The 60,948-nt window shown below is 53.3% G+C and overlaps 1 protein-coding gene across 2 annotated transcripts; it reads right to left on the reverse strand.

Annotated features, from left to right (window-relative positions):
• Positions 1 to 37,952: 37,952 nt before the first annotated feature.
• TAFA3 (TAFA chemokine like family member 3) lies at positions 37,953 to 55,594 on the reverse strand. 2 transcript variants are annotated; one of them, XM_035561539.2, is made up of 7 exons: positions 55,541 to 55,594; positions 48,004 to 48,104; positions 47,783 to 47,867; positions 47,485 to 47,600; positions 41,155 to 41,304; positions 40,025 to 40,149; positions 37,953 to 38,827 (listed from the first exon to the last, which is right to left on the reverse strand). In XM_035561539.2, the coding sequence occupies exons 4-7, from the start codon at positions 47,597 to 47,599 to the stop codon at positions 38,816 to 38,818; spliced, it is 402 nt and encodes a 133-aa protein (XP_035417432.1). In that variant the 5' UTR covers position 47,600; positions 47,783 to 47,867; positions 48,004 to 48,104; positions 55,541 to 55,594; the 3' UTR covers positions 37,953 to 38,815. The 2 variants fall into 2 exon arrangements, with proteins under 2 accessions (XP_035417432.1, XP_050571325.1); XM_050715368.1 differs by lacking the exon at positions 48,004 to 48,104 and having other exon boundaries at positions 55,541 to 55,585.
• Positions 55,595 to 60,948: the final 5,354 nt, after the last annotated feature.

Below are 60,948 nucleotides of genomic sequence, written 5' to 3' on the forward strand. Positions count from 1 at the left end.
GAGGATTATTTTCAAATGAAATTGTGGCACGTAGCACAGACAGGAGAGTTTAATTGGCTGGCTCTAGAATCGATGGGATGGCCTAGCTGTGACATTAGACAGAGAGGTGAACCTCCCCAGCCTGCAGCAATAAAGAGGCTGGAGGTACGAGGCACTCTGTGGTGGCAATGGAAACCTTTCAGGCTCTCTAGAGCTCTCTCTCACAGGCAGCCCTGTGGGATGAATGTGCGGGGGTTCAGCCACTGCCTTTGGCCAGGCCGTGCTCACAGCCTTTCAGCTGCCGTGCCACCTGTGAGGGAGGGCAGAGACCAGGGTGGCCCCTGGCACCCGCTCACCCCTCCACGCGGCACGCGGTCCACCAACACGTTTACCAAGAGGAACTGTTTGAAGGAATCCTCCCTGCAGCCAAAGGGGCATAAGGAATACAGACGTAGCAATAAAGTCAGGAATGTTGTTAACACTAATGTTATGATTGAGATTTGAGAAGTAATTTGCTGCATGACTGCAGAGCAAAATAAACCAACAATGCCAACAAAAGCAACAACCTCTGCAGGTGTGGGTGATACCACAAGAATTTTTTCAAATGAGCCTCCAGCACTGATACTCTTGCAGCCACTGGGGTTTGCTTCTCGCTGAGGCACCTTCTTGTGCTTCTGCTTTCTGCCCGCGGTTGTAACCCCTCAGAAGCCCCTGCTACCCTGAAATTTCAGGCGTGGGTCACTGTGTCACTGTTAACTTCTCCTGTGGCTTTCCTCCTACACTTTCCACCTTCGTTAAGTTTACTCACCCCCTGAGGCTGTTTTCTGAGCTTAGCAGGAGAACTTTCTCTTTGCAAAGCCCTCTTCTTCTCCCTTTTTGACTCTCTCTGTGGTGCCTTTTCCTCCCGGTCCTCGTTAGCATTCAGACACGCATCTGTGGGGTTATGTCTTCAAGGTTAAAAAATTCCGATGGCAAGTAAGATTCCCGGTCTGAAGTTTTCCTTTGAAGTCTTTTTACAAGCCATTGGGGAGGGCAGTAGGCAGAGAGGCGCTGTGCAGAATACTGACACCGGGACTCAGCACATGAACCGAGGCCCAGAGAAATTTTGCAGCAATTTCTGTTAGGGGATTTGGTTAATGCTACGGGACTTTCATTCTAATGGAGAGGAAAAATGAAATCACTGAGCAGTGAACAATAGGAAAATTAATCATTAGGACTTTTGTTTTCAAAACTATAGCTGTTCATCCAGTTAATATTCATGAAAGGTAACTTAATATGTAAAGTACAATAAATTAAAGCCATTATTTCAGCGTCCTTCTGCTCTTCCAGGAGAGTGCATGACATATATTGTAAAACTGGAAGAATAATTAGAATTCATCTCTGGGAAAGAAAGCTAGGTAATTACCATTAGCAAAATCTTTCTGCCATTTTCTATCAAGCAAGCAATTCAGTTACGGTATTATCAACAATCACTAGCAGTGTACTTCAGTAACCGATGGTAAGAACATGTGTCCACTGGTTAAATTGACCTTACGCTGTGATATGCCCAAGTGCAACAAAAGACGCTGCATGACAAACCAACGTGCAAAGGGAGAGCCGATGCAGGATAAATTCAGGTCCACTTTCCTGACAGAGAGAGAAAACTGAAGTGCTTGTGCTAATCCCAGGTGGTAATCAAAGATATAGAAAACGTGCAGGTTCAGCACTTTCCCCTACATTACTTAGGGTTTTAAAGTTGCAAATATCTTTTATATTCTTTCCTAAAAATCCATGTGTTGTCCCGCACAATGACAAACGGCTGCTGTGCTTCACCCAGCAGTGGCTGTGGCTCAGCTGCGAATGGAAGTGAATTTCTACAATCTGCTCCATTTGGTCTCTTTGGGGATACTTCAGGACCAAAACTGTCAGACAAAACCCTGATTCAACAAAACAGTCAAGCAAGGCACAATTTAATGTAAATGGCTGACATTAAATATGTGAAGAATTCACTTAAGACCATGTCCATTTATCTTTGGTGGGCTGGGATAACTGTATGATGTTACTCTTTCTGAAGAGCTATTACTGCAAGTTTAGTTGCCCGAGGGCTGTCAGATGCGTTGTCTCAGACACGCTCAGCAGGAGACGACACCCAGCGTGTGGCACCCAGGCTCTCTGAGTGGCACGGACCCCTGAGCGCGGTGCCTAGCATGGGGGCCCGGGGTCACGGCAGTCATTCCAAGCAAAATAAGAACGAGGAGGATAAACACAGAGCATTTGCGACAGAGCAGCCGGAGGGATGGAGCAGCCCACGCTGCAGCCCCCGTCTGCGACTGCCTGCCGAGCACCTGCCCAGCCCTGCCGGCCCCAACGCCGGGGTGACGGCCGCGCACAGGTCCTCTGGGGCTGCGCAGCTGCGGGGGGCCAGATCCTGAGCCAAAGGGAGCCCCAGCGGGGAGGACCTGGGTTGTGCAGCTCCATCATCTTCTGCCACTTGGTTTGATTTTTGCTGGGGGTGGGAAGGCCGGCTATTTTAAATGCTTTTGATCAATTCTTTTTTCAACCGTTATTTGCTGAAATTAAGTGGGTTTTGATTGGAAAATAAGCTTAACCAACTGCTTTATTAGTCAGCGGAAATTGCTTTGGCTAATTGACAGAGGAAATATTGGAAGAGAATTCAAGACCTGGAAAATGTTACTTAACAGAAACAGTTCAGCTCCTGTAAATCACGTTAGCTTTCCATTTTGTGGTGATATTGAATGCGGGCACATTATAGGCTCTTTTTCAAGGGGAAGCAGTAGAAAATTTTCCTAGTAGTGGGAAGTAATTGCCTTAGATTTATTGAAATAAAGATGATTCATCCAAGTTTGTGACTGGGAATACGAGCTCTTGAGGTGAAGAACCGAACCCGGTGATGTGACTCACTTTCTTACTGGTCCATGGCTCGTGCAGCCCTCACGGCACTGCCCTGCACCTCCCTCCACCCGCTGTGCCCTCCTGCACAGGCGTGCCATAAATACTTCCCAAATGCGGCTGGCAGACAGAGCCAGCAGGAGTCGGAGCAGTGCAGAACGGTGGGAAATTACAGCAAAAAGCTTGGTGCCAGATGGTTGTATGCCCAAGTGATTCCTTCAAAAGGATATTGGAAAGGAGGCTGGAGCTCGTAGTCCGGATTATTTATCTCGTAGGAGAAATGAAGTGCTAAATGTCTATGTTTTCACTAAAGCTTCCAGTGTAATTAAGCGCAGCAAAGGATATAGAGCACCAGTGGGTTTAATCCCCAATTCAGACAGAAGAGAGCATGGAAAAGCGTGCCAAGCTTTGGCAGCAGCCGTGGGCAGTCCCAGAGGAGCCCGGCTAGGAGGGAAGGGCTGGAGGCTAGCTGCTGGCCCCCAGCCCTGCTGCGGTGCAGGAGGCAGCGCCGTGTCCTGCCCAGTGGTGCTGGTCCCTCCAGCCAACACGAGGCAGCGATAGCAGCCGTGCCACTGACTGGCAGCACGTCCAAAAAATTTAATTAAGGCCTGGTCCTCTCATGAAGCACCGGACTTGCAGCCTCCCTGATAAAATCCCAGTGCAGTGTATGCAGCGCTGCACACGTGCGGCGTTTCCTGGCTCGTCAGAGCCGCCTCCCTCGTGCGGCATTTTGAGTGCAGGCACAGCGGGCACCGAGCTTTGCCAGGTCGCTTGGCCAGGAGAGCCTTGTCCAGCGCTTCACTTCTTTTCAACAACCATCTGCATTTCAGAGGGAGGTCTCTGGAGCCTGGGTTTAACATCAACAGAAGACAAAGATGAGAGCTCTGAAAAGCTGGTGACCAATGTCTGTTCCTAATGAGAGAGGCATTGCTGCTGGATAGTTTTGCTTAATTAGCACATCGCCTGTGAATATTATGAAGCTCTGTAAGCTGCACTGAAACAGAAAAAGAATAATTTGTTGTATGGCTTGGCCTTAGGATTCCTCTACAGTGAATTATTAGGTTGGTGATAAATACATTTTGTCATTTCCTACATCATAAACATATATTTCTAGTGCTAATTAGAACAGATTCATTGTTGCAGAAGTTATAAGTACCTATAAAAGCCTGCAGTTGTTGCACTAAGTACTCTGCATGCAGCTGTGCCCCCACAAATCTAGAATACTGTAGCAGATGTCAGGTATTATTGTACAATTAGCCAGAAAGGCCAGGCTACGTGCTTACCTATGTAATTAAAGAGTTTGGAGAAAAAAACATTCATCTAAGGCAGAAATATCAGCATCGTACCCCTTCTGCCTGGGCAGGTTCTGCTTTTGAGCCCTACATTTGCTGCTGGGCAGTCCGTGCTTTGCTGGTCGCAGAGAGGCTCCAGTCCTGCCCCCAGCCCTGGCAGAGCAGGGAGAAGCCCTCCAGCTTCAGGGCTGGTACCAACTGATGCCAGAATAAATAGAAAATTACATCCCCTAACATAAATCAGCATTCTCTTCTCTCTCTTCATTGGCTTTCCTTCTTTTGCTTTCTCTAACACAGTTTTGAAAGTTTCGTCACACTGCTATATGTTCTCCTGGCATAAACGGACAGTCCATTAATGCTTTCTGACCTGCAGACGAGGATTTGCGTTGCGATCAGAAAATTATGCCTTCTGTCGAGCTGAGCTTGCTGGCAGGCATCAGAAGCATTCCTGCCCCTCCGCGGGCTGCTCTGAGTGGTACTGCCCACTTCCAGCCAGGAGCCTGCAGCTGCAGCAGGACCAGCACCCGGGACTCCCAGGAGAGGAAGGGATGGGAAGTGCCCAAGAATCCCTTCCCTGGACGCTTTTCCAGCTGCTCATGTCAGCATGAACCTTGGAACTGAGGGAGCCAGCCCTCCCTAGCATAGCACATTGCAGCAGAATTGTGCAGAAAGCTCCAGGCTTTTGTTGTGCATGGATCTGTAAAACACGGCCCCTTCTGCTTTGACTCCCCTGCTTCACCTGGCACATACACTGGCACAGAGTGTAAATAGTCATAACCCAGAACGAGAGAAAGTGCTGAAATTAATATTAAAATTCTCACCTAATTTTGGACTAAGCTCCTGTTTTGGTCGCAATCAATAAATCTGTTCCAAAGTGCAATGCTAGGACCATCTTCAGAAAGAATGAAGTTCCCAGGCAGACTCCCAGCCTGATGAAGACTCAGTTCAGCTCATGCTTTAACGTGCAATATTCCTTGCAGAGTGATGAACTCGGAGCCAATAACGGGGCAATTTCTTCTTGGGATCTCATTTGGGCCAAAAATGACAAATGCAGCTGCTAATTTAATTGTCTATTGAATTGCCTCTCTCAGAGCTGGCCCAAAAATCAATGCATGGAAATATGTTGGCTGCACGTACCTAGTATTATATATAACCCCAAATAAACCTGTGCCTACTTTTAGTCAATTGCAAAACAGTGTAAGATGGTAATAAAGACTGAACACAAATAGGCTATTTGGCTGAAATATCTGTAATTTAAAATGTGAATGTTCCTGCTTCCACAGGAGCTGAAATGAAAGGTCACGCACTGGCTGCCACGTGCGGTAGGGAAGCCCCGCTTGCAGCGGTGGGTTCGGTACGTGGGAGTTCACGAGGTGCAGCCCAGGCCGGAGTGCACGTGTGCAAATGCCCCGAAGGAAGGGCTGCGTGCCGTGCCATCAGCAGCAGGATGTGTCCGCCCGAGGAGGCCAGGGATTATGCCCCAGCACAGAGCTGAGCAGTGCTGGTGGGAGCTTTGCACGGCTGCTGTGCTGCATGCAGCATTCATGCTGAGAATGAGGCATCCTCAGGATGCTGATCCGGTACCATTTGCCAGCAGTAAATTTATTTTTCTGAAAGACGCGAGGCTGCCTGCCCCGGCTTTCAGGCGCTTGTAGCACAGCCAGTGCTGCGCAGGGCGAGCAGGCGGCATCCAGACACAAGAAGGACAGACGGTGCTGAGGCGATGATCCCACTCCTGCACGGAGCGAAGCTGAGCTCTCAGGCTGCCTCAGGGCCGCGGTGTGCCCCGGGGCCCAGGAGGCAGCAGGGGCTGCAGCAGAGCTTAATCCTGAGTTTGAGCAGCCAGGCCCCTGTGGAGCAGGGTGAAAACACAGCCTTGGCTGCCAAGAACAGTGGGCAGAGCAAGCTGGACCCAGCGGGGCTGGGGGCTTGCCCTCAGAGCTGCTCGGGGCTGGGATGGGTGCAGAACACTGCGGGTTTCCTTAGGGCTGTAGGTGCCAAACACCAGCCTCGTGCTGCAGGTGGCCCTGGCTGGCACCACCGCGCTCTCCTGGCTGCTCCAAAGTGCACGGAGCAGCGGGTGCACGGAGCAGCCGTTCCTTGTGCAGGAAGGAGCTGGAGATACAGGGCTGCTCTGGGTGGCAAACATGTTATTTCCCACCAGCAACATCACCCATGTTTTGTTGCTTGAGATAGTTAGATCACTTAATTTTTTACAGACTAATTACTGCTTCATTATGGTGCTATGCCTACTGTGAGCACAATGTCAAAGAATTTTTAAAATTTTATAAACAATATAGTCCTTGAGCCTTGGGCAGGGTTTTGGCCTAATAATTTAAAATTCATGCACCCTCCCAAAGCATCTCAAGCTCCCTCTGGAAGTCTGTGTTTCTCCCTGAGCATCATTTGCATAGGCCTCATTACTTAGCACAATGTAATGTGAAAAATGGACTTTCTCATCAAGAGCACAATGTCAGAATTATTTCCCTCTTGTTCCTTAAGGTACCTGTGCTCTCCCATCCTCGACTAAATGTCAGGTCATACTGGGTATCCAATCAAAGCCGGAGCTGTTTCAGACCCCATTTTGCGTGAGCACAGGGAGGAACTCTGAATTTTTATCACCTTTCTGTTGGAATGAAGGCTCCAGGACTGAGCAGAGATGCATCCAGTGCACAGAAAAATGATGCTGGGGGCTCCGTGGCGGGGCTGCCTGCGCCCAGTGCCAGGCCTTTGCACCTCAGCCTGCTCTTGACAAACAGTGCTGGGCTCATTGCCTCCTTTATGCACTATGTTCCACTGAATTAGGCTCAAAGATTAAAGCAAGAAGAAAATAAAATTGAATTAACCTGATGAGAAGGCAAATAATGTCATTTGTGATTAGATCTTTTGTCTTTCCATTTCATTCTCTGCTTTTATTGTCTTTCTCTTTTCAGCTTTTATGTCGTCTCCTCATCCCTCTCTTGATATATTTTTTTAAATCCCTTGCTAAGCTCTGAATAACACGTCTGCACTGAGTAATTCTCAGACAAACGGCTAGCTGGGGGCTGCTGCGCAGCGTGGCAGGCGGGGACGGCAGCCTGCCCCCTGTCCCTGGCAGCCCCACGGCTGCTGCCTTGGCCCCCTGCGTCCCCGTAAAGCCCATGCCACAGCAATTACAGCCAGCAGGGGCATGGGAGGAAAAAGGGACTAGCCTCGTAAAGCTCTACAAGACAGTGTATATAGAGTGCATCGTGCTGTTGGAAAGCAGCCCGAGCTGTCCTAACACTGACAGGGATGGAGAAACCCTGGGTGTTTCAGGTCCACGCCACCCCTGGCTCTGCCCAGCCCAGATGCACTGAGCGGCCCCCACCACGTCCGGGCAGTTTTTACAGCCCCTGCTCCATTTTGGCACCTTGCCGTACCCTCTGGAGCCCCCCGTGCGCCCCTGTGCCCTGCTGGGCAGCCCCTCGCCCGCCAGCCAGAGCCACAGGAACGCCCCACTGTGCTCCCAGTGCGGCACAGGCAGCGCGACGCAGGGCTGGATCTGCTGCCACCGCCTTCCCCGTGCTGGATGGGACAACAACATCCCTGCAGAGATGCAGAACACACCGAGTGGCAGCTGGTCAGTGCGCACGGACACGGCAGGAGGCTCTGCCCTCCTGAGCACCCCGGTCCTCGAGGAGCAACACCCACAGCCCAGAACTGGCGGAGGACCAGTGGCTGCCAGCTGCAGTACTCAAGTTTTTGCGAGGCAGAAACTGGAAGGAACCTTTAAATGAATGCGACAACTACCACAACTAAATGAGAAGAGCTTTTAGAGTATTTACTGGGAGAGCATAACCCACATCCAGGGCTGGGGGGCAGCAGCTCTCACCCAAAGGCCGACCAACATGAGGGGACATTTTTGTTTAGAGCTTTGTAATTCTGAAGTCCCAGCACCCCATGTGCTGCGATTTCTCCCAAGCCGATCTTGCTTGTCTATGACTGTCGGTGATTTTTCTCTTGCAGTAAAGAATGGTTAAATCAGAAAAATGCAGCTGATTTCAGGTTCAGAGCAGTGAACTGGAATTTGACCTAGGGATTAGGAGAGAAGAGCAGCACTGTTCTCTGTGTACTCAGATTTCTTTCATGTATTGGCTGTACGCAAGGAAGGCTCTGATCAAATTACCTCCCAAGCATGTTGGCTATATTTGCCTAGGACCTGAGTTTTTACAACTGTATAATTTTTAATTGAGAAAGATGAGATCTTAGTTTTCAGCATCCCGTTTCATCTCCTGCCTGGCTGTTTTTATCATCCAGCTAACACTGCTCACATTCATTTGTACCTGGATGTTTTTGCTGTAGCTGGTGTTCTATGATTCATACTTTTAGTTTCCCTAAATTGGATTACTGCAATCCTAGGCCTTTTGGGCTGCCTGGAAACTATTCTATCACAGCTGTCACAGTGCTGAGTGCTGTAGCACTGTGTAACATGCAGAAATTTCAGCTCTGATGCCTGTTATGGTTAATCTTGATCCACTTTCTTGCTGAGAGTGGATTGAGTTAACACTATACAGGATGCTTTGCACCAGACTCACGCACAGTACTGTGGGGCTGGACTGTGCGCCTTCACTCGCTTTAACTTCTCTCATCACCTCCTCCTCCTGTTTTGACTCTCCAGACCCCGTAGTATTAAGCACTAATTTCCTATTTATTCTCCATAAAAAAAAAAAAACAACACTTTTATTTTAAAAACTCCTAATAGCTTTCCTAAAGCCATAACCTGTTCTGTCTGTTGTTTAAAAGGAAATCAATATCGTTGTAATACAATGAAATTAGCATTGATTTATCTCATAGTAACTGGCAGCTAAACCAATAAGGTATTAGTCCGTGTGCTCAATCCAGGAGGTCCAGTCGGCTTCAAGCCTGATGTATTTCTCTTTGCTAATGATTAATTACAAAATCCAGCACAAGGTTTGCAAAAGGGATTAGGCAGAATAACTGCTTGCAACAGTTTTCTAAATTAATGCAGAAGTGGAGCCCGTCAAACCGAGGTGCATCTCCAGCGCGGTGCCGGCGGGCACAGGCTGGCTGAGGCCTGTGCCACCGCACTGCTGGGCGGCACCTTTGCTTCAGAAGCTGGGAGAAAGCCACAAAAAACAACAGCATCCCACCACAGGAGTCACCCATGGCAAGAGCAGGCAGGGCAGCCAGGGGAGGGCTGCAGAGCAGCGCCAAGAGCCCAGGCAGGAGGGCAGCGCGGTGCCTGTGGCCGCACAGCAGCACTCGCGTAGCGGCTGCTGGAAGAGGTGCCAACAGGAAACCAACGGGTACAGATGGATTTCTGGCCAAGGAAAAAGGACATTTGTCTCTCACTCAGAGGACTGGGAAAATTTCTCATTTTAATAATGCAGTGATTAACTGAGAGGCTGGAGGGAATACTCCTTTGAGAAAGGAAAGCTCTCGACTGCAGTTTACATGGGATCTACAGTAATTCTGTTGTATTAATATAATTACCAGGCAATCAATTTCAATAATGTAATCACAACCCATATTTCATTCCTCAATTACTGTTCTGATTAGAACAGTTTCTAAGCCATAACCCTCACACAAACCCATCACTAAAATGATTTTTAAAGAGAACAATCCAGTAATTACTCTCACCATATTAAGCCAATTAGCCCAGTGGCAACAGAGCAGAAAGGTATTTTTCTTACGAGCTACTCATCAGCTGTGGAACGAAGTTTCAGCAGAAGAACTTGTCCCTCTTCAGAGGCCTTTTCAAAAGCTTTCAGTCTTTCAAACGTCAGATACAGCGGGACAAGTCAGCCCTGAGCAGCAAAAGCAGCACACTGGTGCTCTTGCCCTGGCACAGCAAACCGGGCTGGATTTGTCCCATCCTCCCCCCCCCACGCACCAGCAGCTCCTCCACAATCCGCAACTGAATGGCAGAAAATGAGAGCATCCATAATGGGAAATTTATATTCTTCCAACTGAATGGACTACTATTGTTGTCAAATTTAGCTAACATTAATAATAATTTACTTTCTAAAATCCGTGTGTTGTACTCCTTGGTAAATCAATGCCTAAATTAATTCTGCATGCCAGCTACCAGCCGGCTTGGCGCAGAGTGGCCCCCGTGCCTTGTGCAAAATGGGAACACTGCACAGATGAACAGAGCTAAGTAAATAATATCCTGTTATTAATTTACTGAGAATCTTTTCCTGTTCTTAAGCTTCCTGCACGCGGATATGATTTTCTTCAGATTTCCCTGTTGTTTTATGTGGTTTCCCAAGCAGTTTATGAGAACAACTGGCCCGTGGCTTGTCCCTAAGCAATTCCTTTCCCAAGCAGCACATGGGAAAAGAGAACCCCATGTATGTTCTTAACACCTTTTCTAGGGAGAAAAAGAAGGCAAACCTCTGAGGAGCTGGGCTCGTGCCCCCAGTCCCAGGCTGTGCAGCAGGCACCCTCCTGCAAACCTGCAGCGCTCCCAGACACAGCCTGGGGTGTCCGAAATTTAAACAAACTGCACTCCCAGCTGTCCAGGAGATCACGGCAATGTGCAAGGGATGAAACCGTCTTGTCTCAGCACTGAAATTAAAGAGTAGAAATGTGACTGTTTATTACAAGAAAGCAGTTTAGAAAGCTGTGTTTTATACATGATCATGTTATACATGATGGTTTTGCACTGCAGTCCTCTGAGATTGTAATGAATAAAATCTTGACAACATTCTCTCCCGCATTAATCATTTTAAGCTGATCCTACAGGATACAAGGGCAAATTAAATTCTATTTGCAATTTCATGCATGACGCACAGGCGCAGACGATTCCTGAGCTAGCAGTTTTTCAGTAAGACAAGCGTGTAAGTTGCAATTATGCAGTTACTTTCTCCCATGTGCCAACACTCTTATTACTGACAAATTTATAAATGAAAATGTATGAATGGTATTAAATTCACCTTCAAGGATGTACCAAATTAAAATGAATAACTTGTAAGACTGTATTTGAAGAAAAACACTACTTTTAATGCTTAAAATGACAAATGGAAACTCTGAGCCTTTCCAGGGCTGCCTCCACAGACTGATCTCCCTGCATGACCTGGCACGCCCTGCAGAAGCGGGGCTGCTCAGCACCCTGCTCCTGCCAGGTGCTGGATGAGGATCCTGTCCCTGCACCATGGGGCCGTGGCTGCGGGCAGCACGGGGATGGCTGTCCCGGAGAGCAGCCCTGCCCAGGCAGGCATTTCCAGGCACTTTTGGCTTTTAGCACTTCTAGGAGGTTTTCGTCTTCCTTTCATGATCTGTAAAAAAAAAAAAAGCAGAGCAGCCTTGCTGACGGTGCCCTGGATACACAGAAGAGCACAGTGCCGGGGTTGTGGAGCTCCGTGGCAGCATCCTAATCCAAGGACGGCCAGAGCTCTCTCCCTTAGAATCCTGGCAGCCCTTCCCCTTCCCACCACGGTCAGGAGCGTGCAGGGCCCTGCCTGCACTTCCCTCCCAGTGCCCTCCCAGTGCGGGGGGAGCCCCTGCCCAAAGCTGCCCCCAGGACGCCTGAGCCCAGGAGCCTGCGGCCCCTCTCGGCACAGCCCAGCCTCGCAGTGAGCCCCCACAGCCCGACCCAGCCCTGCCAAGACCTCTCCTGCCGAGATTTACAGTTACCATCTGACCTGTTAAGGCAACAATCTGTCGCTTCTGCAAGACTAACTATATCTACTCGGGCTGACAGAGGCTCCTGCTGCTAATTTTACATGATCTACAGCCCTAATGTCTCTTCACTTTTGGAGATGTGCAAGCAGCGCAGCATACGTAAGCTCTGGTATTACTGCATGGCCTTCCTGAGCCGCGCAGTGCAGGCGTTTATTGAAGGTTTCCACCCAACACGCGTCTCAGGAGGGATGGCAGCCCAGGCTGTCCCTCGCTTTCCCTTCTGCATGACGGAGTCCCAGACAGCCTTCCCCAGCCTGAAGACAGCTGGGAATTTTTCATATCAAGAACAACACTGACACAGAGTTCCAGCCTACTTTCACTACCAAACAACAGTTTTCGAAGCAGCAGCTAATTGCCGGCTCCTGGGGGCTGCGGAGGGGAGATGCTGGAAGGCAGCAGCCACGTGCGGTCGCACGTGGGGAAGCCAGCAGCATGCAGACCCCGGAGGAGCACGGAGTGACTCACGCAGGATGTCTTTGCATAGTGCCAGTGGCCTGATGTTGATTCAGGGCTTGAAATAGGAGCAGCGCTAGGAAAGTAATCATAGAAGTAATAATAATAATCCAAGCATGCTGGCTGGCTTTGTGGGGTCAGGGCCTGGATGTGCCCAAAGTGCTCTGCTTGAGCTGTTTCGTGAGGCACGGGACGTGCCGGAGCCACCCGGCAGTCTGCTGGAAGGGATGATGTCCCTGGGGCTGCCATGCCACGCAGGAGCCGTCCGTGCTAATTGCGGCCAGGGTGGCATCCCCAGTTCGGAGCCCCCTGGCACACTGCGCAGCAGCCAGCTTGTCATTCTCAAACAGCCTCCTGGCTTCCCCCTGCAGCCTCTGCACGGCACCTCCTCAGCAGCAGGGACGGGCAAGGAGAGAACTGGCAGAAGTCCCCAGGCTCTCCTCTCCAGGCTTCATCACAGTGCTCATCATTTTTTAAAATCCTATTCTTGGTTCTGTTGTTGCCTTTCTCTAAGGTCCCAGCCTCTGCCGTGAAGTGATGATGTGAGTTTCTCACTTCAGCTTTCATGGTATAAATGTTCAAAACAAATGGAGCAAACTGCACTGTGCTGGTAGGAGAGAGGGAGGGAGCAGGGCAGAGCCTGCAAGTAGGCTGCCTCTCTGGAAGGCACACGCAGCCCAAATGCAGGCTACCAAGAGTAATGAAAGGGCATCCAGTGGGTACTTGAACCAGCACCTTGCACACCCCCTTCCCGTGCCCGAGCTGTACCGTTCAGCTGCAGAGAGAGTGCAGGAAGAGGGGCCAGACAGCAAACCTTTGTCTCAGAGAAATGCCTTAAACTCTCCTTTGGAGGAATCAAATCCTGCCGAAGTACTCCCCAGCCAGCAAGCTCAGAGATCTCCCGTGCCTCTCCATTGTGCAGTGTATGCTGATCATGCTCCATGTAAAAGTTCAAAGCCATTTCCAGATGCATTTGTAAGGAGGCCTGTGTTAATCAGGTTATAATGTAATATGCTTCTTAGTCCTCTGGAGGGGAAACTTACACTTTTCTTCAAAGCAGTTTTCTCTGATAACTTATAACCTTCTCCCCCCACAGCCGTTCTCCTTCAGTGTTATTTCCCCACTGGGAGGAAGTGATTTTTGTGAAGTTATCATGTACAATATCACGCATCAGACTCCTCTGCTTTGGTCTTTCTCAGCACAGTAGCTGCAGAAGAGCCCTGGAACAAGCAGGGCCCAGAGCAATGGAGCCAGACACGTGCAGGTCCTGCAGCTCCCTCCCTGCTTCTCCTGCCAGGGCACCCCGCTGCCCACGTTCTTGTCCCCACGGGAAGCCCATGTTATGAAAGCGCTGTTTTTTTTTTTTTCCTTCTACATTAGCTTAGATGAAGAAACTCATCGCCTCAGGCTGCAAAAAGCCTGATAAAACCCCAGGAAGGATCAAGCATCAGTACAGGTCACAAGGCAGCAGCAACGTGTGTGCTTACAGAGCTCTCCAGCTCCTCACATTCTCAGCTCTTTTTCTTTGCCTCTGCTTCTCTGGTTCCTCTCCCCGTGCCGTGTTCATTATTTATCCCCACAATTAGACCACCCAGTGCAGAATGCTCAGGAGGGCACCTACAGGAGGCACCTGCACCAGCGATCGCCATGGCAGCTCCAGGCTCAGCACCACTGGCTCTGCCCAGCACCTGCAGCGCTGCTCCCTTGGGGGCCAGAGCCCCCCGCAGCCCCCACACCGGCAGAGACCCTGCTGCAGCTGGGCACAGCAAACCTCTGCCTGCGAGAAGTTTTTTTAATTGAAGAGAAGGCATCAGACAAGCAGACGGGCACACACCAGGTCTGACCACAGGCTTGTCACAGGCAGAAACCTCTACGACGCAGCCATGCAAACATCACGCTGTGCTCCAGCCCATCGCAGCCTGGAGTCCTGAAACTAATCCAAAATTGACATCGACCTGCAAGGCTGCTCTAAACGCTCAGTAACCTTTATTGCATGTGTTTCTGTCTGTGTGTTTGGAGTTTTCTGGTAATTTAGGTGATAACAACAAGGAGCCTCATAAAAACCCTACACTGTGTTTTATTTGCAACATTATGTTAATGGTATATGGCTTTACTTTGTTGGTCTATGAATAACCTATTCATAAGTGAAACACTTCATCCTGTATGAATGCACTGTGCTTAATTGACACTGAAAACCGTGCTGTAGCTGCATGATAGCAAAGACTGAGAGCCTCCACAAAAACTGGAGAGGAAAAGCACGCCTTCCAGACAAGAGCCCAAAGGCCAGCGTCCATGTGCCTCAAGTGCTCAGGCTGGGACTTACCTCACCCTGAAAGCACAGTCCTAATTAAAATATTTATGCTGGGAAGTGGAATCAATCAGCAGCTGGCACATCAGGGCACGCGCTGAATTAAACAGCAGGTGGCAGACCCAGCTGTGCTGCTCGGTGGGTGCTCAATGGCTGTAGGCACAGGCAGGGAGGTGGCCTCTGGCTCTGCCATGTCACAGTTGGCAGAAAGCAAGACCTGGTGCCTGTGTGACTTCAGCCTTGGGTAAAGACTCCCCACCCTATTCCCTTTCAGCATCCTGGCAAAGACACGGGTGCTTGCTTTTCAAGGGTGACGAGGTCCCACCTTCGGGTGCTGGGGTGAGGTGTGTGCAGCGGGCCCTGGGGCTGTGAGATGCTGTGGGGGCAGCCCCCCCAGCACGGGTTCGTCCCTCGGCACGGCTGCGGATGCGTGGCAGCGCTGCCGTGGGGCATTTGGGGCCGGTGCCAGCCCTGCGTGAGCGCCGTGCGGGGGCTGCCCCACCAGGGCCTCATTACAGCAGCACGCCCGCTCCTGCCTTGGAGCCATTCTGGGACATGTAAGAGGAATGCCGCAGGAAGCATCAAAGGACCCTGGGAAGCATTATTAACCCACATCAAAGATGGAGGCCTGAGCTAGCAGCTTGGCAGGGGTAGCAAAAATCACTGCAGTAAGATCAAAAGGAATAAAATACCAAGATGTGCAATATTTCTTTGCCAGCCAAAGCGATAGCTAAGAGAGCTTCAAAGGCAGCTTCTGCATTTGTGACTGATGGCTAAATAAATAAATAAGGCAGTTGGCTCCTTGGGAGCTTAGCAGCCCAAGGATGCGGGGCAGGGAAGGAGAGCTGGGAGCCACCCTGCTGGGAGCCACCATGGGCTTGCTCCCTGCTTCCCCGCGGCCGGGCACCCAGCACAGCACCTGTGTTTGTCCGGGACAGGAGGCAGGAGCTACAGCTGGGAGGGCATTTGCACACCGATGTTATAACACGGAACCTGTTCTCGACACTTGCAGGAAGCCTCATCACATGGATGCACAACCAGAGGGGCTGCGAGGACAGAGAGCCCCTTCCACTGTCCCTGCTCGGGGGAAGCTGCAATAACCTGGAAACGTGCAGGGGGAACTGCAAGCCAGGAAAGCCACCCAAGATTTTTGTCTTCACTGTGCTCAGTGCTCATCTCCTGTGAGTGGCCCATGACGGACCCAGGCCCCAGTCTCACCCCAGCGCCCTGCGGCCGCTGCCTGTGGTGCTCAGCAGGCTCCAAGCGCTGTGGGGGCACAGACCCTCCTCCCCAGTGCCATACTGAAGGGGCTGTTGAAAGGCATGCTGAAGTGTAAGATTTCGCACCCTTGTTACAGCTGACATCTCTCACAAGTGGCACCCAGAGCTAATTAACAGGCCCTGTTATCAAAACATGAAACTCGTTATTTGAAAGCAGCCTCTTTCCTTCTCCCAAAGTATGCTCACAAAATGACACATCAGGCGTTTTCCTCTGTCCCGTAGTTACGCTCCATTTGCTGCATGCTTTGGCAAAGCACCGCAGATTTCGTTCTTTGGGAAATGTGTTTTAGTCCCCGGCTCAGAGGGAGACCCGCGTGGCTGGGAGCACCACGAGATGTTCTTCCCGAAGCCTTGTTAACCCCATCACAGCCCTGTTACCCACATCCCAAAGGACTGGGCCTGCCCCATGGCAGCTGCCTCCCAAACCACGATCCTGGGGAGAAATCTCCCACTGCCTCCCAGCTGTGACAGTGGTGGCGGGGGCATGGGCAGACACCGCAGGTGTTTCAATTCCATGCCAACAGCTTCGTGTGTCTGCCAAAAGACAGGGATGTGGGTGACACTGCAATTCACTTTGGAGGAAGAGCACTGTTTTGGGTGGTTTTCCGTCTCTTTTGGTCTCTCTGTCAAGAATACAGCTGAAGCAGTAAGCACACAAATGCTACTGAACAAAGGAGGCAGTTCTTTTATCTAAATGGCAAATTCAGATAATAAGCAGGGAAACAGCTTGGCTTAAAAACTTTGAACAAACTGCGAATTATTCTGTTTGAAAGCAATGAGCATGTTCTAAATTTTCAGTTGGACGGTTGGGTTGTGACTGCTCAAAGATCAGAGATGCATTTCCTCGAACGTCTGAGGGCTGCGGAAGAGCAGCAGGAAGCCATTCCTCGCCACCCGCCCGGCTGGGACCGCAGGCAGTGCTGCGGGGCACGGGGCACGGGGGTGAGGAAAGGAAATAACACCGCAGGAGAAAGCAGACTGAACTCCCGTCCCTCTGCAAACAAACCTGGTCCTGCTCTCCCTGGTGGTGTACCCAAAGCACATAAACAGTCCATTTAACACTGGAAACTAACCAAACAGGAAGAAAATCATTCATGGCATTTTCACAGCTTTTGTTTGTGGACCTTTGTGGGGGATTTCGGTGTAAACCTGCCTGGCTTGGCTTGTGTTAACCCTTCTTTCTCTCTGAGAGTGGAAGGGAGAAGTAGCCGAGCTCCAGACAGACGGTGTGGCCTCATTGAGTCTGTGAACACCAGCTGTGGGTTATTCTGGGGAAAATTTTCCACTGTAGTGAGGGACCAGCACAGACATTAGGATGAGAAGATTCCTGCATCCGGCCTGGGGCTCGCAGCAACGTGCCTCCCCCAGCCTGGCCCTGTGCTTTCCGTCTGAGCGGGGCCAGGCTCAGATCTGGTCCACAGGGGGGCTGTGACACAGCGGGCACAGCCCAGGGCCCCTGCCGGTGCCTTTTGTACCATTTGTCTTGTTGTGGATTTAGGTTCAGGAGTGTTCACCGTCACCTCAGCTATCTCATGTTCCTCAGGGTTTGCACATTTTATGCATGCAGCTGCCTCTCCTGATAAAAGCAAAACAGAGAAGCCAAGGAGCACCAAAGGTTGACAGGTGGAAAGATTAGGAGCACGACATTCATAGGAGGCCATCCATAACCAGTGCTCCATCCCCTAGCGCAAGGGTCAGCACAACCCTACCCTGAGAGAGGAGCTGGAATCATTCGATGGCTCTATGGAAACCTTAGGACATACGCAGCTGCAACGATGGGTAAAAATTTCCTTTCCAGAATTGGGTTAAGGCATTCAGCCTAGTGTGAGAGCCAGTTGGTATTTGAAGTACTGTACATTTGCATTATAAAGGATCAGATCCAGGTATAAATTATATATCTTGTTTCAATACTGTCTTTAAAGGTGAGTGGAAATTGTCCTTTGAAGAACGGATTTCTGTGATAGAAGAGCTGCACTGCGCCGGGAGCGAGCCCAGCCGCTCGCAGGGTGGCGACTCCGGGGCTGTCAGGGCTGACGGCCCCCAGATGGAGCCGAGCGGCTGCTGGAGGACACCAAAGCAGCTTCAAAGTTGCCTCAGTGCCGTGGGTGTTTGTTGCACACCTGGATAGCAATTATTGCCCTTCTGCAGGGCATGGGGAATGAGAAACAACACGGGGACTGCTGCTGCCAGCTTGTGCCGTGGCGGCCCTGCTCAGGGCCTGTCTCTATGGAGGACAATGCAGTTATTCCGCAGCCGGAACGGTGTACAGGGGAATGGGAATTGCGCCTGATTACTGGATTACCGGTGTCCTTATCTCCCTGAAAAGGTGCCCGAAGGAGGTGCAGCAGGAGGTTTGGGGGACGGTGCCCCTGCACTGTTGCTGACGGGGGCTTGAAGGCCGGTGGTGCCCACCGCTTGGGCTGCCTGTGGGATCTGGGGGCAGCTTCCCCATCCCTCAGGAATCCCGTCAGCACAGCAAAGCCACAGGATCTCCCCCGAGCTCCTTGCTGGGGCTCGCCTTGCCCAGCTCCTGCAGCACCGCAGGAGGCTGCGAGCACACTCGCCTTCCCACACCCGCCTGGCAAACGTGCAGCTCCTGCTGCTGCAGCAGGAAGAGGTCCTCTGCCAGTACTGCATTTGTAAAAACATTTTTTCCTATCTGTGTGCATAGGAAGATGAATAGGTTGTTTGCATACTGGAAGCCATAAGCGGTAGTGTGACTTACATGTTGTTGTTGTCTTCTCCAAACCTATTTAGAGGATTAGGGAAAGCCCACATCATACAAGAGATACAAATGTTATTAAGGGAGAAATGTATTTTTCAGCACAGGGTGCCTGAAAAGCATACAGCCAGTAGCGTTTTAAATACCCCAGTACAGTTATTCGTAGAAAACGCTTTCCTTCGTTTTTTTTGTTTTCTTTTCTTTTCTTTTCTTTTCTTTTCTTTTTTTTTTCCTTTTTCCTTTTTCTAATATAACCATAGTCATCATTCAGCTTTATAACTATAATAGATGGTTGTTAGAAGCCTTCTAAACAAGCCAGCACAATAAGATACAGACAGTTAACCCACATCAATTCTCTAAGGAAATTTCATGTTGGGCCCCTTATAAACTCTTTTTGAAATTATTCAGATAAGTCAGTGCATAGGGCACCGCTGCAGGGAAAAGATTGAACCTGGAACAAAGAGGAATGAGATTTGAAATACTAAAAATAAAGAAAAAACACAGATGCAAGCTTCAGGTACACCTCAAAAATTCAAATGAGCTCATTTGCAGAGCTAAAAATTTCCCAGGGACTCAAGTTGATTCAAAGAGAAATGTATTTAATTTAAAACAACTCACTTCAGGGAGCTCTGAACTGGGATGAAACGTATTGAATAATTGATCAGCCAGGGACTGAGAAAAGAGAGGAAAGAAAAAGGGAAAGAGAAAGAAAGGCAGAGAGGCACCTGTGCAGGCTGGCTCTGGCGGAGAGGCTCATGCCGGCCGCCCCCGTCCCCATCCCCAAGCCATCAGCCCCCAAAGCCTGCGGTGCTCGGGACAAGCCTTGGGAACAGCCTTGTCCTGGTGCCCTGCTGGGGGGCCCAGGGAGATCCATCTCACCCCAGTGTCACGCACAAGTTTTTATGTTTGCTTCCAGCCGCAAAGTCAAACAAAGCCTCTGTGTTCTGCATGGCCTGCGATTTGTATCGGTTTCCTTTCTGCTTCACTGGGTATTTTACAAAGTGCTTAAAATAAAACAAATATACTTAGTCCTCTCTCCTCAGTTGCTCTAAGGGCAGATTAAGACGTCGCTGGAATCTAAACACACATACTGATTATTTTTCTGCTGTGGTTCAGATTTGGATGTAGAATGGAAATACACTTTTAATGCTTGGATATAACACTGCCATCTATGCAAACAGCAATTAAAATGTGCAGCCAAACTACATAAATCCACCAGCGACAGAATAACTGCAGTTAAAGGGGAAAAATGAAAAGAAACTGCAGCTCATTTGCATTTTTTTAGTGTAATTTTGTTCAGACTACAGTTGTTCTGAATGAAATGTAACTTCTAAGTACTGTTGCATCGCACTGAGGCCACATTGTGAATGCGGGAGGCTTTGAGTTGCAGCTGGGCTGCTCTGAAATGGTGATGAGCACAGCTCGGCGGGCATTAAGGGACCCCTCGGAGCCAGCCTTGCTGCGGGAAGCAGCCCCCTCCTCTCCCGCGAGCCTCTGCCTCTACTCAGGGAGCTGGGCGGCTCCACTCACCTAAATATTAGTTTTGGAAATGTATTTAAAAGGCTTCCAGCTTATTAACCAAACTGGGAGGTTCGCGTTGCTTTCCAGACAATATGCTTTCTTCCAGCAACAGTGAGCAGATGAAGTGATGCGTGCTGAATTTAAGGCGTGCCTTTTTACTGGGGAATTCGCCGCCCTCGGTCCCAGTAGCACCCCTCATCCGGGGAGGCCAGGGCATGCCGCCTGGCTTGGCAAGGGGCTTTGTAAGCGTCAGCTGGCATCTTCTCTGTAGCAGTGGCAAACACCGGATGGATGCTCTTATAGCTTCAAATAAATGAATTAAATTACCGGCATAAATGTAATTGTTATCCACTTCATTTACTCTTGCCTGCAGTACCCCTACTGCTGCGGCTGGGTGCAGAAGGCGCGCAGCGCGCCCTGCCAGCAGGGCCAAGATGCTGCGAAGCTTTGCTGGCAGGGGAAACAGAGAGGTTGAAGGCTGAGAGACACAACTGACAGCACGGGGGATTTCAAAACAGTTCTTGCAGCTCTCCTGTTTTTTGTCCTGCAAGCATGTGCATATATCATGGCTGTCATTCAGCAAGTGAGCTAAATCCTCAAGAGGTTAGGCATGCATTAAAAGTACAGGACTGAAATCAAAGTGTCAAATTCAAGGAGATTATTTCTATAAGCGTGATTGTGAATCTTCTGTTTTTTTCCTTGCAAGAATATTTTTGTGCTCTCCACACACACAATTTCCATAGGAAGCTAATTGTTGTAATCACAACCAATTTTTTGTATGTAAATTTAATTAAAAACAGTTTTCCGTTGATCGTTAATGCTTAACCAGCTCATTAAAAGCATTTATCTTTGTGAAAGAGAAAAAAGAACCCAGACACTGGAAATGCTGACGTGATGAGCTGCTCATTGATTAGGGCCCGCGGGGTGGTGACACCGGCGGAGCCGTGGTGGCGCAGCACGGGGAAGAGCACGGCCCCGTGGGCCTGCACCCGGTGCTGCAGAGAGGCAGAAATGGGCGAGGGGGGCAGCAGTGGGGGCCTCTCCCCGCAGAAGGGTCTGCCCAGAGAACGTCAAAGCATCACCCGGCCCAGCACATCCCTGCAGGCTGGCCCCCGGGCAAGGAGAGGGTTAGCGAGGGTTAATGAGGTATGAGGCGGGGAATAAATTTAGGCTGGAAATGGCAAAAAGGTTTCTAAGCTCAGAGCAGTGAGGGTCTGGGCTGTAAAATCCTTCCAACAGCAGTGGAAAAAAACCACCCTGCTTCTAAGCAGTGTTTTGATGAGTTTCCACAAGGAACTGCAGAAAATGGTGCCTCTGATATCCAGGACTGGGCTCAGAAGGCAGCACAGAGTGACTTGTGTGCGGTGCTGCAGCAGGACTTAGCCAGCCTTGCTTCCCCGGGATGGGAGCATGCCGGAGCCCTGCAGCCTGCAGAAGTGGTTCATTGCCTGGAAATCCCCTTGCAGAGCCAGGTTTGGGGTTTTGTCACCAAAATGAGAGATTCCAAGGCAGCGGTGATAATGGTGGCACACACTTCCTTCTGCAGAGTGGGATCTCTCCATTCAACATTGGTAGAGGCCAGAAATTGTTAAAACAACGAAACACACACCAAAACATCCCAAAGAGAGTCATGGAGGGCTGAAGAGGAATTTCCACTCTTGAGGAAATTGCAGCTGGAGTTACCCCGGGCTCAGACAGGCTCATGCACTCTGCTCCTTTTTTGTACTGAATACATCCCGTGGAAAAAGTATTGATTACAGGAACACAGGCAAGTGAGAGGCAGGCAGCACCAATGAAGGCAGTTAATTGCTTATTGCGCTTTCCTTTGGCTGGTCCCTGGTGATTTTTCCATCAATGAATAATGCAACAGCTGCTGACACATAAGTAATATCTCCGTATTTGCATGTGAGCATCACCCAGCAGGAAGAGGACAAACACCTTGCCCGTCCCCGTGGGCTCTGCGTTCTGCCATGGCCCTGTCCTATGCCAGCACCTGGGGACCAGGGCCGTGCCTCCCAAAACCTGCCTCAGTGCCAGCAGCAGCCTCCCGGCGCTTTACGTTGCTGAGCACTATGCGGCACAGATAATCAGATTTACTGACAGAGCTCCCCTGTCTCACGGACCCAGCAAATCCCTTTTAATCCTTTTCTTAAACTCTTTCTTACAAGTGCTTACAACAGAGTTTATCTTTTAGCTTTGGGTCTAATTTTGGTTTCCAAATGCATTTTCTTTTCAAATGAGGCTGCAGCTGTGCTCGTTATTTCCAGGCAGGGGAAGCGGAGCTTGTCGCCTACGTCCGGGCAGCCGCTCCCGCCTGCTGGGACGGTGCCGGTGCTGAGAGCAGGGGCTCGTTTATCCCCCTTTGAATAAAAGTGCTGAGATGGACAGGTTTGTGGCAGGTGACACCCTGCCAGGACCAGGACACGGCATCCCGTGGGAGGTCTCGGTCCTCCCCACGACTGGGAAGCTTCTCCCACGCGGAAGGTGCCTGCGCTGTTGAAGCCCAGCCAGTCCAGGTATGACAAAGGCGAGCAAGGACAAAGGCAGGGAGGTCCCGTTCCCTTCCCAAGGCAGCAGGTGCTCCCCAGCCTTAGCGGTGATCTTTGCAAGTGAAGTTGCTGGTGATTTAGAAACCAACAGAAAAAAATAAATCACCCACTCAGGTTTTTTTAAGTAGAAGCCTGGATCGCTGCAACAAGTGATTAGATTGTTCTCCTGCAAACATCTCCTCATTACATCCCAGCTCAGGCTCTGAGGCACCTTTTGGGATGGCTGCAAATTATATAAAAGCCCAGCCTGAGTCACAGCAATTAATCTCCGCATCAGCAGCACCACTCAGTTCTTTTCCTGCCTCTTCTGCACGTGGTTTTCTCATCAACCAGCTCAGCCTGTTCCCATAGAAACCGAGCAGCACATCACTACTGAGTCGCGGCTTCTGTTGGATTTGTTGTTGGTGGTGTTTGTGGGTTTTTTAGCAGCTATCATCAGACTTTCGTTCTACCCGTAAGAAAACCATGCTGATAGCTGGGATAGGGGATGGCCTCACCACCTGGTCCACAGCCAGAAAATGAGGCTCAGGTGGGAGTGCTCCCATGCACAGCCCGCAGAGAGCTTGGTACACTGCAAAGGGTTTGCTGTGGATACCGGCATCTCGTGAATCCTTTCAGCTACAGCTGTGGTCTCCTTTGACCCACTGCCCACAAACGTTCACTTCTCCTGCGGCTGGTGCGTGCTCCTCCATGGCAGCTCTTGGCCAGCCCCAAGCAGCGCCGGGACAACGAACACCAGGTCCCCGTGTCCCCAGGCACCCCACGGTCCTCGGGGGGCAGCAGCCCAGGGCAGCAGCTCTCCGGCACTTCTCATCCATGGGTTTTAAGGGCTCAGAGATAGCAGACCGCTACCACTCACCAAGCCCTTCATGCAGGGCAAAAACCAAGCTGAAGCTCCAGGTGTGGGTGCAGGTCGCAGGGGATGAGCTCTTGGGAGCGAATGTTTTTTTCCCACCGCCACGCCGGGAAGCCCGGGCAGCCCCTGGGAAAGAGCTGCGGGAGCCGGGGCTGGGCAGAGCTGCCGGGAGGAGCAGAGAGGAGAAGGGCAAGCCCGAGAGGCTGGGGACGGGTGGTGTGCTGCCTGCAGCCCCGTCCTTCCATCAAACACTGCTAATGTAAATATTTACTGGCAACTATTCCCATTGTATTAGTGACATGGCCCTGTGCAGGCTGTGCTTCTCAGGGAAATACTTTAAAAATCTGCTTGATATATTCAAGTCATCTCCAATGTATTCATTTAATTTGCCTTTTTTTTTCTCAGGAGTGAGACTCCAGCACATATGGCTCTGCTTATGCAACTAGTTGATTAGATTTTACATTTCCATGTGTAATTTATGGTAAATTGCCCACAGATTTATTAAAACACCCCATCCTTTAAACATATCCTAAATACTCTCTTCCGTGCCTTTTATATAGAACAAAAATAGGGTGATTCTGTATTCTAAAAGGAAACCCGCTGATAAGAACATGTTGCATTTGTAGCAGTTTAAATGCGGAATATAGAAAATGTCTATCTTGCTGTGATTTTAAAATCCCACTAAAATGTATTTCAAGGAATCAATCAGTACTGGCTCAGTCTACAAGAATTGCTTTAATAAATCTAAATAGATGTGTCAGGCTCTAAGTGAATTGCACATTAAATAAAATCCGATTCTTCATCGAATGTATTGATTGTTATCATTAAGAGCATATTTGTTACACTTTCTGAGCAGGGGGCTGATAGAAATAGCAGCAGCAGACAGCACTGTGCAGCTCTTGGGCTGTAGCAGCTCTGTAAGCTTGACCCACAAGTCCCCGGTGAGCCCTGGCAATCCCTTAAAGCCTTCATCCTACGCTGGGGTGTCACGGTTTGGGCCAGGATAGTTTTCTTCACAGAGGCTTGTTTGATGCTGTGGTTTGGATCGTTGATGAAAGCAGTGGTGCTGACACACCGATGTTTCAGATGTTGCAGGGCAGCACTCACCGGAGCCGAGGGCCCTGCTCCTCCTGCTCCTCCTGCCCGCAGCGAGGGGCTGGGGGCACGCGGGCGGCTGGGAGAGGGTACAGCCAGGACAGGCAGCCCCAGATGGCCACAGGGACCCCACGGGGCGCCATGCTCTGCAATGCGGGCTGGGGCAGAGAAGGAGCAGGGGGTGACGGTTGGGTGCTTGGCATCCCAAGAAACTGTTCTGCGTGATGAGCCCTGCTGAGCACCCGCCTGCCGCGGGAAGCAGCGAATGGGTCCCTTGCAGCATCGCTTTACCCACAAACTGTCTTCGTCTCAGCCCCTGAGTTCTGCCCATTCACCTTTCCCGTTCTCTCCCCCATCCCACCCAAGGCAGGGTGCTGAGGGCTGCTGCCGCTGCACGGCCCGGCCCGGCAGCCAGCGCTGCGGGGGGTGCAGGCACGGCGAGTGCCGATGCTGCAGTACGGCACAGCGATGTGTACTTTTCTTCACACATTTCACTTTCATTTGCCCTTATGTTTTCCTTAACCCTGTTAAGCAGTTTGAGACAGATATTCCATAAATATACATTCTCCCCGAAAAGCTGTATTCCAAGTGTGGGTTTGATGTACGATGAGCTGTTCAAACATCTGATTTATAAGGCATATGAAGTTTCTGACTGGAAAAAAAAATATGATGAATTTCTCAGGTGTCTCACTGATTTATTGACCATATGGCAATTTATAAGTCATGTCAGTAACTTCGTAAGTAACACAATTAATTCTGAAGTTATCCCCGAGTTATCCAAGTTGTGTCACTGACGGATACGTGACGGGTCTGAATTATAGGCCGACTCTGAACTATGACTGACTTTGAAATAAGTCACAAAGCTGAGTCATAAATCACGAGATGGATGGATCTGGTCGCACCAAGGAGTCTCAAGCACATCGTTCTGTCAGACACCCCAAGCCAACCGGCTGATTGCTGGGACATCCACTTCGTATACTCCTTTGGAAAACCATGGGTTGATATACCTGGCTAACACACAAATCACGGCCCCGCTTTGCACCCCGTGCTGATTTACAGCCTGTGTTTATCAGATCCGTGCCATGCCCAGGCTGCAGTCCCCAAGGCCCCTGCCCGCCGCCAGGCTGGGCGCGCTGCTCTCTGCTGCGCTGCTCTCTGCTGCACCGCCGAGGCCCCACTGAGGATTTACGAGCTGCCGAGGTGGCATCCGCATTATCTCATGGTTTGCAAATAAAAGCCAGGGGTCCAGATACAGGTTTCTGCTGCTGGTGTGGGGAAAGGAGCCAGGAGGCACCAGCAGCCCTTTGCACCAGCCCACGCTACCAGGAAAGGGCAAATGGGGAAAGAAGCAGCAGTGAGAGACGGAATGCTTGATGGCGTGAAACACTGCTGCTGGCAAGGAGACATTGGGAATGGTGCTGGCTTGCTCTGCTACTCCTAGCAGCAAGTGGCTCTCCCTCCTTCCATCCCTCCTGCTTGCCCTTTTGGAGTGGAAAGAGTTTTTTTTGGTCTTTTAGTTTGCCTGTTATTTACAGGAACTAATCTCAGGCAGCACCACGTTATAGCAACAAAATCCACCTCTAGAGCGGAGAGGTTGTTCTCAGGAAATCAGTCTGGAAATGCAAAAGCACCAAGCTTAAGACTTTCCTTCTGACTCAGTGCTTGCCCAAAACCAGCACGGGTGGCCAGCTGTGTCCCCAGCGCCACTGGCAGGTGGCACCCACAGCTGCCAGCAGCTGCCCCTCGCAGCCCTTCCCCTGCAAGCACTCAGTGGGAGCAGCAGCGCAGCCCAGGTGGCCCCGTCTCCAGTCTTAATGACAGCAATTAGCAGGCAGGGACAGCACAGCCGCCTTGCCCTGCTTACGCATGAGATGCTCACGGTTCTGCTGCTCCTGTTTGTACACACGTGCATGCGCACGTGCATGCACACAATAAGTGTCTGTAGCCCTTTCCCTGCCGGTCAGCACCCGCAGGTGCCTCAGGCTCAATCGCTCGCTCCCAGAGGTACTGGCCCTGTAGCAAGGCTGGCTGGCACTGGCAGATATCGGGGGCTATTAATTAAGATGTCATTTACAGGCCCACTGGGTGACCTTAATTAAACTGTAAAATGGCAAGCACTAATAAAAAAGATGATATCCCTGTGGGTGGCGAATCAAGTGCATTAACCTCCTGGCGAGGAAGCTTTCCTTCATCCGATGGGGAGGAGAGATCCAGCCTGCCACTGGGGCTGAGCCTGGTGGCCCTGGTGCCCAGGCTGGTTGCAGTGGTGTGCTGGTGGCAGCGGTGGGTGGCTCTGCTCCTCGCAGGGCTCCTTCCTTCAGTACCCACTGCCTGGTGCAGCTGCTGGGGCTTGGTGGCCTTGTGCTCCTCGTGTCTGAGGGGCTGATGCAAAAGACTCTGCTTTTGGTACCACAGCTTCCTTTCTGAGGTTGGGAAGGGAGGGAGGGGACCCGAGCTTTCCCTCCCCAGCCAGGCAGGGCCCAGCGCCCAGAGGTTTCGCCTCCTTGGCGGGATGGGATGGGTAATGCCTGCAGACTTCACAGGGCAGGGGGACACCCTCGCCCTTCCCGCAGAACATCAGACCCTTTCTTGAAGGAAGGGTTTCCTTTTTCCTTTCGAGGCTCTTCTCTTTCTGCTCATATGGGGCGCAGCACAGACCACGAGGAAGGCCGGCATGCTCCATCTATGTCTCCTGCTTGGGCTTTTTGCCTTGGCTCAACCCTGGTCTAAATTTGGCTCGTGGATGGGTTGTACAAACAAGTACACAGTTCAAAGTACAGTTCAAAACCAAATGTTTGTCTCTATGTTAAAGACTGCATTTGCAAGGAGACTAGCTGGAGACCCGCAGAGCCCTGTTCGTCGTTATTTCCTAGGGCTATGGCAGAGCTCCACAAGTGCCCCAAAGCCTCACGTCCCCGTGCTGGGGGGGAGCAGCTCGGGGCCATGGCACGCTCATCCCCGCACGCAAGGGGAGGCGATAACCAGCAGCAGTTTGGGTGTACAAGGAGCTTTTCTATTTGTTTTTCTTGCTGTGCATAATTCACAGATGCTGTTACGCTAAGCACTCATTTCGTATTCCCAGGAGGTGAGGAAGATGTCATGGGAGATGCATTTACATTTGTAAGCTGCAATCAAAACTAATTAAAACCAACACAAATACTGATTAATAGAGGGGGAAACCTGACTTCAAGTCCCATGGCCCCACCCCAAATAACAGTGACTTACGCTGTCAGAGGAAGGTTTTCTTGTTCTCCTTTCACTCCTGACATCTGGTGGCACGGTGCCGAGCCCCAGGCCGTGGGAGGCAGCCCTGGCATCAGCGTGCCTGGAAGCCGGGCAGGGGTGGCAATCCGACGGCACAGCTTGTCCTGCTGAAGAGCAGTTTTCTTTAAAAATGCACTGCTGTGACATTATGGTATCGGGTATGCTCCATGCCTGTTCTCATTTGGTACCAGGCCACTGGTTCCAGTCTGTTTCATGAAAGCTGAATTTAGTCCAGCAAAGCAGTTAAAATATTCATTACGAGCCTTGCCACCTTTAAAACTCTCCTCTCCCTGTGTACCGTCAATAATTGCTCACTCCAGGCAGAGAGCTCTGGGATGGCAATTCTCCAGACAGGGTCTCAAATGAAAAAGGCGCTAACAAAAGTGAGTCAGGCTCACAGAAATAGCTCACATCAGAGCGTGCTTCCACACAGGCGTGCTGCTAGCAGCCGAGTGATTAGCACAAGCAGCAAGGAGCACATAGTTTGCTAAACACATAAAATTGTGGATGGAGCGCCGAGTGAAACACAAGGGAAATGACTCTAAGTGGAACAGAAAGCCAGTTTGTTTAAACAGCAAGTTATTGATTACTGTGCAGCGATCGGCAGAGCCGCCGGGTGGGGTACGAGTGACGGACCTTCCTGGGAGCCCAGGCGGCAGCTCCGGGAGCGGCAGCCACGGCACCCACCTCCTGGCACCCACCTCCTGGCACCCACCTCCTGGCACCCGGTCCTGTCCCAGCGGTGGTGCCCCTCAGCACCCTGCTGCCTGCCCAGCAGCTCGGGGTGGTGGGGCAGGGGCTGGCGGGGCTGGGGGCCAGCAGGGTTGGGGGCTGGTGGGGCTGGGGGCTGGCGCTCAGCACCCTCCGTGCCTGCAGCCTGTTCCTCTGCTGTGGCTCTCCTGGTGCACCCAGATGGCTGTCAGCACCAGCGGACGCTTGACTGTGATGGACTTCAGACAAGTAATTAATTTCCACGAAGTGGCCTTTATTACACTGGCTTGTATAGCTTCTCCCTCTGCAATGAGCCTTTACTGGGACAGTGCTGGCAGTGACTATTTTCAAATCGCATTTTTTTGTGGTAAATGCTGTTTTCCCCAGGCAGCCAGCAGGGGTTTTATTGTTTAAATAGTGTGAAATCCTTCTTTATGAGGCCACTTGCCTTCTGGTCTACAGGAATGGCCTATTACAGCATCTAATGTTCCCTGTTCTCCCAGATGCTATTTGTTGGAGACAGCCTGTCCAATCTGGGCCCTGCTGTCCTGCTCTTCCTTACTAACTGCTTGGGATTTAAAGATAAAATGACCAACACTGAGTGTGAGGGCTGCCGGGCACAGCATCCACAGGTGGTTAATCTTCCAATTTCCTGCAAAGGATTTTTACGGCATTTCTTTTTAGAAATTGCAGGTTTGCACTGCGTGTGCCTCCCGTGCTCTGCTGCGTGAGGTCCTTGGTTCAAAGGGAAGGTGGGGGAGCCAAAGCCCAACATCAGCCGGATGGCACAGCTGCACGACAGCACCGCGCCGTTCGTGGGAGCAGCTTCAGCCTGCAGAGAGCCGGCTGTCCTGAGAGAACTTTGGGGACTGAACCGGTGTCCGCTGACCCAGTCTTTGGTCTGACACCGTGTGGCGATGGCACCAGCTCACTTGTCAATATGACTATAGAAAGCTGATATCCCAGCTTCAGCTCAACTAATTAACCCAAATTTCCTTTCAAACAGAATATCACACCGCTTAATTATTTTTTGGCTAACCACTTGCAAATGTCATCAATTACTGGAACATGACACCATTGCCTTTTGTAAGACACTGGAATCACACTCCATGTCACCCTCTAACAGGAGCCTTGTAAAACTGCGTTATTCAGATCGCACATCAGTCACAAAAATTGAGGAGTAATTTGTCAAAGTCACAGCTGTGCTTAATAACAGTCAGGAGATGACTAAGTAATTAATCAATAATGCATTCTCACCTTTTCATTTCTCTTGGTTTCTGTGACTTGCACAGTGGAAAGGCTGAAACGTAACAGACTGCGCTGCCTGGTGGCTTTGGAGACAGCAGCTGGGGGTGGGAGGCGCTGACGCAGCCCGGCGTGCACTGGGGTCCCCGTGCTCCCAACCCACCGGATTGCGGATGGCAATACTGCTGCCTGCCCGGCCGCACCTTCCCCGAACACCCCTCGCTGTCACGGGCAGGTATCAGGAGGGGGCGAGCAGGATGGGTGCAGCTCCTTGTCCTGCCGCCTGTGCCACATGCGAGGTGTGCGGGGCAGAGCCGGCACAGAAACCCTCGAGCCTTGCAGCTCGCGGCGCCTTCACCTGCTCGGCAGCCATCGGGTGCAGTTTGCAGCCACGCTGCCCTGCGGCTCCCCGCACCCAGAGGGGCCCGGCTCGGCCGCTGGCACCCGCCCGCTCCCCCGGGGCTCCGGCTTGCGCAGCTCCTGCATCCTGGGCCCGCCAGGGCTGTAAATATCTGCAATGACCTCAATTGCTCAGAAGCCTCTTTCAGGCCAGATGGCACCAACTAAAGCCTGGCACATGCTGGGCGTTGTGTGCAAGCACAGGCACTGCCAACAGCATCTGGGACAGTGCTGCAGAGAGCTCGTGCTGCTGGCCCACGTGCCTGGCAGACCCTGCCCAAACCCTCTGGATGCACTACAGAGCTAGATGCAAGCTCAAATTTCATGGGTCAGACCGATGCTTTTAACCTCAGTGCTCACCCTGTAATCTAAGTTATCAGAGATATTGTTAATTTAGTCTAATTTCTTCTTTATGTTCTTGAAATAACAGTCTCTAATGCAATGCAAGAATAACCCATCAGTGTAATGAAACATTTCCCTGCAAGACTGAGCTGCTCCTTCTTGGATGACCTAGAAATGATAATTTGATTAATAAAATGGTCAGATTTGCAGTACCGAGGGGCTTTTCAACTCAAAATCAATCACTTTACATCTATTACTCAATGCTGAATTCACTGAATGCATTGTTGAACTCACTGAAATCTGTGTTAGTGATATTAAGTAATTAGTAAGATTAATGCTCTTGCAGAGCTATAACCTGGGCAGAATCCAGATTGATTAGTGTTAATTATCTTCTGCCTGTTTAAATAATTTATATACTGTTTTCTCTGCTGTGGGAGAGCAGAAAATACCCGAGGAAGACTCCCTTCCCCTGCACGTGCCAGCCCCAGCCAGAGTGTGTCCTCCAGACCCACTTCTCCTGTGCTGCTGTTTGGCCCCGAAGGCTGATGCAGTAATTTATGCATGATTCTGGCTTTCTAATCAAAATTTCATTATTATAAATGATTGCAAAAGTTTTCAGATTCTACATTTTGTCTTTGCAGAGAATTTTAAACACTCTCTAATTTTGTCCCTTGGTGCTGGTATGTGTAATAATCCCGCTGATCCATATTCATATCCCCTCAGCCTTGCAACTCCTGGAAAGATTTCAGATCTCAGGAAATCATTTTTTTTTTTTTAAAGAACTGAGTATCCATAATATTTTTTATTGTCATTAATGCAACATGATTTCAGCCCCTTTAATTATCACAGGACATCGTTCCCATCCTATTTAAATAATTGATTGACTTAGAGCCCACTAATACGAAACCATCAACAAGTATTTAATTGGATCGTCACTCGATCCTGGCTCCGTGCAGCGCACCCTGTTACCGATGAATCAGTTCGGCATCTTCCTGCTCATGAAACACTTCTGGCAGCTCAGCAGGACCGTGGCCATGTGCTTTCCCTTCCAGGTAGGCGTATCGTGCCTGGTGCGATACCCATGTGGGCCCGTGGCCCCTGCCTGGGGATGCGGAGCAGGGAGAAAAGCACCTTGGGGGCAGCGGAGGTGTGCAAATTTGTCTGTGTTTTCTGTCGGCAGCAGTCAGGAGGGATGTCTGACATTTGCATGCAGGCCAGCCTCACCAGTCCTGCATTAACCTCGGCTCTCACTGATGTGCACAGCAGGCTCCAGCCCCACTTTGCAGGCACTGAACGTGCAGACCCAGGGGCCTCCTGCCCGCGCTATGAGAGGAAGAGGAGAGCGAAGCTGCATGGGCTGGGGCATTGAGGCCAGGCAGGATGGGGCTGGCAGCAGCCTCTTGCTGCTGGCCTGGATTAAAACTGGAAAAACCCTTCTGTTGGAGAAAGGAGAGCCTTGGCAAAGACCACTTCTCCCAGGAGCATCTTTCAGTGGCTCTGGCCCCGCAGGCAGGAGCGTGCCAGAGCAGCAGCCAGGCAGCGCAGGGGATGCTTTCAGCAGAGCAGCTCTTGCTTTACAGCTCTGGGGCTCTGGACCTGGAGGTAAAGGATCAGGACCCCATGAGATGGGGGCAGGGGATGCCAAATGGGCCAGGAGAGCAAGTGCTAGATCACGGATTTAATGTGTTCCTGCAAATGTCAACAAAATTATACACATATTTTCATTTTTTACTTATTTGACCCATTAACTAACTACAAAATTTCTCAGTAATCCCCAGCAGATAAGCATCAAAGACCAGACCTATGGTCCTGGTTAATCCCTTTATCATGAAGTAATGCTACAGAAATCAAATACCAGCAGTAAATCGGGAGATTAACAACAAGCTGGGAAATGCTCAAATTAAATTGCAATCTCCCTTGCTGCTTTGCACAAGCCGACGGTGCCATTTCTGCTCCAGACACTGCAGCCTTCCCAGCAGGAAAACAAGGTTAGAAATCACTTTATAGAAATGAGAATATACTTTAATCCCTGATCCTGTCAGTAAATAGTCTGCCCAGAGCGAGCTGGAGCCCATGCAGCCCTCCCCAGCCCTGCATGCCTTTGGCCTGGGGGTGGCAGAGCTGCCAGTGCTTCCAAACGTGCTGGGCAAACCAAAGCTGGAGAGGGTCTGTTCCAGCAGCGTGGGCTGTGCCCTGGCTCCACTTTTATTACACCGTAACATCCAAATTAATATTTTATTCACTCCCTTAAGAACATCCCCACAAATGCACATTTTAATAAAACATGAGGCTGCGTTTTTGGCAGAGCCATCTAATGCTTCAAACAATGCCATCACAGTTTATTAACCAGAGCAAACACTGGGCAGTTGTACTTTTACTAAGTCACAGCATGTGCGCAGCAACAGGAGGGTGCCCGCAGCAGGGCCGCGCCAGGAACAGGGCTGGGGCTGCCTCTGCCTCTCACCCTGGGCAGGGGCATGGGCATGGCCTCGCTCCGACAGGGCTGCGCCTGCTCCTGGGCATGACAGAGGGAAAAACGTCCCCAGTTTCTTAGCAAGAGATGCTAGCAAACTTCAAAATGTTAAGCCTCAGGTACACATGCAAACATGCACCAGTGCTGAAGCCGCTGCGTGTACCTTCCCCTGGAAGCAGGACGAGGCGCACTGCTCTGGCTCTGATACGCTGGCTGGTTTTCTACATTCCTAAATGTGGCACTGGAGCTGCATGGTGAATCTTTTCTGTAGCTGCGGTGATTCTAGCAAAAATCTTGTGGCTTCTGGAAAAGACAAAACTTTTTCTTGTCCTTGTTTGAATCCATTGTAAAAGCAGCAATAAACCAAATGGCCAGACAGGAGCAAGCTGAATGGCAGCAGTGGGATGGAGGTGGCAGAGGTTACTTCTCTCTTCCTGCTACAAGGAAAAGAGATCCAATTAAGTCTGAAAGGAAGAAATTTAAAGGCAGTAAAAGAAAATGTTCCTCCAGCCCTAAACTGGGCTGTTGAACTCATCATTGCAAGAGGCCACCGAAGGCAAGTCTTTGGCGAGGTGACGGAGGGGGCGATGCTGGCAGGAGTAACAAGGGTGGCAACAGCAGCAGCAGCAAAACTTTGGGGAAAGCAAACCGATTTTGGGAAGGGGACAGGCCCCAGCCCAGCACAGAGCAGCCTCAGCCGTCACTCACCAGGGGCTGCAGGAGGGAGAGGCACCGGGGCAGTCGTGCTGTGGAGGCAGCAGCTCCCCGGCTGCGCCACACCAGGTGGGGCGAGCTCCCTGCCACGAGCTCCCAGCCGCAGCATCCCTCGGACAGCTCCTGCTCCGAGCAGCCCCGCGCTGCTGCTGATAGGTAGCACTGATTTATAAAGCAGAAATAAATGAGCCTGCTCTGCAATTTCACCTAATTTTTTCTCCCATTTCAATTTTCCGTCTCTCAGGGTTATGCTGGATGGTTAATTATGTTTCCATCTTATTTCTCAGATAATACACCCCCTCGTACTGCATGTCGTAGCTGCTCTAAGGGTCTCATTTTACCTTTCATTTCACCACCTAGCACAGCTCTAAATTTAATCAGCTTGTAATTTTTGGTATTTTATACATTATGCCTTTATTATTGTGAAGTAAAACGGAATCCTAGTCTTTTAATTCACCCTCTAATAATTCTCTGCCAAACCTTAATACAAAGGGCTTTTTTTTTTCCCTGAAGACTAATTGAATAGGGCATAATTATAATACCCAGGGAGATGATACTGAGAGCACCTTAACTGAGATGGTTTCCAGCAACTAACGGCCCCTCTGGCGACTTACAGACCTCGGCAGCTCAAACTCCCCCGGCGGCTCATGCGCTGTGTGGTAAGGCCATGCTCAGCAGGGGCTTGGCTGCGCCACTGCCCCTGGGACCCTCCCTGAGAGCAGGGAGGTGGAACAGCCTCTGCAGCTCCCTCTGGGAAGCGTTCACCTGTCAGGAGGGGAGCCGGCAATTTTCAGTATTTGTATACTTTGCTTTGACAGTGGTATACAACAGGCAAGGTCAGCACTCAGCAGAGACACCAAGGGGCTATTTATTCCCTAAACCATGTATTGCAGTAAGTGAAAAATAAGTGCTACGGGTGGCTATTACGTGGACAATAAAATGTTTCTATATCAATGTAGGTGTCAAGCTCGGTGCTTCTGTGGAGTGGATCCTTACAGTTACGGGCCACTACAATTATGCTTAGCCAAGCAGGGACGCTCCCAGCAGTTGATGGACGGAAGTTGTGTTTGTTATTATAAATAACAGCCTTTCACAGCGCATTTGGCAGATGGGGTTTTGGGCAGGGGGCGGCCTCCAGGTGGGGACTGTACAAATCCAGCCTGACCTGGAGAGGGGGGACAGGGACACCACCCTGGGGCAGCGGGGATGGGGTGCGGGACGTGCTCAGCAAAGCGAGTCCTGGAGACCTTAATGCTCATCGTTTTAGGATCGCTATGAGCTCATAAGGCTCTGCTGGCCAGAACAGACATTTTTCTTTTCCTCATATGGGCTGCATTCAATATTGGAGGGAAGCAGGTATTAAACCAGCACTCGCCAGCCCTAGAGCCCAGTGATCGTTTGAACTAATAGGGAACAGCTGCAGGTCTGGCTGGAGACAGGCATGTGGGCATTTCCAGGTGCAGCTCATCTGCGGTTGAAGATCTGCCTCCAAAACTGAGCCAATTCAGTGGAGATCTGCTTGGAGGGCACCGCAATTGGTGCACCCTTTGCAGCTCATGCACACTGCATGCACACATGCAGCTCATGCACACTGATGCATGCCAGCACCGGCAGGGCTGCAGGACCCGTGCTCAATGGGGCTTTGCACAGGGTCTAACGAGCTCCATGGCCTCAATGAGCCTCTGCCTGCTGCTGCCTTCCAGGCCTGCTCCACATTCACGCACTTATGGCATCTCTCTGCTTAAATGTCCCTGACCAGAATTCACTCGTACACAGATTAGTCCTAAAAGCCTTGGCAGCAGTAACTGCAGCAAGGAATAATAATGCCAGGGAAACATTGGGAGCAGACCCGAGGGCACGTTCCATGCTTGTGCAGACAGTGAAGTCAGTGCCTGACCTGAGGAGGAGAATCAATTAAAACTTCCAGCTCCATTAGCAGCTGCAAAGGGCAGAGTGAGGAGCAGACAAAAGAAGCCCCTCCGCACTCACAGAACCTGAGGACAGCGATGAAATGCCATTTTCCAGCCAGCCGGATCGAGCCTGAAAGCACAGAGGGATCCAAACGAGCTGCTCCCTGTCCCCCCCATGGCGTCGGCTGCCCAGGACACCAGGCAGGGGAAGGGGCTGCAGAGCTGCTTTTTCACACACCCCCAGTGCTGAGGGATCTCTTGCTGGTTATTCTGAATTTGCTTCTTTTTTCCACCCTCCCTTTGCTGTTAACAAAGCAAGACGAGATGTCCCAGATGTGGCTCTGCGGCTGGGGGCACACAAAGCTGCCGGCGTTGTTCCTGCGTCCCCTCAGCCCGTTTCTGCAGGGACGGAGGCTCTGCTGCGCGTCTCTCCTCCAGGAGCTGCCATGTCCTGCTCCCGCAGCGCTCGCCCGCGCGCCAGCAGCGTCCTGCTGCCCCTCAGCCCACTCCAGCCAGCACCACGAACATCAGCAGAAGCTGTTGACAAAACACGCGAGCCCTTTGCTGGTAACAGAGGAATCGCGCGGGGCTTTTAACAGAACAAGCGTTCTCATGGTGCTGGCGGCACGTCGTGGCTGTGACACCGGAGCGGGAGCGGAGAGGTCAGCTCTGGTCAGATCCCGGCGTGCTGAAACAGAGAGGCACAGGAGAACTCATCCCTGCGGCAACACCAGCGAAATCGGGACGAGAAGCAACCCGCTGCGCACAGCCCAAACTGTTCCGCTGCGGATCGGCTAAATGAAAGAGTATGCCTCCTTAATGCAACGTGTAATTAGAGAGCGTAAGTCACAGCCAAAAGATTTTATTGAGCCGGAGAATTAGGCAGTTGCATGAGTAATGAGACTAGCCGGGGCTGCAGGAGCCAGGTGGCTCCAGGAGGATGCGGTGCCTCGGGGACCAGCCGCAGCCCCGCTCCGTGCCCCACGGCACACAGGGGGGGTTGGGGGTGAGCCCCCAGCCCCAGGCAGCACAGTGCGAGCTGTGACCAGCCCCGAACCAGCCGGGGACCTGCAAAGGCACCGCTCCCTGCAGCTTCTGTCTTTTGTGGTCCCCCTTGCAAATCCAAGGCAATGGGGCAAATGCGACATGAATTTATCCTGTAAGGAAACCTGTGCTGGACAACACAAATATAAACAACAGACCTGAGGGATCTTTCCCTTACCTTTGACTTACAAATCGGCCTCCACAGAATTAAAATCTCTACTCTCATTCAAAACACATTCTTCCTTCTTAGCCTCTCATTGAAGGAAGTGAAAGAAAGCCTAAATCCTGCGTACTTTAAAAACACAAAGGACTGAAAAGCCCAGCAAAGCAATTTGATGCATAGGAAAACTGGTGCATAAACATCTCTGGTCTGATGACAACAAAAATCACTTCTAAGCGTCTGAGCCGCTAACAACGCTGTGTTTCTCAGCCTCAAAGCACCGCGTCCATCACACAAAACGCTAGCACTAACCTCTGCTGACCCCGGCATAACACGGGGAGCCCCGCAGGGCCAGGCAGCCACCCCAGACCCCCCAGCTGGAAAACCAGCACTCGTCAGAGCAAAATGAGAACACACGGGGAGCAAGGGGAAAGCAAAGGGCAGGGAGCTGAGTAGCACCTCAACAGTCACCTCGCCTCACACCAAATGCGTCTCCCCGTGCATCACTGGACTAGCACTCTGCTTACAGAACAGCAGAACCAGTCGATAATAATAATAAAAGAAAACTGTGAGCAGTTCCTCATTAAAGGGGAGCTCTAACAGGCAGATCCCAAGGGGAAGGCACAGTGGCTCTGCATGGACCCCGCTGCAGGATGGGTATGAGGCAGCCAGGGGACAAGAGCAGGGCCCCGCATCCCCACAAGGATCAGGATGCCCCCAGCGATGCCACCCGTGCTGAGCAGAAGGGGCCGCAGCTCGAAGCAGCACTGTGCAGACCCCAGGCAGCACCGGCTGGGCTCATAGCCGGCACCAGGGAGAATGGCAAGGCGAGGACAGAGCCCCCTGACCCCCCCCCGCCTTTCTTGTGGGTGGTGAGAATAGTGCTCCTGCAGGCCCCTCTGCCTTGGAATGAAAAGATCTTTTGCAGAGATTAAAATGAATTTAATATTTCCACAGTCTGGTATTTACATCGCGTCTGCAGCAGGTATTGTGTGCCCCGTTACAGAAACGCCCCCATGGCGAGGCCGGCAGCAGCACCACGGGCCCCCGGTGCCCCCCAGCTGCAGGCCTGGGGACACAGCATGTCCTGGAGGCCTCGAGCTCACAGCCAGGGCAGGGTGTACATGTCATTGTGCTGGATCAGCGCAATGACGCCTGGCTCAGGCTGGTCTCTGGACAGCTCTCTGTGCTGCGGCTGGCGCGACAGGCCCCGCAGATGGGAGAGGGGTTCCCCCTCCCTTTGTTCTGGGATTGATTGCGGACATGAGCAGTAATTTGGTGCCTGGGACGTGCACTGGGGGAACAGATATTAAACTTGCAGCCTGATTAATGCAATTACAGAGGAAGGAAAAACCAGCAGCATGCTCCACGGAAACATTTTTACCATCTCCGGTGCCGGAGGTGTCGGACGGCACCAGCCACGCCGCCACGCCAGGGCTGCAGCCGCTGCAGGGCCAGCACTGCACTCCCAGCGCCACGCTGGGATGACTCCGCGCCGCCACCTGCTTCTGAACTCCTGGTGCTGACCCTGATTCAGGATCCTGGAGATGGGGTAACGGTGACTCCTGCAGCAATGATTTTTGCTATTTTAGCTGAGATTAAAGCCTGGTTTGGGGGACCATTGTTTGTCTCTGTAACCATCAACAGCTCTTATGGAGCATTTTATTTAAGAGGATGGGAGAATGAGCCCGTTCCTTGGTCGGTGAGCACGTCCATGGGGGAGAAGGGGACCGTGGAGCAGCAGCAGTCTTGCAGCTGCCTTCAGGCCCCATTCTTGCAGGCTGACGGGAAGCTGGGTGGCAGCAGTTGCTCCGAACCCGTACCTGGCATGGTCCAACAGCGGCGCGGGATGCAGGACGGGAGCACCACAGCACGCCGCACCTGGCTCCGGGACAGCACGGGCACAGCACGGGCGATGCAGCGGGGACCCCCGCAGGGGTGCTATCGGGTGACCTGTGGGCAGAGGGGATGCGTTGGGCTGGTGCCAGCCCCCGGCTGCCTTGTGGCACCTCTGTGACACCAAGAGCAAGGTCTGTGATGGGGTCTCCAGAGGCCAAGTGCCACCTCCCCCAGCAGCAGATCACCCACGGGGGAAATGTGCCCCTATCTTTTTCTGTTTGAAACAGTTTTCCTGAAGAACTGTTTTTTCAGTGTCGTCTTTGCTAATGGAAATGGTCAATTTGTTGGAAGTGGGCAGTTGACCTAACGCACCGGCTGATGCTCAATGCAAGAATTATGTGAGCAGCCTCAGCAGGTGCAAATGTGATTTGCTCCTTGCATTTGACAGGGTGGTTGTTCCAAAGTTCAGCACATGAATTATTTGTGAACCCCTTGCTCTGGTGACAGCTCCCACTTTGGGGTCTGTCTGCACAGAGAGGCTTTGGGCTCAGTTAGCAGCTGAGAAAAACAAATAAATAATACAAAGAAGGGGAAAAGACAAAGAGCTAAAAGTCACGCTGCAATTACTGGTCAGTCAAGGGTGCCCAGGCCAGAGCAACCTTCTCAGACATCCACAAAAACACTTGAGCAGGAAAGTGCTTTTTGTGCTCCAAAATAATAGCAATAATGAAAAAACCTCCCACATCACTTTTTTAATACGATAATTTTACGGCAGGGGATGTGGGGTGAGAAAAGCTAAAGCATAAGGAATAATTACACTCAACTATATGAACAATGATTACAAAATTATGCAACTGATTAACCATGACATGTATGTAATTACTAATGAGTTTGATAAAATTTTAATTATACCTTGTTCTTTGGGGCATTCAGCAAGCCATGAAAATAATAATCACGTAGCTCTCTGTCACAGATGACTGCCTCAGACGGGGCACACAGGCGGATGCGGGGCTGCGCAGAGCAGCCTGCTGCCCCAGGGGCTGGCAGCCCAGGGCTTGGGGCCAGGAGCCCCAGCACGGCCTCTGGGGCTGAACCATGCACCCGTGGGGTTTTGGATGGGCAAAGTGACAGGACCGACACGGGGTCGCTGCTATGGGTGAGCTCACCCTGCCCCTCCGTGGGGCTTGGTGCGCGCAGACGAGTGGCATACACCCAGGAGAAGTGCGGCCTTGTCCCCCCACCAACTCAAGGGACGCTTCCCCGGGTGTTTTAGGAGAAGGCTGTGGGGCTGCTCCCGCAGCACGGACGTACCTTGGTTGTCTTCACTTTGTTGCCGCTGCTGCAGCTCCAGCCTGAGAGGTCGGGCAGGACCTTGCACTCCTCCCCGTCAAGGCAGGGCTCCATCTGACACCACCACTTCTGCAGCACGATGGAGGCTGGCACGAGAGGGGCCGTCAGCGCGGCCTGGTTTGGGCTCATAGCATGGGGGATGGTTTGGGAGCGCCAAGGGGGATGCACGTCCCCACACAGTACAGCCAGCAGGTCCAGGCCCCTGTGTGGGTCAGGCCCTGCAGGAGCTGCATCCACCTGCTCAAAATGCCTTGGGGTCCTGGCTCTGCAGAGCCGGGATCTGTGCCACTGGGTTGGCTCTGCACAGCTCTGCCCCTCCTAATGGGGGCTGCATTTGACCCAGCTGCTCCCAGCTGCCTTCGAAGCATCGCACTGGCTATCGCTGTCCCCAGTAAAAGGCAAAACATCAGCCCTGTCCTCATTCCCAAACGAGCAGGGGAAGCAGCCTTGTTCCCTGACTTGCTCCAAGCTCCACCACTAATGCAAAGTGACTGCCTATTACTGCTCAGCTTCGTGAGACTCTTGTCATATACGCCTAGTGAGGGTAAGGAGAAGGGGCTTCCCTATCTTTAGGAAAGGCAACACATGAAAACTATATGGGACAACGAAGGCCTTCCCTGACAATTAATCCAGGCCCTTCTCGGTGCTGTGCAGAACTGCACTCGCAGGATACAGGCAATTGACTGAATCAATACAACATTGGCAGAGGCTCCCAGCTGCTCCCGGTAGCTCTACAGTGACGGCACATGATGCCATTTGATAAAATAGAAATGGCCTGAATTTTGCTGGGTGCTCTTCCCTGGTGACGGTGCTGTGTGGCTAGAGGCACGTCCGTGCCTCCAGCTGCAGGCGCGTGGGCACGCAGGGACCAATGCCGTGGCACCCAGTCCTGGTGCTGCAGCATGCCGGGGAGCTTGAGCAGGCAGAGACTGTAGCTGGGCAAGTGGAGGGTCCCCCAAAACACCTCCCTGTGCCCTCTGCTTCACTGCAGCAGCTGGCAGGACCGAGTTGGTCCCGGGGCAGGTTCAAGCAAGCAGAAGGCCCCTGCCACCAGGGAAGGTACCACTGGGGCTGCCAGCCGCGGTACTCACCGTCCACGCAGGATGGGGCCGCCCGCGTCGTCCCCGCCACCTGCCCTGGGAAGCAGGAGCACTTCACTGTCTGGGAGCGCTCCTCGATCTTGTTCTTATTGCAGCACCTGTGAGCTGCGATGACCTCGCAGGTGCCGGGCTCGACGTGCACTGCACGGGAGAAACAGCCACATCACACGGGGATACGGCCCCGGCCCCCCAACACGTGCCATGACCGAGGGATGGCACAGCCCGGCCACGGGCAGGGCTGCCCTGGCCCCCGGGGGGCTCCCCGGGGCTGCTGCAGACGTGGGTTGGTGCCATAGCTCCCCAGCCCACCCGTAAGGGGAAGCACTGGTTCTGCTCCAGACCCCTGTGTCTGAGCTCCCAGTCCGACAGCTCCCACTCCCATCCCACCAAGCAGAATTAACAGCCCTTTGCCACTGCCAAGCCAAGAGCCTTATTGAAACAAACAAGCAAATTAGTTAACTGGGGCTGATAACGAGCTGCAGGCTTTGCTACAAGAGGGGATGGCACATCGTGTCGCCTTGGGTTCCAGCAGAGGAACACCACCCCCAGACCCTTAACACCGCAGCTGAACACGACGCCCTGCCTCGCTGTCATGCACCACCCTTGGGGTGGAGGAGGGAGAGCCAGGTCTGTGCTTCCAGCCTGCAGCGACACAGAAATGTCACGCTGTTCATCAGAAATCTGGGCTATTCTGCTGCTCCCCTCTCCCAGTGCCATTAAAATATTAAGGAAGAAAGAAAACTAATGTGCTGGCTTATCACCTCTGGGATCTGGGTTTAGAAGCTAGTTAGCATCGCAAATCAATGAATTTCGCTGGGTAATGGCCCACACAAGCACAATACAAATTAGCCAAACAGGGCTAGATAGGCTTTATTCCCATGACCTGAGCAGAAGTGATCCCTGCAGGACCTGTTTAATGAGCACCGGAGGAGCAGGCTCAGAGCTACGCACCCAGACACCCCCGTGCTACAGAGCAGGCTGTTATTTATGCAGCAGGCAGCTGCCAGGCGGCGAGGGGGAGAAGGAAGCCGCGTTCCTGCAGCGTGCTGTCCCCAAGCGCGTGCCTGCAACCACGGGTCACATCACCCGTCCTGGCTGCCTGCTGTCTGCCCTCAGCTTGGGGACAGGAGCTCATCCCCTGCCGCCTCCCAGGGCACAGGCAGGAGCCCCAGGGAGCCCCCAACAGGACAGGGGGCTGCGGGGAAGCCCCTCTGCTTGCAGATCTCACCTTCCACTGCAAACACAACCCAAGCGCAGCCACTGTGGGCACTGGCCGGGCCCAGCCGTGCCACAGAGCCCACGGCCAGAATCTGCACACCCACATGCCCTGCGCCCACTGGCACACGGGCAAGGCGGACTGAGCAATTATTTGCCTTTATTTATTGTTATTTCATGGTCATTTTCTTTTAATGAACCATCGCTTTCATTTCTGCCCATAATAATTACACAATTACCTATCCTGGAAGTATTCTGTAATAGCATCTTTGGCCATACATTTTATCCTCCCTTTTAAATGCCATCATAATTCAGTTTTAATGACGATTTCCACTCTCTGTATGCAGAAATGATAGACTTTGCTGAAAGTGAAAAGGAAAGCAACTCATTACAGAATAAACGTGACCACGCTTTGCTTTGTTTTTATGGTGAATGGGATTTTTCAGGTGCTGAGGAATGTGCAGAGGTGCCTGGGTTTGGCTGCCTGTGAACCCACACTCCCTCCATGCCCTGGGCAGCCCCTCACAGTCACTCACTGCCCCGTGCACCACAACCCACATCCCCCGGCCCAAACACAGCATTTCTTACCCTCCAACTTGGGTCCTCACACGTGTTTGGAGGTTTGACTTTTTTTGAAGCCTCTGTCCCTGCAGAGCTTCGTTACCATAGCTTGTCCCCGACCCCTCTGCCCCTCCTGCACCGCTCACAGCCTCTTGTTTTCAGCTAATTTAAAAAGGCTCAGCAGAGGGAGAGCTGGGCAGAACTGAGAAATCGCTCATTACAGCCATTCAATAGGAGTTCGCTAACAAGCCAAAACCCTTTTAATTTCCTCAAAAAGGTGCAGCGGGGAGATAAAGGGAAGCCAGCCTCTCCTCGGCAGCACCGTGGCTGGCTGGATGCAGCACAGGACCCGCAGCCCACCCCACAAGGCAGGAGCCGGCTGGGAGCTCGCAGACACCGAGCTCCCCCCAGACAGATGGACACAGCCATCTCCATCGCCCCCCTCGCTGTAACACCCCTGCCTCCGGCCCTGGCATGCGGGCTGGGGAAGGCAAAACCCCAGGCAGACAGGAGATGCTCTCAGGTGAGATCGCTCCCGGGGCAGCTGGGGGACATCCTAGGGGAGTGGGGCCAGAGCCCCCCAGCACTGTGACACATCTCAGCTTCCTGAGCTCCACAAGGGCTACAAGGGCTCACTGCCCTCCTGCGCCGTGCCCGCAGGCGCCAAGGGCCGGTGCCGGGGACCTCTCGCTGAGCAGGCCGAGGTTTGTGGGTGCTGCAAGATGCGGGCAGACCCCAGCATCAGGCACACCCTGGCAGGAGAGGCGGGCAGTGCCTGGGCTGCCCAGCCACCGAGCGGCTCCTGGCATGGGAAGGAATTGCTGAGAGTTTGAGCATGGGCACGGGGACAGCGACTGCTGCCCCAGGGCTCCCTGCAGGGCTTTTCTTGCTGAGCAGCAGGGAACTTTGGAGCAGATAGGGCTGAAAAATGCAGGCCCAATGGTGTGTTTAACACCAAGTGCAGGAAACCCCAGAGAGCCTGGGACAAGCTCCAGAGCTGCTGGCACACTTCTCCCTCCTATTTAACTGCTACTCCCCCGCTGGAACCCTTTAAGAATCTCTTATCTAACAGAACCGTAAAGGCATTGTAAAAGCACAAGAGTTTTGAATCCTGCATGTAAAAATAAAATAAAAATGCTGTCCTACTCTGGCTGACCTTTAAGTGAGCAGCAGAACATGTTTTTTTATGGCACAACCTGGAATGACACACTTTGTCTCAGGGAGCTGCGGGCACTGCTCCACATGTTCGGTGTAAAATATCTGCTCGCTGGTGGGAAGTTGCAAAATGAAGTCAAGTGCAGTGTAAGTGCTGGACAGAGCCCAAACCCTCAGCGTCCAGAAGGGCAGAGCAATGCCATTAAACCACTGCACACCCTTGGGAGGGCTGCGAGGCACGGGGGCACCAGGCAGGGGCCGGGAGGGCAGTGGGGTCCCAGTGCCCTCGGTGCATGGACGGCGCAGCCTGGGGCCGAGTGCCCATAGACGGCCCTGCATGGCAACAACCCCACCACTAATATTCCCTAAATAATTAAAGTCTTAAAAATCACTACTGCCTTAGATACATGCATTATTTAAAAGGCTTTCGGAGAGAAGCAGGCCTGTTTTTATTGCTCATTATCACTGCACGTCAGCTGAGATTTTTTTTTTTTTTTACTACCTCTTCATATCAAAACTTCAGATCATACTCCACTCCCCTCTGTGGCACGTGCAAGTGCACACACACCCATGAACTGCTTATCCAAATCTGCAAACAGAAAAACAGACGCATGGGCTGCGTGGAGAACAGCTGGAGTTGTGCTCACACACGAGAAATAAACTCGCACGGGCACACTGCAGCACCCATGAACTGCTTATCCAAATCTGCAAACAGAAAAACAGGCGCATGGGCTGCGTGGAGAACAGCTGGAGTTGTGCTTACACACGAGAAATAAACTTGCACGGGCACACTGCAGCTGGAGGACACAGCCACCACCACGCAGCGTCTCCCTCCACAGCAGGGGCACCAGCTGCAGCTTCTAGAGAAGATGGCTTAGGAAAACATCCCAGCTTGATTTAAAGACTGTGCATGAGGGGGAAACCAACGTCTCCCCACACAAGAGGGAAGCTTGCAGAAGCACCTCACAAATAAAAGCCACTTAGCTGCTGTCCTCACTCAAAGCAGTGACACGCCGGCCAGTAAATCTCTAAAGATATCAGAAATCAGTGCTCTCCTTTCACTCAGAGAACCTCATTTCCTGAGAGCTAGTCCCAGCTGACCAGGTCTTTACTTCTGCCCTGTGTTGAGTGATGAATGCAAAGGAAGGCAAAAATGGCACTGATTATCAGCATTAAGGGGCTTATCTGAAGATGCTGGGGCCACCTTTGTGGGAGCTGTATGTAGACAAGCAAGGCTTGCTCATCACATAAAGCTCACCGAGTTTTATGTGGGATTAAATTGCTGGTGAATCATTCTTCACCGAGGAGTCTCCTTTTCCATTTCCAAATGACTTAGTCTCTGCACAGGGTTCATGTGGCTATTTAAATGCAACCAAATACACCGGGACACACTGCTCTGCTCTGACACATTAGCACACATTAGCATTCTCCACGTGTGAGGTGAACATAAGTGATCAGACCTTATTTCCAAAGCCAGATGCTTAAAATGCATTGTTTTCCCGAAAGGCTAACAAAGAAGATCTGCACACATTCTCTCCTTTCGAGAAATTCATGAGCTCGAAGGCTCTGAGATGTGGCTATATTTTTGCAATTGCATATTTTCTTCTGCAATTTTTCATTTTCAGGTGCCACACCTGTGACTAAACACGATACTATACATGGCCAAAAGCACTGGATGTGTCTATCCTTCTGTGCGTGCAATTCATCAGCACCTCTGACTCTGGGGTTTGCGGGGTGCAGGGGTGCAGCCATCCCATCTCACACCGCCACTCCAACTCCACGTGCAGAAACACAACGGGGGCTTTCCAGGAGAAAATGTCATTGCAACTAAGAATGCAACCTCATAAAAGTGCACTCCCAACATGACCTTTACTAAAAAACTGTCCTAAATGAAGAAAAAGCACAGGACAGACAAGAGGGAAATGAATCCCATGAACCACAACAAGCAGACTAAAAATTCCTGCTTCAAACACAGAAATTCAGCCCAGGAAAGCAAGAAGCTGTCAGTGCAAGCACGCAGAATTCCTTCAGTAACCAGAAATGCAGGATGTACAGGCAGAAACTTTGCTAATACATAGACAAAGAGTGAGGTCAAACTTTTAAGTATTTGCTCCTATTATGCCCTGTTTGCTGTGGGTTAGAATTTGCTTGAATAAGAAGAACAAGATTTGGTCCGCTGTGGATAAGTCTTTGCGAGTGAAAAATCCCCAGCCCTCTGCCTGCGAACACATGAATACATAAGTGTTGTCTCCTCACATATGGAGAGAGATTTATACATAATTCACACCCCACAAATACACTTGGGCATTTGCACTTTTAAACATCGGTGAGTCGCGGCTTTATTAATTCCAGGCCTGACTCTTCCCCCAGGAAGCACTTGTCCCTCCAAACTGCCCCTGGCTGCAGGGAAGCGGGGCTGGGCATTGGGACCAGCTCAGGAGCCTGGGGCTGAGTCCTTGTGCCCAGGCCCACGCGCTCCTGGAAGGGAGCACAGCACCTGTAGAGCCTGCGCCAGCTGGGATGGGCAGTGGGAGCCGGCCGGAGCAGCGCTTCTGGGAACCTGTCCGGCATCATCCCATGGAGCAGACACTTGCACACCCCACAGACCTGCCTGCCACAGCACACCCCTTGGCTCCGGAGTCACTCCGATGCAAACACCCCACGGGGCGATGCCCCACGGCAGCGTTTTTGGTAACGGCTTCACTTCAGGCCAGGCAGGATCCCACCTGGGTCCTACAGGTCACCTGCCAGTACCTGGGGAGTCCTGAGCTGAGGCCAAGAAGTAATTCCAGAGATGACTGAGGAATTTTATCTTTTCATGCACCTGCGGTTAGGATGAGGGCAAAGCAGGTAACTGCTGACTAGCTGGTTGATGGAGTCACTCTGGAGATATGTTTTGGTTTTAAGCAACGAGGATGGGGATTATAGGATTAGAAGTGCTTTAACTGTCAGGGAAAAATGACAGAAATAGGACAGGGTTAGGTGTGGGGTCAGGCAATAGCACAACTATTTTCAAATTAACCCTTGAATGCCATCTAATAAGGTAATAACCTGGAAATATGGACACAAAGCTTTGCTTTCCAGCTCCACAGAGCAGCTGGGCTCACCAAACAGCAGCTTTTAAATAACCCACGTTAGATGCTTACAGGGCACAGCTCCAGCTCACAGGTAGCGGGGCCAGGAGCTCCCCGCATGCGCAGAGCCCTGGGAGCCTGGTGTGCAGTGGCACGGCCACGTGGGAGGCACCGTGACCGGGGACCTCGCCCTCCCACCCCGGTATGGGCTGCGTGGGGCCACATCACCCCCACAGGCCTCACATGGCACCCACCAGGGGCCCTGGGACAGCGTCGCGGAAGCGCGTCGCGTGTGGACAGACGTTGCTTCCCCTACCTGAATGGCTTCTGTGGTGGGTGGAGGCCAGTGTCAGTCTTCCCCATAGCATGGTAAGGCAGAGAGTGAGCACTAAAACCCATTTGCTCAAGCTTTGTATGTCTCTTTCACTCATTCTACCAAAAACAAGAAGAGAGAGAGGCGTGCAGAGGACGAAGGGCTGCGGAGGGGCCGGGTGGCAGGGGCACGGCCACAAGCAGCGGGGATGCGCCCGCCTCCCTCGTGCTTCGTCAGCAGCAGCCACAGCTGCAGGACAGCAAGAACCACGTCGGCAGTAGCAAAGATGAGCGATATTTACCTCTTACTGGGGCTTCACGCTAACACCCGTGCATCTGCCAGCCACAGGTAGAAGGGGTCTTTGCAGGGGGCAGACATCAGCGCATCTGAAAGGGGAGAGAGAAACGTCGTGTGGGTGTGCTGCCGGCTGGGCGGTGCCGGTCCCTGCGGGGCTGCAGCCAGGCACCAGGGAGGGCACGAGGCACAGGGGACAGCGGGGCAGGTGCCCACAAGCCCCCCCACCTGCAGCGGGACATCCCCGGTTGCTCGGCCCGTGACGCTGCTCGCCCCGTTTTACGCCAGCGTGACTCCACCTGCTTCAGAGGAGTTGTTCCATATTTTTACTGCTGAGAGAGCAAAATCTGGCTCGTTACGTCATTAATGCTGATCACAAATACCAAATACACACTAAGTGCATGCGGGAAGAGGCAGCGTAAATCACCAGTGAACCATTCCTCCTCCCAGCAGGGAGGTCCCTTACAGAGACACCCAAGTTTTGGTTCCCGTGGGCTGGGCACTTGCCACCAGTCAGACAGACCAACCAACCACCAGACAGACTGCCAGACCTCGTGCCCTCACCAGCCACCCTCCAGCTCAGGGGGCGAGCACCACACGGGAGCTGCAGAGCCGAGCAGCCCAGGCAGGCACGGCACGGGGCCAGGAGCCCCGCCACAGCAACGCCGGCTTCTGGGGCCGCTCTTCCCTGCAGCACTCTCACAAAATTTGTAAGAGCGCACAGGCACAAAGCTGCACCGTTATCTCCAAACACACCTGCTCCCCCGTAACAAGGGCTGGCACTTCGTACCCACCTGCTTATCTCACCAATGGAGCAGCGCTGCTCTGCCAGGGATGCTCACGGAGCAGTGCAGCGTGACTGGTTGTGCCAAGGGGACGAGATGCTGGCTCCTGACAGGGCTGCCCCTCTCCCAAAGCACCACGCAGGGTGCAGGAGCTGCCTCCCAAACCCTCCCTGTGACCAGCCACTGGAAACAGCTGGGAGCTGGCAAAGGAGCCCGCTGGCCTTGGCCCATGGTGCTGGGGGGCACGGAGGATGAGTGGGATGAGGTAGGTGGGGAGCAGAGACCCAGGCTCCAGCAGGGACCCCAACAGCAGCTCCCTGAGCCCCGAGCTGCGCCTGGACCAGCAGCATCCCGCTTCTGGCTGGCAGGCGGTTACCTCCCTGCCCTGAGTGCTCTGCAGTGAAGGAAGGGAAAACCACAGCACTCGCACCACGACCTGTGCACAGCCTACACCCGCGTGGGAGAGCTGGCACTCCCTCCCATGCCACGCTGGACCGCTGGGAAGGAGCCATGTTTTACACCATCTGGAGCCCTTCAGGAAAAATCCAACCCCCCCAGAGATTCAGTGTTTCACTTTAACTGCTTGAAATATGCTCTTCGTAATATTTATCAGCTGTGGCCCCAAAGGTGGAAACAGCTCTGGGGCTCTGCAAGAATCAACAGGAGAGAACAGCCCTGACAGCAAAATCTCTGCCAGGTGTGATGACAACTTCACGGCCTCGTTCATCGCCTGCTGAGATCTAGCAGGGTCCCGGGCAAGTAACTGTCCCGCATAAAGCTTCAGTACCAGATCGTAATTTATTGATGAGAGGCCGCACAGATGAGCGGTAACAATGCTGAGGCTTGGGAGCGATGCAGGCGCCATGCGGGTGGGAACCTGCCCTGTGGGATTGGGATTGGGATCGGGATTGGGATCATCCCCATGCCCCAGCCCCAGCCCCAGCCCCAGCCCCGCCACTCGCAGCGCAGCAGCCTGCTGGGCATCAGGACCAGCCGGGACTGCTGGAAGAAGAAATCTTTAATTTCTAGCAATCTTCTAAATTGGTGTCTGTTCCAGCCCAGGCTGGGATGGTGAAACATACTCATATAATGAAGTGCCAGAACAGAAAACACTGACATTTTTAATCAAAACAAAGTGATTTGAGGTGGTAAAGGGCATTTCTTGTTTGAAGCATTTCAAAATGAATTGGTCTCTTTTAAACTGACATTTCAAAATGAAAAATATTTCATTCCAAAATGCTGATTTAAAATGATATTTTTCCATTTTGATTTTCCTAGCTGAGAAAAAACATCAGAAAGTGTCACAAAAAAACGTTGATGTTCTCCCAGAAGAAGAGTGATCTTGATAAAGACACATTTTGGGCTAGAAAAGAATTTAAGGCAAGAAAATTCTCCGTATTAGTGCTGCGGGATAGCCAGCAAGCACACCGATGTACAGACCATGGAGGGCACAGCTCTGCAGGTGACCCGGTCACGTCCCTGCCCCGCTGGGTGACAACAAGCCCTTCTGCCCCGCAGCCCAGCTCCAGGGGCCCTGGGGTGCTGCCAGAGCCTGAGCTTCGCAAGGGTCCTGCACCACATCCCCACTGCTGCCGAGGCTGTGGCCGCCCCAGGGCCGAGGGAAGCAAAAGGGGACCCGCACCCCACACCTGGAGCGATGGCAGGGAAGGGGCTGGGAGCCACCCATGGCACGGCCAGGACCTGGCTGTGCCCAGAGGGCTGAACAGTCGGGCCGGGAGGGACACCCTGACCGAACCCCCCCAGGGTGCCCCACTGCCAGGCACTTCCCTCTGCTGCTGCACCCCGTCCCACCGGGCCCGCTCCCCCTTATCTCACGGCTCCGTATTCCCAGCTTGCAGCTCGCCCCGAACAGCATGGGAGAGGTGCTGAATGCTAACGAGTGGCAGCACGGTGCTACCACAGACGTGGCTGCTGATGAGCCGGTGGTGGTCAGGCAGCGGCAAGCAGGGGCCGGAGGGGCTGCGGGACCGGTAATGGGCCCGGCCTGAGACGCTGCATCGGCTGAGCGAGCCCGTAGGGCGAACGAACTTCGAGGGCGAGAACCCCATCCTTGAGGTGGGAGTGAACGGTCGTGACAAGGCTGGGCTGACTGCCTCGCGTAAAGCCGTGTTTAGGCAACCCCTGGCAGGGCTGTCAGCTGAATCTGATCTGCAAGAGGTTTCCTCAAAGCGTGCATTTCCACACAGCGCTCTGCACTGTGATAGTCCCTCCAGAGTTGTCACAGTCCACCTTGTAAATATTGACACCAGCTTCAAGCCTGCACCATTTCCTCAATGAAAAAGCAAACAGCCCTCGGAGCTGCTCCGGTGGCAAGGCTGGGCAGCGGGGACATGGTGCTGTCCTGCACCTCCACACGCTCCCATCCCACGGGCGTGTGGGGCCTCCATGGATCTCCCAGCCGAGCCAAAATGCAAGCACGCTGCTCGCCTCCACCCTGCGCAGGACAGGGATGCGCTTCCAGTGTGAACTATATTTAGCTCAGAAGGCTGAGCTGTGTTCTATAGTCAGGGAGCATAAATAAAACAGGGAGCTATCAATAATGCAGCCCACACCATCCACGCCGCACTTCGTGGGGAAGCCACCGCAGCAGGCACAGTGCTGGTGGTGGCACAGCCTGGGGAGCACGTGGGTGCTGCGAGCGGCGCGGGCACGCGGAGGCACCGGGTGCCCCAGCAGCAGGGACTCAGCCCTACGGCCATCGGAGCTGGCTCCGCTCCTCAGCCCCGCGCTGCCACAGGTACTCGATCCTCTCACTCATGCACAAATTCCCCTTAGAAAAACACAGCTTTGCAGAAATTGCTATTTTGACAGTTATCAACCTCCATCATCGTGAGATTGCAGCTACAAATGTTTGGTCTGACTTGAAATTTTTCAGCCTGGAATGTCATTTTGAAATGAAGAGTGGTGTTCTGGCATGTCAAAGCACTTAATTTTGATTGAAAATATCAGTATTCTCTGCTCTGTTCCATTTTGTTTGGAATTTTGTGATATTTTTCATTAACATTTTTGGTTAGCTGTTTTCTACCTATCCGGTCCAAGCTGGGACCCGAAGGAACTGCAAGGTGCCCGAGCCTCTTCAAAGATAAATCTCGGTCACGTGCCAGAGCCGAGTTTGGCTCCAGGTGTGCCCATGTCCCTCCCATGTGGGCACGGGGCCACCGCCCCCCGGAGCATGCTGCTCCCGCGCCCCCCTGGCACCACGCTGCGGGGCCAGCCCCAGTCAGGCCGTCAGCCCCCGCCTGGCCAGGACGCCTGGCGAAACACCTGGGTGCTGCGGAGGGCACCGGGCGCTCCTCGTGCAGGCATCTCCACCCCCGGCACACGCGGCCGGAGCAGACCGAGGCGGGCAGCAGGAACCCCCCTGCCCGGGCAGGAGGAGCGGGCACACACCAGCTCTCGGGGCCGAGCAGAGCCCCAGCCCTCCTGAGCACCACAGTGCTGCCGCCTGGCTCGCGCTGCAACCCTTCACACAGCACTTTTAATTTTTTAGCACGTTTGTTAAATACAGCACAGAGCTATGTAGGAGGAAGTGCCAGTGAACTACGCAGCAGTTAATCATGAGCAGCCACGGGGATCTCGGCACTGAAGCACTGCTATCATTTCTAAGAAGTCACAGGATGTGGAACCTGGAGACTTCTTCTGCCTCTTCATTAAAGTGGCACGTAAAGCTGTGACCTGCAGCCAGGGCTGCTCCATCCGCAGCTCCGCTGGAGCGCAGCCCGGCGCCCCGTGGTGCTAATGAGGGACTCTCTGTCACGCCAAATTACACTCTGAGTTTTGGGAGTCTGGAGCCTTATTTGCCAAGGTCCGTGTGAGCTGGATAATTATAGTTAGCAAAATTCCACCCGAAAAAGAAACAAAAAAGTGGGGGAGGCTGGCATTTTCTGTGCCAACTAACACAAGAACTCCCCACCCCAGCTCTAACATCACCAACCTTTGCACACACCTACAGATTTCCAGTATTTTTAAAGCTATTTTAGTCCTCCTGCTGTTTCAGCACACCTTGGAACCTCGGTGTTTCTGTTGGGTGTCAGAAGAGGAGCGTGCTTTGCTTCCACAGAGCCCTGGGCAGCCCCACACCCTGGCCAGAGAGGAAACCTCTGCAGAGTGCAGCAGGCACAGAAACCTTTCTGTGAGTGCTGCGGGAGCCCCCATTGGTGGGGGCAATTTTATTTTGGAACTTCCCTGAAGCATTGTCAGTCCACCTCAGCAAATGCCCCCACTGCGTGGGAGCCAGGAGCGCAAAGCTGCAAACTGAAGGGAAGCGATGAGCCCAGAGACATTTTCTGAACAGGACAAAGAGTGAGGATAGGCAAGCCCTGCTACTGAAATTACACCGAGCGGGCTGAGGAGCTCCTTCAGCCCCCGCACCACGGGTCTTGCTAGGAAGGCACACGCTGCGCATCACCGGAGCCTGTCGCTCAGCATCACTGACACCAGGCATCGGGCGAGAGTAGCAACCCGCGCGCAGCCAGGAGCAAACCCCACAGCCGCTGCCGGCCTCGCATGGCCCACGTGCTCGCACCTCCACCGACTGCCCCGCTTTGCAGTGCTGCCTGCGGTCACGCTGCTTCGGGCAACCAGGAGGCAGAGGCCACAGGCGCAGGTTTCCGGGCACCAGCCCCCTGCGGGACACCGCACATCCCCGCCGTGCCGCACCGCCGCCCAGCGAGCCTCAGACAGCGGTGGCCGAGCTGAGCCCCCTGGTACCAGGGGGAGGGCTGGGCCCCCTGGCCCCCCCCTGCTCCATACTCACAGGCGCTGCCCTCCCCTTGGCCCAGAGCGCAGCTCTGCTGGCTGCACAGCAGCAATCGCGGCAGCATGGAGATGCTGCAGAGTCTCCAGAGAAGCTGACACCTCATCAAAAGATCCTGACAAGCGACGAGACACCTCCACGGTCCCCCGGGAAGGCATGGCACAGGCTCCGTCACGGCTCTGCTGTCAGCAATGAACGGGGGGGAAGCAGCAGGGTAGGTCTGGCAGAGAGGGCCAAACTCTCCTCACCCAAGGCTGGAAAAATCAGCATGATCCTCTATCCCAGGCAGGCGAGGAAACAAGACCTGCACAGGCGGTGAGGTTCGGGCCCTCACCTCCGCGAGGCTCTGCTGCTGAGCATCCTGGGGACAAGCTGCAAGCCCTGACCACGGCCGGGGGCCCTGGAAGCAGGATGCTGCCACCCCCGGACACAGCCTGACAACGGCAGCACCCTTCATACCCACAGCTTTGGGTTACCAGTGCCAGCCAGCAGACTGGCTACATCCTAACTCCCTCCACAGCACTAATGATGCTTAATTAAAGGCCAGGGTGGGAAGTCAGAGCTACTGAGGCTGCAGCTGCCGAGCTGGGGGAAGCGCGAGGGGGCTGGCGTGCCCACTTTGAGCTCCAGGCTGAGCTGAGCCCTTCCGTACACTTCACTTTAGCTCTTACCCTGGGTATGCTTGCAGGGTCTGTCCCCACGGCCCCGCAGCCCCAGCGCCGGGCAGGGCTGTGCCCACGAGGGCAGCGCCAGGCACGTGCTCGCCAACCCGACGGGGAGGTGGCAGCGGAGCTGACACGAACACAAAGCACTCATTCCCACAGGCGTGCTCTCTCCTCCTCTCCTCTGTGCTGACTGATTTCCAGCTCCTTCCTCATTCCTCCAGCATCTGCAGCATTTCCTTCCCAGCCAAGGTGAGCAGGAGAGTTTTTAACTTTAATTCGGCCCAAGCACGTGCCTGATTCCTGCCCCCTCGCTCAGTGAGTCCCATCCTCCTGCTGCTGCTGGCGCTCTGAAGGTCAGCTCTGCTGACAGCTCTAACCTCAGACTCATCCAGCGCCAGGAACCTCTCTCTGGCAGAGCATGGCCACGCATCGGGGTGTTGAAGCCCAAGGTCAGCAGCAGCCAAGTCAGCCTTGTCAGCGGAGGAAGGCAGAGCACTTGACAGCTCAACTTTCCCCAGCAGACTCCACTTCTCACCCGTGCGGGCTCTGGGTGTGGGTGCCCAGCACCGGTGGGCTGTCCCAGGGCACAGCCATCCCACACGGCCACGAGCTGTCCCAGGCGGCTGACGGCCCCCCAGCCTCGCACTGCGCTGATGGGGATGGCACGAGCAGGGCACGGCTGGTCTAGCGGTGCTCCTTCTCCCTACCCAGTGCCGCAGCACGCACCCGCTCCTGCCTGCCTCCAAGATGGGGCTGGTACAACTTGTGCCCCCCCAGACCACGGAGCCTACCCTCGCAGCCCCAACTGTGCCAGGAGCTCCCCTCCTGCACCCCCGGAGCCACTCCACGAGCCAGCAGGGAGCCAGAACCAGATCCTCCCCTGCCAAAGGAATTGTACCAGAGACAAACAAAGCAGAGGAAGATCCAAGCCTGCATCCCATCCGCTCCTGCCTGAAGCTTTGGCTGCAAGGGGCAGCTTGCACCAAAGCAAGGCAGCGGTTGGTCTCGTGTTCCCCTTCCAGGATGAGGATGCATTTTAGCACGGCTGTTACCCCTCAGCTCCCAAGCAGCACTTTGTCTCCCCAAACTGCAAGCGGCTCTGCGGGTCCGGGCAGAACCACCACACCGCCGGGACACGGAGCAGGGCCGGCCCCAGGCCCCACTCGGGGCGAGCCCCCCCGGCCGGCCGGGGCTGCGCGGGACGCGGCCGCTGCCTCCGGAGCCCCGCGGTCGGTGCCCGACGCCCGAGCCCCTCGCGGCCAGCCTCGGGGGAAGGATCCCGGCCCCGCCGCCTTCCCCGGCCCGGCTCCCCGGTGACGGCCTTCGCTCGGCCCCGACGGGGCGGCCCCGCTCCCCGCCGCCCCGCTCCGGGCACCCCGGCCCCGCCGCGGCAGGCAGGGGCGCGGGGCCCCGACGGCGCTGCCGCTCGGCCCCGGCCCGCGGCGCCCTCGCAGCCTGCCCCCAACTTTCGGGCCGGGCCGTACGGGGCCGTACCGTACCGTACCGTACCGTGCCGGGCCGGGCCGTGCCGCACGTACCTGCCGGTGCCGTCCGTGCGGGCCGGGGCCGCCGCTGCCCATGGCCGCCGTCCGTGCGCTCCGCCGTCAGCGCCTGCTCCGGGGGCCGCTCGGCCGGGGGCCGGCTGGCATCGCCGGGCGGCGGCAGCGCTCGGCTCCGCTGGGCTCGGCGCGGCGGGGCTGGGCGCGGCGGGGGCGGCGGGGCGCGGAGCCGGGCGGCCCCGGTGCCCGCGCCGGCGCGAAGGGGCGCAGCGCCGCCTGCCGCCGCCCCGGCACCGGCACCGACACCGCCACCGACACCGACACCGGCACCGGCACCGGCACCGGCGGGAGCTCCCGGTCCCCCCCCAACCCCCCGCCCCCCGGCCCCGTCGCGAGTTCGGGCTGGAAGGGCGCGGGCCCGCCCCCGTTATCCCCGGGCGGTCGGTGCTATCAGTCAGGTAGATTGGAGAGCTTCCTGACCCCGGACCCGTCCCTCCCTCCGAAACACAGCGTGCGGCGGCCCCGGGACTGTCCCGGGAGCGGGCTGGGCAGCACGGCACGGGACAGACGGGCGTACAGACAGACAGCGGGTCCCCCTCCCGCAGCACCCCCCACGGACAGCAGGACCCCGGCTTCCCGGTGACCCCACCAAAGCCGCAGCTTTCCCAGAGCCGACAGCTGCCAAAACTGGCACCGATCCGCGCCCAGCCCCGCAGGACACTCGCACGCCTGGCACAAGGGACCGAGAAACGGGCCAGGGATGGTTGTGCCCCCACAGCAGCTCCCAGACGGGCCCCCCAAAAAACCCTTGTGGGTCACCCCAGGACAGAACTCTGACAATGGACAGCAGCAGGCTGTAAAACAGCAGCAGACAAGGAAAGCGAGGTCAGATCTTCACAGCGATTGCTGCCATCGGTGTGTGGCACTGAAGGGACAGGAGTTGGTCTCACAGCCGCAGGTCAGCTGGGGAGACAGGTTGGAAATAGGTATAAGTCATTTTCTTTGCTTTATCCCAAACAGTTTGCGTCTTTGTGTTTTGAGGACAGCTCACAGTTTACTCCCGGACCTCTCACGCCACCAGCCAGCTGGGAGCTCTGGATGGGGTAACCCAGAGGAGGAAGGTCTCAGCAAAGCCCAACCTGAGCCACAGACCAAGGGCAGCTGTTCAGACAACCCACGTGTGGGCAGCTTGCAAATCTCATGGCCGTTTTCTTTCCGTGAGATCACCAAAGCCTTTCCACGTCCCCTTTCCCCAGCCAGGGCATCAGCCTTGGACTGGGCTCTGCTGAGCCCCCCGGTGAAGTGCCAAGTTCAGGCCACCCTTGCCAGGAGCTCCCAGTGCCTGGGTTTGTACAAGCCCAGGCTGCCCCACAGCGGGGCTCCTTGCTGCCACCCAGCACCCTCTCCTGTGGCTTTGGTGCACACTGGACCCGGCCTGGCTCCATCCTGCTCCCCTGGGCTGTGGCTCCAGCTCCTCCCATAGTCCGTGCGTCTGACAAGCCTCATCGTCTGACCTGGTTTTCTTTCTCTGATCCAAGCAGTTTCTGCAGCCACTTAGAGCAAACCACAACCTCTGTCTCCACAGGCCTTCCATCCAATGTCTCCAGCTTTTTTTTTTTTCTTTTTCCTAGGAAAGGATGCAGGACAGACAGTATTCCCCACTGGGAAGGTTTCTCTCCCCTCCACGGATCCGCAGCAGAAGCCCAGGCTCATCCCTTTCTAATCTTGGTTTGATTTATAGCGTCTCCAGTCCAGATCAGTGAAAACGATTAGTGCTGGAGGAAGCTGAGCACAGAGGCACTGCCTGGCCCCAGGCAGCCCCGATGCAGCTGCCTCCTTGGCCTTCTCCCTGGGCAGAGGCACCCTAAGTGCGTGCAGGAAGCCAGGCAAAAGTACTCCTGGTATTAAGAAGCCCTCGATAAGAGCACATTTCCTCTGCTATTTCACTAAATGGAACTGAGTTTCTTTCCCCCTTTTTTAAGGGGGAAAATTGCATTATCTTGTTAAGTTCCAGTTGATTAGACTTGGCTGCTCAAAAGAAAGGGAAAAAGCTCTGCAAGATTAATCCAAACTCCAGTTATAAGATATTAAGGAAATAAAAGCATCTTACTCTTCAGATCAGAGAGTTTTAATAATAACGGCAAAAATCAATATGAAACAAAATTAAATCTGCTGTTTATATTCATCAGGTAACTCGACAGAGAGTCCACAAATTCAAGTCTCTATTGCTGTGATAAGTAAATACAAACATATTACTTTCCAGATCACAAAGTTTTAATGGGAACGATCAAGAGCAAATGCAATCAAAACCACCTTTCACATCAGCCAAATTCCAATTAAATTAGGGCAGATTATTCAATAAGGAAGCATACAAAATCAAGCTCTTTATTGATGTAATAGTATAGAAGTACAAACTTGCTGCTTTCCAGATCACAGCATTTCAATGCAGGGAAGAATTAAGACTTCAGTTAAACAGATTTCATTTAAATTCCGGTGGAAGAGAACACGGTAATTTCTCTTCCCCCCTGACTTCTTGTTAGACTTCCCAGCAGCAATCTTCAACACTGTTCTCGTTCCTGGCTATGATTCTTCAAGGAGTCCATTATTTTACTGAAGAGAAAGGGAGGCGGCAGGGGGCTGTTCATTCCCCTGAAGCCTTTGAGAGCAGATTTTAGCACAAAGATCCCTCGGGTGGTGTGGAAGGGGTAAGTCAGTTTTGGTAGCATCAGAGAAGGGGCAAAAGCCAAGTGACTCGAGGAGATTCACCTGCTGACCTCCCCCTCTGCAGCAGAGGGAGGTGGTGGTAAAAGCCTGCAGGAAATACGCACCTGCACGGGGTCCTTCAGTCTGCCACAAGCTGCAAAGAGGTCGCGGACGAGCCCTGAGCTGCAGTGCTCCCAAGGCTTTTCTGCACTCAAGCACGAACAGACATGGAATAAAGATGTGTGGTTGCAATCACATTATCCCTTAAAAGAAATAACAATAAATTCTGAACTTCCCAATTACAGGGGACAGACAAGCCTTGGAAACCATTCAGAGCTGCTTCTTCTGTTGATGAATTATCCAGAGTGCAGAGCTATTGCTGAGCTTCACTGTATTACACTAATTATAAATTAATATATTGCTCATTACACAGTAAAGCTGTGCAGTCGACTAATGCACTGCTGCAAAGAGCTTATTTTAAAACATCCTCTGGTACTTTTATGATCAAGATGTTTAATCTACTTCCATACTGGCTTAAATGCCACCAACATGTCATTCTTTCACATTTTCTTACCAGAAAGTGCATTACAGCTCAGATATCCCTGGCTTCGTCCTACCTCCTCTGAGGCCCAGCAACGCATAGGAATGATGAACATTAGAAAGGCTTTTTTAATGATGAGCAGTTGCAGGAGAAATGAAGCAAAGTAGCAAAATTTAAGCCCTATTCCCTTGTTACTAGTTTTTAGTCAGCATTTAGCATGAGCAGAAATCCTCAGATGATGCAGAGCGGCACACAGAACCCCCGGGTTTAGATCAACGCAAGCAATCGCCCACTTGAGGGGAGCTGCGGCAGTTTTGTTGTGCTGGAAGGAGCTCGCTACAGCCTGGGGGCCGAGATGCCTCCAGGACCGAGTTTGGAAGCAGAAAGCTGGTGGCTTTTGGTGGGATTCTCCAGGACAGCAGGTCTGCCAAGTAAGTTAGAGGGAGCACCCGGAGCCGTCTCCAGAAGGGTGAGCTCCTGGTGCAGGTGGGCCGCGCGGCTTCGCTGAGCCGGGGAGCAGGGGGCAGAGGCCATCCCAGGCGGGAATCCCGGAGTGGGAAACGCGAGGGCAGAGCAGATGTCGTCCCAACTTGCCACAGGGGATTTTCCTGGAGCTGCCCCCCAGCACTTGCAGCCTGACTCAGCCTGTGACCGCCTGTGAACCCCGGCACGCACGCAGGCAGCACTGCGAAAAGGCTCACCAGGACGGCAGACAAGGAGGAAACCTCCCAGAGAGCTTGCGGGCACGATGAATAGGAGGAAACGTAGCTCTCTTTCTTGGAAAACAGCTATTAGCACCACATTGTCTCAGGGAACATTCCTGCAGCGTGTTTTTATGTCACACCATTCTTTCTGCGTAGTGCTTAGCATAACGGGAAAAAAACACGCCTACAAAACAAGATCAGCCTCGCACAGAAGTCGTTTCGGACGCTTCCATTTCCTTCTTTCAAGGAAAGCATCCCGGTGGCTCAGGGCGGGCTGGCCGCCCCCCGAGGGGAGGAACGGCCCTGCCAGGCCGCTGCTCCGCGACCTCGGCGGCACAGAGGGTGCGCTCGGCGCCCGGCCGCGGCTGCCCCCGCCCAGCCCCGGCCAGAAGGGGCTCGAGGGGAGGGCCGGAGGGGGGGCCGGGAGAGCGCCCGGGCCGTGGCGCAGCCTGTGCCGCCCCCCAGCGCCCGCCGCCCGCCCTGCAGCCCCGCGCCCCCCCCCCCGCAGCCCTGCGCCCCCCCCCCCCGGCAGCCCCGCGCCCCCCCCCCCGCAGCCCCGCGCCCCCCCCCGGCGGAGCGGCAAAGGAAGGGGCGGGCAGGGGAGGGGAGCGCCGGGGGCAGCCGCAGCCCAGCCCGGGGAAGGGGCGCACGCGAATCCTGCCGGGTGGCGCAGCGAGGAGGTGGAGGAAGAGCTGGGCAGGACGAGGTCCTCACCCAGCTCCGGGCCGGCAGCAGAGGTTCAGAGGTCCCTACGGTTAGATAGAAAGGGACGGTGAAATTTGAGCCTCCTATCGAAATGCAGCGAGGAGCCTGACCTTAGCCATGTTCCAGCTCAGGGAGCTGCAGACCAGCAGTTCCTCCAAGCCTCCCTCGTTCCTGTGGGGGAAAGAGCAGGGAATAATTTAATTGGAGCCAAACAACAGTGGGGACACCCAGGTGGTGCGAAAGAAGGCAAGAAACGAAGCAAGAGCTTCAAACAGGAGCGTTGAGAGTAGGCATCAGAAAGCGGAGTGGGAAGGGGGGGGTACGAGTTTGGGCATGTGTGGACCTTAATGTGACAGACTGCTAAGCAACTTGAAGCTAGGGATAAAAGGAATACAGGGAGTACTGAATAGCATCCATAGGTTGACCTTAACAGTCTGCTGTAATTAAGCAAGATCTAGCCAAGGGTGCAGGCTAAAGCACTCAGAGCTTTACAGAGGTAGCCATGAAGTGCTTCTGCTCAGACCTTACAGAAGACCTGTATAGAAAGGAAGAAAGCAGCTCCCTTGGAGAACTGAGAGCACTGGAGCACGCAGGTCCTAGCAAACAAACTCAATTTTGCTTTACAGCAGGGAAACACGGTGTTTTTTCAGTGGGTTTTTTGCTGTTGTCATAGGAACCCAGAGGAAGGGAGGTGCTGAGGTCAGGCTGTGCAAGAGACACCGTCTGAGCTGCCAGGTCTTCCAGCGGGAGCGTGTTACTCCAGGTCAGTTAAAGCTGCATCCCTGCCGGGGCTG

The sequence above is a fragment of the Cygnus atratus genome, chromosome 24 (genome assembly GCF_013377495.2).
Source record: "Cygnus atratus isolate AKBS03 ecotype Queensland, Australia chromosome 24, CAtr_DNAZoo_HiC_assembly, whole genome shotgun sequence".
In the NCBI taxonomy this organism is placed as follows: Eukaryota; Metazoa; Chordata; class Aves; order Anseriformes; family Anatidae; genus Cygnus; species Cygnus atratus.

What these genes read in the sequence shown, in the direction of transcription:
- TAFA3 (XM_035561539.2), bottom strand. Translation starts at nt 47,599, where the DNA reads ATGAGTGAAAGAGACATACAAAGCTTGAGCAAATGGGTTTTAGTGCTC. An exon ending in CCACCACAGAAGCCATTCAG is followed by an intron (nt 41,305 to 47,484) that starts GTAGGGGAAGCA and finishes TCTCCCGTGCAG; the next exon opens with TGCACGTCGAGCCCGGCACC. An exon ending in GGCCCCATCCTGCGTGGACG is followed by an intron (nt 40,150 to 41,154) that starts GTGAGTACCGCG and finishes CTCTCGTGCCAG; the next exon opens with CCTCCATCGTGCTGCAGAAG.